The sequence below is a fragment of the Amblyraja radiata genome, chromosome 11, assembly GCF_010909765.2.
Source record: "Amblyraja radiata isolate CabotCenter1 chromosome 11, sAmbRad1.1.pri, whole genome shotgun sequence".
Taxonomy (NCBI): domain Eukaryota; kingdom Metazoa; phylum Chordata; class Chondrichthyes; order Rajiformes; family Rajidae; genus Amblyraja; species Amblyraja radiata.
In genome coordinates this window covers 36301320-36362267 of record NC_045966.1, presented here as the reverse complement: position 1 = coordinate 36362267, position 60948 = coordinate 36301320, and the positions used below count along the sequence as shown (strand labels likewise).

At 43.7% G+C, this 60948-nt stretch overlaps 1 protein-coding gene across 1 annotated transcript; it reads right to left on the bottom strand.

Moving 5' to 3' along the window:
• Positions 1 to 249: 249 nt before the first annotated feature.
• Positions 250 to 21742, bottom strand: LOC116978495 (pantothenate kinase 3). The gene is made up of 7 exons (XM_033029666.1): positions 21359 to 21742; positions 14876 to 15228; positions 8222 to 8475; positions 7653 to 7829; positions 5348 to 5471; positions 2843 to 2968; positions 250 to 1730 (listed from the first exon to the last, which is right to left on the bottom strand). Exons 1-7 carry the CDS (start codon positions 21384 to 21386, stop codon positions 1680 to 1682), a joined length of 1113 nt encoding a protein of 370 aa, XP_032885557.1. The 5' UTR covers positions 21387 to 21742; the 3' UTR covers positions 250 to 1679.
• Positions 21743 to 60948: the final 39206 nt, after the last annotated feature.

The following is a 60948-nucleotide window of genomic DNA, read 5'->3' as shown; positions in this document are numbered from 1 at the left end:
TTCTCCGAGATCTTGTTTCCACCCACACTCCAAAGACGTACAGGTATGTAGGTTAATAGCTTGGTAAATGTAAAAATTGTCCCTAGTGGGTATAGGATGGTGTTAATGTGCAGGAATCACTGATCGGTGTGGACCCGGTGGGCCAAAGGGGCCTGTTTCCACGCTGTATCTCTAAACTAAACAAATGCCAATAATAAACTTCAGGGTTCAAATCAGATGGAATTCTGAAAATAAGCTATGATCTGCAGATAGTTTGTGGCCATTTTATTGAACTAATGGTCTCTTTTCCAGAGACTAGAATAGCAATATGCTCTAACTAAGTGCGGTGTGAAGACTAAATGAACAATTGGCACGTGATCGTTGTACAGGTGATCGACTAACAGTAGCAGCCAATTAGCAAAATATACACAATCAGGGTACATTTAATTAATACTGCTCACATTCTTTCCTAATTGTCAAATGATTATCAGCGTCTCCAGCAATTATTGTACGTCAGTCACTCAGTCAGAAATTACCATACATCAACGTGAAGGCACTAGTCTACGACTATTGCACTCTTCAATGAAAAACAAAATTAAATTAACATCCTCTACAAAATTCATAAATATATTAAATCAGATAACATCAAGGACATTCAAGGGAGTAATCCAATCAACTTGTTTCGATGATGAACATAAAACTTGCTCAGACTCTGCTCTGATGGTTTATGGAACCACATGGTCAGATATACCACACTCAGCATTGAAATACGTTCAATAACTTCACCAGAAAGCACTATTTTAAAGGCGGTAAAGGTTATATACAAGATTAGGTGTCCTCAATTTCTGCAAGGATGTTACCTTGTGCAGCTTTAGCTGATACAGGCTTAAGGCTTTTTAGAGATCGAAATATTTCTCATTATTTCACAAAGGTATAATTACACCTCTCCCTTATAAAATACAAAATTTTCAAATAAAATTAACAACTACTTTAGAAAATAAATAAAAGCCACTTTAGGTGATTACGTACAGAGATATCAGGTGGACCTTCCCGGGACAATGGGCTCTCGTCATAGCTGCCAATATTGAATCTGGCAACATTGAAGATTTTTGCACATATTTTCTCACAAGTTATTTCTAAAGGAAGGCATGTTAAAATGCGCCTATATTACAAAGCAAACAGTCTTACAACTTCCAAACATTCTCCATTGGGTAGATAACCAGTCCCAGGTGTTGTTACATACACATTCTCCATAATACCTCTGCAAATCAGTACTTATTTTTCTGTAATCCACAGCTAATACCAAGATATCAAAATTGTAAAAGCAGCTTTGATTTGCAGAGGCTTAAGGGTACCATGGAGACTATATAAATGAGCTAACGGTAATCCAAAATTAGATTAACAACCCCAAATAATTTCAGTTGATGTGACAATAGAAGGAAATATTTTGGAACATTGTAACGAGAAACTAACTGCGGTTAAATGCCCAATACACTGGACCCAATTAAAACAGTAAGATTTTTCACAATTCAAGTAGAAAGAATACTTCAGTAATACAAACCAGCCTTTAATGTGGCTCATCTTTGTCACAGATTTTTAACAGGTTTTTATCCCTGGATGAATGCATTTGTTTCCCATTCCCTAAACATTATGCAGCTGTACATATTTCTTCCATTTCCGTGATGTAGAATACTCAAGTTCTAAGTGGAATTAAGAAGTCCAAGCAGAGCACCGACTGCTCCAAAGTAACCCTGAAGTTTAAAAATAAAGCAATTTAGAACTTTGGTATGGAAATTTAATTTCTATATTTTAACAGAACAGTAGTTTTTCAAAGAAAATAGTGGTTTAACACAGCTCCTTTCTGCTCCAATCACTAAAAGTAGAGGTGATGAAAAGATTGAAACCTCTTGGCCTTCACATTAATGAAAGGTTCTCAGCTGTTCCTCACTTTTGTTCTTGTAAAGGACCATTCACTGCTACCGGTCGACACATTGGTGTAGCTAATAGAAGAGTTGCCTCACAGCTCAGTGAGCCATGATCACATTGAATGGCGGTGCTGGCTCGAGGGGCCGAATGGCCTACTCCTGCACCTGTTGTCTATTGTCTCACAAACCTCTACACCCTTCCATGGTAATGACTCAACCAATATTGAATTTTCCCTCACAAAAATCTGAGGCCAAGTAGTTCGTAGGCCATTGCAGTATAGTTAAAATGGGAAAAGACAAGAAACATATTTGTGATGTTTGTTGAGGGATGAATCTTATTCCAGAATAAAGGCATTATTCATTTTTCAAAGGGAGTGAGCAACAAATAGTTCTGTTTCCAATACTTATTTAAATTAATGTTCTCAATTTCTTATGCTATTTCTGAGACGTTGCTCTACATATATTGATGAAATATCTTGGAGTATAAAAAATGTATCACTGTAAAATACAGCGAGTCAGGTAGCATCTCCAAGAGCATAGGTGATGCTTACGGTCAGGACCCTTCTTCAGACTGATTGTTGTGGGGCGGGGAGGGAGGAGTGGGTAAAAAGCATGAAGAGAAGAGAGACAAGCCAAAGCCTGGTGAGTGCTCGGTAGATACAGGCGAGGGTTTTTATTTGAAGAAAGGTCCTGACCCAAAACGATATCTGTTCCTTCCACATATACTCTATTCAGTGACAGTACCTTGAAATCTGAGTATCATGAAACATAACACAACAAATGAATAACTCCATAGATCTGATTTCATTGTAATGCATCCTAAAAATGTGTACACTTTGTTTATAAACTAAATGTAAATTCCATTTTTAATTTGGATAAGGCGCAAAAGACTACAATAGTATCATTTTAGACAACAAACCATCCACTGAAATATGTACCTCATGCTCTAGAAACAATGCCTTCAGCTGTCCTCTTGACCAGTAGTCCAATGCATAAGCCAGGAGCTTCATTGACAGTGTATTGACTCGCAGGAAGTTGCCAACAAAAACAACTCTGTTTATCTTCTGCAAGCAACAAAATCACAAAGGAATGAAACATTGAGTTTGATTCGGTAGAATGTAAAACAATGCAACTTGAAGTTGTGTGCTTGAATGATCTTTAACAGATGCAGGTATTTCCAAATAAAAAAAACTCCGTCAATTAAGGAGACAAGGAAGCAAGAAACAAAATGCTGGAGTAACTCAGTGGGACAGGCAGCATCTCAGGACAGGTAGCATCTCTGGAGAGAAGGAATGGGTGACCTTTCGGGTGAAGAAGAAGGGTCTCGACCCGACATGTCACCTATTCCTTCTCTCGAGATGCTGCCTGTCCTGCTGAGTTACCCCAGCATTTTGTGTCTACCTTCGTTTTGAACCAGCATCTGCAGTTCTTTCCTACACAAGGAGACATGGACGATTGTTTTCAAAGGTTAAACTTTCAAAGTAAATGTTTGTATCAGCTCAGTTTGCTCTTAACATCACTTGACCCTGACAGTCAATCACTGAGAATGTACACAAAATTGAATGCTTTCCAAAGAACACTTTTCAGGATGTTAACTTGGGACTTAATTGAGGTTAAACACCATTTATGCAAAAAGAAAATATGTTTTGGAGATTGATGTCAATTGTGCACAAGAAGTTCAGATGAACTTCATGCCTGCAAGTAAAGTTTGATTCAGACTGAAGTACATGGGTCTCCAAAAATATCACCAAGCAGGAAGTTTGTTTTGCACTCTTCAAGAAGCTGGCATTTATTGTGCTAGTATTACAGATTGTAGAAGCCACCTTCTAAATCTTTGCTCATTTTCACATTCATTAGTTTTCACTTGGATCATGGTTTTTCCTCCCACTGAAACTACAACGATTGCATTGACAATGCTCTCTTTGGTTCTGCTCGAGTTAATTTATAAACTTATTGTGGCTTTCACAAATAAACAGCTTTGATCAGATATCACAATGGAATTACATGAATAGATATAGACTTGGGCAACTTAGTTGGTGAAGCAAGGCTGCAGTGAGCAAACGGAGGGTTCCTTCTAGTCTGCAAAGGTGCCAAGTCTCCGTACTTTCATAGCCCTGTACAATGCTGCTTGATTTTCATGTCACAAGGCAGCACTGTAAAGAAGCCGAAAGTATAGAGAATCCAAGATCTTTTCACTGCTTTTGGCCATCATTGTAACTTTGAGAAAAATATTATTCTATGTGTACTATATGAAAATATTAAGATGAAGATCACAGCAGACATGTATCCAAAATAATGTCCATCTTGATAGCATTTGGAACTTGGGGTATGGAAACTTTTATTTCCAAAAGAGGTAATACAACAAGCAGGTTATTGAGAAAGTTTCATCCAAACAGCATTCAAATGAATGTTGTAATGTTACCCATTTTTGAACACATTACTTTGTTCTAAAATAGTGACACGTAAAACATGCAGTGTTTTTGATATTACAACAATTTTAATTGGGACAATAAGTAAAATACAATTTAGTCTAAATTTGCATCAAATGTTTTAACATCAGAGGCACCATTTCAACTGCCTCTAGTTTCAGTGTTGCCAAGGTAAAATGTGGATTTATTAATTAGTTTAAACATCTTACTAATGCAGCAGAAATTACATAAACAGAGCACTCATTATCTGATGTTATAAAAAGAAAATATGTTTTGGAGATTGATGTCAATTGTGCACAAGAAGTGCACAAGAAGTTCAGATGAACTTCATGCCTGCAAATAAAGTTTGATTCAAGAAAGAATAAAACCATTAGGATTTGCTACCTTTTAATCAGTAGCCACCGTGAAGAGTGGGTGAGAAGGAAATGTATTTAATATGTTCCAACTGTAAGCGCAATGCAGTACACAGTGTGTAGTCGTGAAGAAGTTGTAGTAAAAGAAGTGAAGAGCCCGAGGCCAAACGTTACCCCACTCAGTTCTGTGTAAAATAGGACTCTCAGCAGCAGAACAACTATTTACAGGATATTTAGGACATCAACGCAACAAAGTACAATTGAAGGTTGATAGATTACTTTAATGACTTTATGCCACATATGGCCGTGGATGCCAAGTCATTGGGTATTTTTAAAGCAGAAATTGACAGATTTGTGACTAATGCAGGTGACAAAGGTTATGAAGCGAAAGCAGGAAAATGTTGAAAGGGAAAGATAGAGCAGCATGATTGAATGGCGGACTAGACTCGACTAAATTCTGTTCCTATGACTTATGAACTTACTAAAATAACTTACCTGATACTTCAATTCAACACCTGAGTGCTAAGCTCAAAGTTAAATTAAAAAATAAACACGGTCAAATTGAACTTTTCTCAATTATGGTATATTCTGCCTTTCAGAGGTCTTCCAGGAAATACACAATACCGTAAAGATACAAAAAAAGGGGACAAAGCCACTATACCTCATTCAGTGCACACATACGAGCTATGGATCCTATGTTGTTTGTGATGGTGACCAAGGTAGCTCTTGCAAGGTCTTCTTTGCTAACTAAATCACGCTTCTCCCTGCAAATCATGTTGCCAAAGCTGCAAGGGAATAAAAAAAGAAATACCCACTTATATCCAACATGATTTATTTTGTATTTACTAAAATAATATTAAACAAAGCGAATCAGACCAAGTCTTCCTCAACCCCATCCATCTTCGGTCCACTGTGAATACTTTTGAGGCATCTTCTACCCATGTACATACCGGAAACGTACAGCAACTAAACTAAGTGAACAGTCAGTTATTTTGTTTTTACGCCGAAAACTAGATAAATTCTAAAGGTGCTGGGTACCCGCAGGTAGAAAAGCAGTGATCGTTATACAAATGCTATTCTGAAAAAGCATTATAGGCAGTACTGATGAACTGTGGAAGTTGTTACAGCTCAGCCTAATGGTGTCCTTAACCGTCATGAGTAGGCATTTCGGCAGTGATTATCAATGAATAATTAAGATGGAAAAAGAAAAAAGGAGTAGAACAGCTCTCGAACTTCACAACAGCCTCAAAAGTACAACTTTATGCAGCTCCAAAGCCCAAGGAGAAACTCAACATATTTTAATGTTTTTTTAAATTTTTTTTTTTTTAAATATGATATAACAGTGCCTTACTTAATCTACACAACCCATCGATACAATCACGAGAAATCAAAAACAAATGTGACTGACTTACTTCACAAGGCAAAACTAAACACGTTCTCCTCTGGGCAAACTGTTACCATTATCATCTCACTTTCATAACAACAGCAGTTGCTGTTTGTAACTAACAAAGCTGATGGATTTTATGATAATGGGCAGGATCAGCTTCCCTCACTAGGGAGGACATGGATTTAAAGCAATTGGTAGGAGGATTAAGTAATAAACAAGATATTTTTTTTAATCTAAAAGAACATTGGGCATCTCAAATTCATTATTTGAAAGCATGGTAGAGGCAGGCACTCTCAATGCATTTAAAAAACATCAGGATGAGCATAGAACAGTATAGCACAAGAACACACCCTTTGGCCCACAATGTCTGTGCTGAACCCAACTCTTCCCAGCCTAGACATAATCCATATCCTTGCATTCCCTGCATATCCATATGCCTACCCAAAGTATTTTAAATGCCATTATCATATTTGTCTCAACCATCACTCTTGGCAGCACGTCCCAGGCACTCACCGCCATTTGCATAATAAAAAAATAATTTAAAAAAAAAACTTGTCCCACACATCCCTTTTAAACGTTGCCTCGCTCTCCTTAACGCTATGGCCTCTAGTATTTGATTTTTTCATCCTGGGAGAATGGTTGACTGTCTACCCCATCTATGACTCTCATAATTGTATATACTTCTATCAGGTCTTCTCGCAACCTCTAGTGTTCCAGAGAAAGCAATCCAAGCCTGCCCTACCTCTCCCTGTAGTTAATAACCCCTAATCCAGGCATCATTCTGATAAACCTTCTCTGCACCTTTTCCAAAGTCTATACATCCTTCCTGTAATGGGATGACCAGAACTCTGCGCATGAAATACTGAAGCTATAAAGGTTGTGAAGAGTTGGAAAGGGTGAGAGTGGATAGCTCCTTATGCACCCTGCACAGACACAAAGTTGAATGGCCCAATTCCTTACTGTAAACATTCAACTCTGATGCAATATTCATTAAACTATTTGATAAAATATGTGAATTTATACTTTAACATATTTAAGCTGCAGTGCAAAATATGTACCCTTCAAATAGATTTTGAATTTCCACTTTAATTAAAACTGATTAAATAAATATTATTACAGTTGCCATTCCTGGTCTTTTGCTCCTCCCTGCAACAGATATAATGACAGCTTTTCAAATACTATATATATACTACTTGCATTAAAAATAGTCAGTTAATTAAAAAAGAAAAGACAGGACTAAAAAAATGGCGACTGAAAGTAAAAAGTTACAAAAAATATATATATATTTCAAATAACAACGCAAGGCTGACCTTATAGGCAAGACTCCCAGCCAACGGTTTGCTCACAAGCCTTGCGTGCGTTTTTAGCTTTTTCTATTCACTATAATAATGATAATCTGCAGAGCACTCTCTAATTTCAGAATGAAGTGTTATTTATTTTTCAAGTAATGCTAACCTGCATAAAATGTTGGTTAAATTACTTCTGGGTGATTAAAATACTTTTACAGATCATTTACAATCTGCCTGCAAATTACAATATTACAAATAACCATTTGCCTATCACATGTGTCACTTCCTACCTGGAAGCTACTGCCCATCCAGGTAAACCAAATCGTTCATAGTCTCCTCCGTAGATATCCCGTACTAGTTTGTCAGCCATAGTGCTGTCGCCTTTTGAGGCCATTTCAAGAGCTTCATCGAAAGTCTCACAACCTGTAAGCAAACAGCAGAGGCCCAGGAAGGTTCCACCTCCTAAACTAAAACAAAAACAAAAATATTAATATCTGATGCAAGACTGGGTATTTTAGAATGAGTAAATGAGTATTGAGTAAATGAGTATTTGAAAGTAAATGGCCCCCTTCCTCACATCTAATGCTAATTGGCTTATATTGGGCTAATTTGTCCATAAGACACACTGATTTTCTCTACTTCAAAGCTTGGAGCGAGACATTGTGCAATAACCACTGTTTGAGACCAGGTTGTGATTGCAGCAATGCGAGTCAGACCCACACGTTGCCGGCTTCATATGGCAGGTTTGGTGGACAAACTTTAATCACATGCATTTTCACCAAAATACATGCACACTGTGATGTTGAATGACAAGTTTTATCTGTTCAAAGCAGAGTTCTCATTGCTTTTAACATCTTACCTTGTTCCAGTTACTCTTTTGTAATGGTCCTTTGAGTACACAGCTAATATGCTGACTCCTGAACCAATGTTCACGACGAGCAAAGGGTAGGGGTCATCAAGGTTGAAAGGCATCTTCTGGCATTTCTCAGGATCAGAGGCATTTTCAAAGTAGTAACATTCTGCCTGGCCATTAAAACTGAGAGAGTCAATGTGCAAAAGGCCATTGACCAGGCAGTCCAGTTCATCCAGTTTGTGCAATTGCAGATTACCAATCTGTAATAAATAAAACTCATTAGATTCTCTGGAAAAAATGTTGCAGGATTACTGCTTGATAATGATCGACAACATGACATTGAATTTCTACCATCTCTTTTGTTCAATTTTATGTTCTCCAATAATGAGATGCGACAGAGGGTAAAATGTTGGCAGCTTTATAATTCTACTTAGTAAAGTTACCAAGAGTAAGGCTCAAGGTTTATAACCAACATAAAAACAAATATTAAAGGCAGAACGACTACAGTTGGCCTAATCAGCTTCTTACAAACATTGAGGGTGTGAGAGAAAAATACGATGGAAAGAAGCAACTTGTGTACATCTTGCAGCACCAGTTATAACGGCACTACCATGGACCATGGCGTGGTCTTTAAGCAAGAAAAGAGAATATCCTGGAAATACTCATGTTAGGCAACATCTAGAGAGAGAAAAGGAATTAATGTTTCAGGTGATGAGATTTAAGTACTAGAAAAGCTAGACAACAAACATATTTTTAGTCGAGGAGAAGGGAAGTAGTGAAGAGAACAAAGGGAATGTGAGTGATAGGGCGAGGCCCAAGAAAGAATGAATGACAAATGGCAGGTGAGAGGTGATGAAAGCTTGGTATTTGCCAATTGCAGACAGGGAGATTAAAGAGAAAGGAGAGAGAGAGAAAAAACAAACAAACTCGGAACTCTAAGACAGTGGTTCTTAAACTATTTCAGTGTCATTCACCCTTGAGTCTTTATCACAAAATTATTTACCCTCGACTAAATTTTCTTATAGTTTTTTGGTAATTTTCGTCTTATTCTCCTTTATGTATAATTTTATATGTAATTAATTTTGTCACATAAATAAAAAACAAATTAATTAATTCACCCCAAAATAATTTCATTCACCAGTTTAAGAAGCACTGCTCTAAGATACTGAGCAGTTGTTGGAAATGCGAAATTAGAGTGTGCTGGAACTGTCTATCAGATCAGGCTGTACCAGTAGACAGATAAAAATTTACCATGGAGATACGAGAGACTGCAGAGGCCGAAATCATGAGCAAAATACAAACTACTAGAGAACCTCAGTGGTCAGGTAGTATCTGCGGAGGGAAAGGGACAGACGGTGTTTTCGGTTGGAAACATTCTCGAGATCGATAGAGTAGGGGGAAGAACACTTTTGTTGAACACTTGCGCTCTGTCTGCTAAGGACTTGGTTGCTAACTGGAACTTGGTTACACCTCATGTTCTGCTTGGGTAGGCTACAACTCAACGGCACACACATCAGAGACTCCAATTTCAAGTAATACCTCCCTACTCTGCCTTCTTTCCCCCCACCCATCCCACACCCTCCTCCTCGATACACACACATTTCCCCCACCAACCCACCCCACCCCCTCAATTCCCCTCCTCCTGATGCCCATTTCCCAACCCTCTCCGATTCCCCCATTTCCCTGTTTATCTCCCCTTCTTTCATATACCCACCCCACCCCCTAATCAATACCCCTGCCTCCGGCTTTACATTTAATTCCTCTTCTTTGCTATCCAACACCCCTTTGACTCCTTTGCACCTCTAACCTTTGACTCCACCATCTGCAAATCAATCTTCACCCATATCTAGTTATCATGCACCAGGCTTTGCCCGCCCCAAATCTCTTTTCCAACTTTCTTCCCCTACTCCATCAGTCTGTAGAAGGGTCCCAACCCGAAATTTCCATTTCCCTTGATGACTTTGCAAATCAAAAATGGTCATCTGTGACACACTGGTTTCCTGAAATTACTGTATTCCAAGGGCTGTAACACATGTACGATTTAAAGCTGCATTCAACTTATTCGAATAACCAGCCTTTCCAGACTACATCAGAACTAACCCGTTTCGATGCAAAGTCATCAACCTGAACTTAAGTAATTTCTCTCTCTCTCTACAGATACTATTTGATTTGCTATGAATTTCCATCGTTTTCATTTATTTGATCTTTCCAGCAAATGCTATGTTCTGTATTTCACAGCTTTAGCACTGTTCTCTCACAACTCCCCGCCCCTTGCCCCCCCACACATTATGTTCTTGTTCATCTTCTTCTATTTCTATCTACTACCCCTCCAGATAGGTTAGCTGCCATTAACAAGCCTTCGCCACCAGGCTGCATTAATATGTGACATGTCACTCACTCTTGGCCTACACCCATCACCAAGATTCCCTTTGTTCTCTCTATTCCCCCCTTCCAACTTAAAATCTGCTAATTTTATACTTTCTCTCAATTCTAATGAAAGGGCATTAGCCTGAAGCGTTAACTCAGGTTTTCTCTCCACACATGCGTCCCACTGTGTTGATCATTTAGTTTAGTTTTAGTTTAGTTTAGAGATACTGCGCGGAAACAGGCCCTTCAGCCCACCGTGTCTGCGCCGATCCCCGCACATTAACACCATCCTACGCCCACTAGGGACAATTTTTACATTTACCAAGCCAATTAACCTACAAACCTGTATGTCTTTGGAGTGTGGGAGTAAACCGAAAATTTCAGAGAAAACCCACGCAGGTCACGGAGAGAACGTACAAACTCCGTACAGACAGAACCCGTAATCGGGATTGAACCAGGGTCTCTGACGCTGCATTCGCTGTAATGCAGCAACTCTACCACTGCACCACCGTAACCGTGAAGCAGTTTCTGCTTTTACTACAGATTAATAGTTTTGTCAGGTTTATGCTCTCGAATTTTGGTGTTTAAGAACAACAACTAGTTCAGGAGATCATCTAGAAATGACAAGTCAGAAATTGCCTTTTGCACACTTTATCAGAACCATTGATACTTCAAGCCTGTTTGCGGAACAGTATGAATATATCACTACGTGGATGAACTAGTACCAGAATAACAATAATAGGAAGAATTTGGCTTCAGTTTTGACGTTATGTGACACTTTGAATTCACTAATCCAAAATGCTCTATGATTACCACTCACATCAGTACCTGAACTGCAATCGCTATGGCTTCACCCTGATTTAATGTTTACTTTGCTAATGAGTTGAGTCTTGAGCAAGCAAGATCAGAGTCCATTACTGTACTGCTGTCTGCACATAGTACAAAACAACCTTTACAGTGCTTCACATGGCATTTTCAAATATAGTAACCTTCAAATAGTTTTACCTGGGTATTCACACAAAACCAAAGACAAAACCAGAAATATTACCAATGGTGACCAAAGGCTTGGGGGGGGGGATTTATACAGGAATATGGGATGGGTATCCAATAGTTTGCAATTTAGATAGCTGAAGACAAGGCTATTATCATCATGATGACAGATGACTCGATGGTGATTATGTCACATGAGGTGTATCATGCCATGAACAAGCTGTCCAACAACAAAGCAAGTGGCTTGGATCATATTTCTGCTGAACATCTTAAGTATGCGAGTATGAGGATAGCTCCTCTCCTTGCTATTTGTTTTACTGGCTTTATGATTCATGGCTTGTTACCAGACTCAATTTTGTCTGTTCTGTTAGTGCCATTAAGGACAAAGCTGGTAAAGTAGGCAGCCTAAATAATTACAGGCCCATAGCTTTAGCCAGCATATTGTCAAAAGTTTTAGAAAGAGTTCTGCTGGATAGAATAAATTAGTTTGTTTACTCCACAGTTAACCAGTTTGGCTTTAAAGCTAAACATTGCACTGACTTATGCATATATGCCCTAAAGGAGATTGTAAACAAATATAGAGGCAAAAACTCTTCAATCCTTATGTGCTTTATTGATGCTTCCAGAGCCTTTGACCGTGTTAATCACAGAAAGCTGTTTGGTAAAATGAGTCAAAGGGGGGTGCCTAAATACATTGTGAGAATTCTGGCCTACTGGTATGCCCACCAGACTATGCAAATAAAATGGGGCAATAGGGTCTCAGCCCCATTTGGGGTTAGCAATGGTGTTAGACAAGGGGGAATGTTGTCCCCAGTCCTTTTTAATCTATATATTGATGACCTGTCCAAACAATTGAAAGCCTGTAATACTGGGTGCGTGATTGGTAATATTTTAGTGAACCATATTATGTATGCAGATGATCTTGTGGTCTTTATTCCATCTAGCGCTGGTCTCCAGCAGCTCCTTACTATATGTTCTGTGTATGGTGTGGAACATGATATTAAATATAATGCTAGTAAGAGTGCTGTTATGATCTGTAGAACCAAAGAGGATAAATGTCTAAAATTTCCTGATTTTAAATTGTCTGACAATAATCTTAGTGTCTGTAATAAGGTAAAATATCTAGGGCATTTTATTACAGAACAAATGACAGATGATGAGGATATTTATAGGCAACGACGCATGCTGTATGTACAGGCAAATATTCTTTTGCGTAAATTTGGTGCGTGTGCAGATGTGGTGAAGATGTCGCTATTTAGAGCATACTGCACACCACTCTACACTGCGCACCTGTGTTCGAACTATGGAAAGACAAGTTTGCAGAGACTAAAGGTGGCATATAACGATGCCATGAGAACACTGCTAAGGAAACCTAGATGGTGTAGTGCCAGTAATATGTTTGTGGCTGCAGGAGTCAGTACTTTAGAAGCTATCCTAAGAAATCACATGTATAAATTCATTTGCAGGATAAATGACTCTAAAAATGTAATTATTGTGGCCTTGTCAAACGTAAGGGTTAGCACTACATGCTACGAATCCCAGCTGTGGAGACACTGGTATCGTTGTAGGGCATTGATCATTCTTTTAATCTGGATTTTTAACTCATGTATTGTGTTTTTTTTAATATAATTTATGATGCTTTTATGTGATATACTAAGATTTTATATGTACTTTATGATATTTTTTTAATATGCAATGCATTTTTATGTAATGTTGCCCCTTGTCTGGACCTTGAGTCCGTAATAAAGTTTATTATTATTATTATCGTTGATGAGTTGCAGAAAAGGTCAGAGTTACTTGAATAAATTGATTGGAGGTGTGGAGGAAAGAGGTTTAGTTTAGTGATACAGCGCGGAAACAGGTCCACTAAGTTCACGCCGACCAGCGATCCTTGCATATTAACACTATCCTACACTAGGGACACTTTTTACGTTGAAATATTCTCCCTGTAACCTACAAACTCGTCCGTCTTTGGAATGTGGGAAGAAACAGAAGTTCTAGGAGAAATTCCATGCAGGTCACAGGGAGAATGTACAACTCCGTACAGACAAGCACCCGTAGCCAGGATCGAAACCGGGTCTCTGGCACTGTAAGGTGGCAACGCTACTGCTGTGCCGCCGTTTTTTTAATTATTATTATTTTTATGGGTTAAAGTAAAGGTGGGGCGATAACAGATTGTGAAAGGATTGAGTGCATCAAGAAGGTTAAGCACAAGGATGGGAGTTTCAATTTGCAAGTGTTCAGGCATTGTGAGTTAAATGCAAGACAGCAGGGAGAAAGTGATAAGTGAACAGGAGTTGGCAGGGAGAGAGAGGTGCAGAGAGCACGGCTTTGAACAGGTCGTTTATGGAGAATGGAGGACACAATACCACCATTCACTATTCAAAACTAAAATAACACCAAAGTCAGAACCAACAGAAACAATTTTTGCAAGTAGACCACTGTAGTGTACCACCTCACTTCAGTTCCAAATGAGAATGCATTGAAGCCTTTGAATCGGAAGAGTGTAGTCTTTCCATTTGTGCGACAAACCATATTGCCAACCTCCCTCCCCCATGTAATGTTATAATTACACGTTTATAATGTTTCCATGGTGCTTAATGTGATGATCCTAATATGCTATAAACTGGATTACAATAAATTAGACTATGAAAGTAGACAGTCTTTGCAACACCAGTGTTCTGCTGTCACTTTAATTTATTAGTGTTGAGGTCAGAGGTCAAGGATTAAATTGTATGGCAACAGATACTACTAGATAAATTAAGATTGGGTTTTAAATCCTTGCAGAAGGCAAAATAGCGTGTCATCAGACTGTGGCAGAGAAAGAGCTTCATGCTGTGGTAGAGTGTTGATTAACTCAGGTTCCATTCCAGCAGAGTTCCCTGCTGGGATAGTGGGATGGATAAATGTATTTTTGTGCATTCTACAATTTTGAGGTTTCTGAAAAAGAACAATGCAAAGATATTGCAGCAATTCTATTGTACACAATACATCTGACATCATTCACCATTCCATGTTCTTTTCTTTCTATCTTTTCTTTTTCGTAGATACTAAATCTGTAGGATGGTAATTGGAGTTATTACCGCTTCATTCAAGTGGTTAGTTATAAAAGGCACAAACTTTAGACAGCATCAGCAGGCAATTAATTGAACTCAATACTGGACACCCCACAGTCATAAATGGGATGGAAATGAATTAAATTGGGAACCTTTCGATCATTGCTATCCATTAAGCTTGGTAAGAATGCATTTTAACTTCAGATACGATTAGTTTCGGTACAAGATGTAATTTACATATCATTACCGTACGAAATTCTTCTTCAAATTTATAAGCACCCCCTCCAGTGGCACATAGCACTGTGTGTAGTGTTGAAAAGTTCTTGTCTCTCCCCATCTGAATGAAGGTAGGTAGGTCATGTGTAGGAAATCGGATAAAGTGCAGGTTTCCTTTGCGGCCACAAAGTGTCATGTCTTTGAGCTCCAGATGCACATCTCGGATGCCAGTGGAGCCATAGGCAACATTCGACACCAAGTACTTTCGAATACTTTTTAGGCTTTCTACCTCCTCTTCCTCCTCCTCAGCCGTGATATCTATTGGCTCAAAATAAACCAGTTTCACCAGTGTCCCACCAATATCCATCCCAAACCAGGGGAATGCTGCAAAGGAATGGCAAAATATGTTATATACCATATGTTAACAGAAACATCTCACTATTGCCTACAGTCAATGAATATTGATATTTAAAATTACTAAAACTTATCCTGATATACCCCAGATTAAAAATGCACATAACTCACATATTGAACAGAAATTTTACGTGCTTGAACAAGAAATTCGCTGAATGTGGACACAGGACCAAGAAATAAAATTGAAAGTCTGAAAATGCTTGGCAGGTCAGGCAGCATTTTTTTTTTTTTTTTTTTTAAAACAGAAAAATAATTCTTATTTCATGTTAAAAACCCCTGTCAGTACACCAACTTTGTTTCTATTTCCATTGATACTGCCCGACTTGAGTATTTCCAGCATTTTGTTCTTATATAAATTCCGATTTATGCACTTTTTTGATAAACAAAACCAATCAATTTTGTTTTTAATTTTGAAGCTCCAAGAGGCCAAAGTTGACATCGGGTAAACATGACACTCTGGAAGATGTCAGAACCAGATAGGAGTTTTGTGTGAGCCACGGGGGATGCCAGATGAAGAGAGAGATACAAAAGGAAAAGCTTTGGGGTCTGAAATGTCGGATGTAACTAAGCTGTTCTGCCGAGTTTCTGTAGCAGCTAGATAAAAATACACTTAAAGTTACAGAGATTAAATCCACGTCTTTGCAATGGAAAAGATATTGAACATAAAGTTATAGCCTAAAATATACAGTGATTGTAAACAGCAGGATGCTATTTAGAGCGAACATTTAAGGCAGAATGATGAGAGTTTTAACTTTTTCAACTAGTTCGAGAAAGTTGAGACTTATTCAAAATTGTACTTTGGTCAAGCAGTGCAGTAGCTCAGCAAAAGTGTACAGTTAGAGGATTCTGTCAACAAAACAAACATCATGTCTCACAATGATAAAACAAAGTAACATCAAGAAGGTAAGAGGAAGGACTGAACCTGGAAGAGCCCAGGGGTGCACATCTTAGTATGTAGCTTAGATGAAATGGATATCCCAGTAATAACAGAGAATGTTAAAAGTAGAATTGAATTGAATCTCCTATAGAGCTGGACAGCATAGGAAACAGTTAGTCAACCACTGGCAGAGCTGCAGAAACATTGACAAAGGTCACCGTCACAGTAAATCATGAGGAAATTGGACACTTTCAGTGCTATATCATGGAGATAGTGGATTTGATATACCTGGAATTAAAAGGCACACTTAGCACAAGGAGTCAGAAGAAAAACAGATGGCCAACTAACCAACTGCTGGCATGAAAGATGTCATGGTCATTTAAAAAAAAGACAGATGTAGGGATTCTGAAAGGGTGGACACAACATCGAAGTAGGGGGGAACCATTGGCACATTTAGCCAATAAAGGCTTGGAGAAGAAAGAAGGTGATAGGACGTCAGTGAAAATAGGTCAAGTGACCAAGCTGAAATGATTCATGATGAGGAAACACTTTACGCGTCATAAAAGGCGGATGCTCGAGGTTCTGCCGCTCACTTCTCCCCACCAGAAAGTGTTTACCATTAAGAAGTGAAAAAAATGAACAATTTACAAATCAACTGATGAGATGCAAGATTTTGTAATTATTGTGCAGTGCTCAAGATGCATGACATGACAAGGCAGCACCATTAAATCACTATATAAAGGAGCAGGAAAAGAAAATCAGTGCATAGCCCTTTATGGCAATTCTCAAATCATTATTTAAACAGACAACCCCAACTTTGGTTGCTTATGGTCAGTAGCATAAAGCATTTACAACCAATTGATCCCCTGAAGACATGCAAATCACGTCTGTGTTTACTAATCCACTGATCTTCATAGAGTCATACAGCACGGCAACAGGCCCACCTTCTGCACCAACTATTCCTTTACACGAACACTACATCAATCTCATTTTATTCATCACACATTTCCACTACTCTCTCCAGTTTCTACCACTCACCTGCACAAGGGTGACTTTTAAATATAAAACCCAGTGGTCATACAGTGATAGTGTGGAAACAGGCCCTTCAGCCCAACTTGCCCATACCGGCCAACATATCCCAGCTACACTAGTCCCACCAACCTGCGCTTGGTCCATATCCCTCCAAACCTGTCCTATCCATGTACCTGTCTGACTGTTTCTTAAAAGATGGGATAGTCCCAGCCTAAATTATCTCTTCTGGCAGCTTGTTCCATAGACCCACCACCCTTTGTGTGAAAAAGTTACCACTCGGATTCCTATTAAATCTTTTCCCTTTCACCTTGAACCCATGCCCTCTGGTCCTCGATTCACCTACTCTGGGCAAGAGACTCTGTGCATCTACCCGATCTATTCCTCTCATGAATTTGTATACCTCTATAAGATCACCCCTCATCCTCCTGCACGCCAAGGAATAGAGAGCCAGCCTACTCAACCTCTCCGTATAGCTCACACCCTCTAGTCCTGGCAACATCCTCGTAAATCTTTTCTGAACCCTTTCAATCTTTCCTATAACATGGTGCCCAGAACTGAACACAATATTCTAAATGCGGTCTCACCAACATCTTATACAACTGCAACATGACCTCCCAACTTCTATACTCAATTAACGTACAATTTCACATTTCTTCATGACGGGGAAGGAAACCAGTGCACCCGGGAAATCTCTTGCAGTCACAGTAAGAACATGCAAACTCCACAGACAATCTCAGAATTTAAGATCAAATGCAGGCCACTAGAGCCATGAGTTCTATGAGATTCATGAACGCGGCACCCATCTTGATTAACTTTTAAGTAGGATCATAATTTGCTTGTTTACTGTACAAAGGGCATGCTGATCGATCTCCATATTTGGTATATGTTGTCAAATGTCCAGCATTGACGAAAGTGTAGAAACATTTTGGCACAGAACTGTGGATCTTCTCAATCCACTAATTTAAAAAAGTAACCGGAGATCTGACTAATATTTATTTTTCAAACAAAATGCATTGGAAGGAACTGCAGATGCTGGTTTAGACCATAGACGCTAAATGCTGGAGTAATTCAGCAGGTCAGGCAGCATCTCTGGAGAAAAGGAGTAGGTGACTTTTCAGGTTGAGACCCAGTCTGAAGAAGAGTCTACACCCGAAATGTCACCTATTTATTTTCTCCAGGGATGCTGTTTGACCCATTGAGTTACTCCAGCATTTTGTGTCTATCGTCATCAAAGTAAATCATCCGATTGGCATTTCATTACAGTTGGCAAGCAGGCAATGGAGTTTCCAACATTACCAGTATCCATACTTCAAAAATTCTAAATTGGCTGCAAAGTGCTTTGAGATATCTTAAGGTCATGAAAGCCCTCTCCATCCTTTGAAGAAACAAACTTAATTGTCTAACAAAGGGTCTTTGACCCGAAACATGAATTTTATTTCTCTTTCCAGAGATGCTATCTGACCTGCTGGAAGTTGTCAATATTTTCCGGGATTTCTTTTCTTCAGAATTTCTAGTATTAGCAGGCTTTTAAAAAATTTGATTCATTAAGCCAGTTCGGTATTCCGACTGCGCATGCACAGGTCATAGGTCGCTCGGGCTAAACACTCGCGGCGGCTGTGCCACTGCATGGGTGCAAACCTGCGTCTCGTCCCTATTCAGCCTCCGCTGGGCCGTCCCCATCCCCTCCAGAGTATCCTGTCCGGTGGCGTCCGGGGCAGCCCCGGGCCGGCGGAGGGGGTGCTGGCTCCAGCTCGGCTCTGCTTGTCCTGGCGGGGCGCTGGCAGCGATGGCCCAGGCCCGCAGGCGGTGTGGAAAAGAAGCACCAACTCTAGCTCAACCCCGCATGTCCTGCCAGCGGGACAGGCAGAATCGAGCTGGGGCCGGCGCCTCCCCTCCGCGCTGCCTACGGGCCTGGCTGACACTCCCTTCCGCAGACCCTCTACAGAAGACCCTCCTTCAGACTTCCTACACATTAGACTGTTGCGCCGTGGTTGGGATGGATGGGAGCGGGGATTTCCACGGGCGCAAGGAACAAATGACCTGAAGTTTGCTCTGAGTGAACTGAGTGTTAACGTCCTCGTCTTACACCGCTGTTTTGTGAGAGTGGTTGGTTCCCAGCTTCAGCTCAACCAACATCGGTCACATTATCTGGACAGGCGGCAGGGGATCAGGAGCTGAAGTGAGGCATCGGCGATCGTCTGAAATCCTAGTCGGCCACCGCCGAGCAGCGGGGTCAAGGAGGCAGCACCCGACCAGAGAGTAGAGGTGTCAGTTCTTCCAGCGGCGAGCGGAGAGGCACCAGCTACCGCGGCCCCCTCACCTGTCGGGAGCTGACTCCTCGACCCCGGGATCCAACCACTCTCACAAAACGCCGGAGTACGACAAGGACGGTAAGAACACTCAGTTCACTCAGTGGAAATCTCCAGCGCCGTCGAGACGAGAAGGTTCTGACGTTGCATTCTCTTGATCGAGGACATTTTCTCGACTCTCCTAGAAGCAACAAGCCAATGGCTTTACCTGTGGTGGTCTGTCTAACTGAAACCTCTCTTCCCCCACCTCTCACCGTCTCCCCATGTCTCCCACTCACATCTACCCCCTCTCTCTCTCTCTCTCGCTGTTACACCCAGCTCTCCCCCCGCTACCATTCACCCCGTTTGCTTTTTTATTCTCGAATGACATTTGAAAAATACCATGCTTCCTTGCATTTTTCGGAATACCAAACTGGCTTATTGCCCTTGACCTGTTTACATTGCAATGTACAGAAGCCCACCTCCAGGAGGATTAAAAAGAAATGGACAGACTATAAGCAACCTTAAAGAACGTTTTATTTCTCAGTATGTTCTATTACCACTGGACTTATTCTAAATACTGATGGAAGTGACAGAACAATGGAGAATTTTAGATCACAACTGACAGGGTAAAGAGGGCAGATTTCCTCTTCTGTAGGACGTGAATGAAAGAGATGGGTTTACAACGACAATCCAGTAGTTATAGCGTTATCATTTACTAATAACTTGAATAAGAAATATGTAAGGAAGATAGTACTGCAGGGTATGTCCACAATGGAAATAGATTGTTGAACAACACTTGCATTTGGAATGATGGAAACAGATCTTTGAACAGCAATTACGTTTGGAACTATATAACATACCAGTTATACAACTGCATATAATTAACCTTGTTACCACATTATGCATTAAGTATTCATTTCTGAAGATTCCCTGAATTACTTATTTTTCCTATTTCTCTGAAAATATCATTGGGTGCTAGCTTTTAACAGCAAATTATGTTCCACTAAAAAGTGCTAGGAGAAGTACATTGAATATTTCCCCCCCTCTTCCCCCAAATCAGTTCTCTGATTTCATGTAAAGCATGTATATAGTTTCCCAAGGATTAAATAGAAATGCAGAGAAATATAAATATTTGACATGATTCCCAAAATGCATTCCCTGTCGCATTACAAGGGCAGAAATCAATTTAATTAAAATCATTTAATGTCATTTTTATACAAGAGTGTTTTTCTTCGGTGTAAACCAGCATCTGCGATTCCTTCCTACACAAGGTTTTTATAAATACGTCAGCTTGCTACCAAACGCCAACCTCTCAACAAAATTAACAGAAATTACAAAATAAATTGTAATAAAGTATAGTGCTGTACAGTACATGATGTTTCAGAACGTTGACCAAACACACGTATATAAAACCTTACCCCGATAAAGGAAATTTGGAAAATGGAGAATAAAATCTAAAACTGACAATCCGTGTTGTGTCAGTACAAGGGATCTATCGTCGCTGATGTGGTCTTAATTGACAAACACATTCTATCAGGGAACATCAAACCAATCTGCACATTTCTTGCAAATGAGAACACAGCCGGTCTCTTCCATTACTATGGTGGCACCACTTCCTGGGGAAGGGGGAGGGAAGGAACGCTGCGAAGGGCTATTTCCTGAAAGATGGTTCTCGGACGTCGTTTCATTACAGTGGACGTTTCACTTCGATTTACTGCCAATTGTCCTTTTCATGCAGAAAAAAACCCCGCCGGAACACAAGGCATTGCGCACTGACTGGCCGTCTAATACTGCTGCGATGCAGAATAAATGGCAACATTAACTATTCCCACCCACAAATTGTAATGTGTAATGACGTTATTGTTCGAGGTTAAAAAGATCTCTAAATTAACAAACTCACAAGGTTTCTTGGCGTCCTTGATCTTCATGTCGCGGTTTTTTTAAGCAGATGATTTACCAGCAGTACCGTGAAGCCTAGCCGGACTCGCCGCAGCCCTATTTGATATATGGGGGTTGAACGGATTAACCCGAGGGGGAGGGAGGAAAGGAGTTGTCACGATCGAGCGACGGTAAACTGGCGCGGATTGGTGCAGTGTTATCGGACGGAGCAGGTCGCAGCCCTCGCCCGGTACCAGCACCAATCCTCCCTTCCTTTCCTCCCCTCCCCTCCTACTGCAGCCAGCCGATCAAGCTGCCCGGCCACCGGTGCAGACTCCGCGTCCTCCCTAACCTCCCTTCTTCAAGCGGCTGCTTCGTCGACAGCGCCCCCGCCCACCACGGCTGCCGAGCGTATCTCGCGGACTGGCCCCTTTCCCCGCCCCCGGCTCCGGGCTACGTTCCACAAGAAGACTGCTGCACTCCGCCTGCGTCACTCCCCCGGCGCATTGCCCTCTGGGAGCTGGAGTCTTTACGCCAATGCTCTGGCTGGCTGGGATGCCGATGTAAAACTACAATTCGACCCAAGGTGCCCCGCATACTCGCCGAGCACAGTGGGACGGTCGACAGGTGGGAGCGGCAAGTGAACTGCTTGCTCAATCAATGGTTGGGCAAGTGGGGGAAGGAAGTATTTGAGCTGTAATGGTGTTATGTTTGTATAATCGAAAATCCTATTCACCCAACAACCAGCTAACAATGGCCTGTTTCCTTTATCATCGTTACTTTTTTGCATATCTTTCATTCATTGTTCTTTATCTCTGTACATCGTCGTCTATATCTCTCGTTTCCTTCCCGTGACTTTCAGTCTGAAGAAGGGTCTCAACCCGAAATGTCGCCCATTCCCTCTCTCCAGAGATGCTGCTTGTCCCGCTGAGTTACTCCAGCTTTTTGAGTCTAATTCAGGGATATTGGCCTTCCTTGCAAGAATGGTTGAATGCAAGAGTAGAGATATCTAACAATTGCAGAGGGCCTTGATTCAATTCAATTGAACTTTAATGTCATTGCACAAATACTAAGTATGGGTACAACGAAATGCAGTTTTGCGTCAGTCCGTATTAGTAGTGCATATAGAAATTTAAAAAAAAAAGAAGATACAGAATAATCAAAAATACAGAATAATTAAACAATGGGGACGGGGACGATGGTATAATTGTAGAAGCTGTTCCTCATCCTACTGGTACGAAACCTGAGGCTCCTGTACCGCCTCCCTGATGGGAGGAGGGCAAACAGTCCATGGTTGGGGTGGGAGGGGTCTTTAATGATCTTCCCAGCCCGTCTCAGACACCGTTTTCGGTGGAGGGCATCCATGGCAGGGAGCGGGGCACCGATGATGTGCTGCGCGGTTTTCACCACCCGTTGTAGTGCCTTCCTGTCCGCAACAGTGCAGCTGCTGTACCATACCGTGAAGCAGGTGGTCAGGATGCTCTCGATGGTACAGCGGTAGAAGTTGGTCAGGATCTGGGGGGACAGGTGGGCTTTCTTGAGCCTCCTCAGGAAGTAAAGGCGCTGCTGTGCCTTTTTGATCAGCGTGGAGGTGTTGAGGGACCAGGACAAACCCTCCGAGATATGTACCCCGAGGAATTTGTAGCTGGAGACGCGCTCCACCTCAGTCCCGTTTATATGGATGGGGGTATGACTGCCTCCTCTGACCTTCCTGAAGTCGACAATAATTTCCTTCGTCTTCTTGGAGTTGAGGACGAGGTTATTGTTGGCACACCAGGTTGTCAGGTGCTGGACCTCCTCGCTGTAGGCTGACTCATCGTTGTCACTGATCAGTCCTACCACCGTGGTGTCGTCAGCAAACTTAATGATGGCGTTGGATCCGTACTTAGGGATGCAGTCGTGGGTGAAGAGGTAGTAGAGGAGAGGGCTGAGCACACAGCCCTGTGGCACGCCGGTGTTCAGTGTTATAGTGGAGGAGGTGAGGTTGTTGACCCTGACAGACTGTGGTCTGTTGGTGAGGAAATCCAGTGTCCAGTTGCAGAGGGAGGTGGAGATGCCAAGTCCGCTGAGTTTGGTGATCAAGCTGGCGGGGATGACAGTGTTAAAGGCAGAGCGGAAATCAATGAACAGCAACCTGATGTAGGAGTTGTTGTTGTCCAGGTGGGTCAGGGCAGAGTGTAGGGCCGCCGATATGGCGTCCTCTGTAGACCTGTTGGCCCGGTAGGAAAACTGATGGGGGTCCAGTGTGGGGGGGGAGGCTGGCTTTGAGGTGAGCCAAGATCAGCCGCTCAAAGCACTTAGCAATGACAGGGGTGAGTGCCACTGGGCGGAAATCGTTGAGACTCCCTATGGCTGACTGTTTGGGCACTGGCACGATGGTTGATGTCTTGAGGCAAGTGGGGACAACACCCTGGGCCAGTGAGAGATTGAAAATGTCGGTGAAGACTGGGGATAGTTGTCCAGCACATGCCCTAAGAACCCGGCCAGGGATGCCATCGGGGCCGGCAGCTTTGCGCTCATTCACCTTGCTCAGTGCATCTTGTACAGCAGAGGTGGGGAGACTGAGGGGTTGTTCATTCGGGGGTGGAGCAACTTTGATGGCTGGGGTTTTGTTGTCCCGGTCAAAGCGAGCATAGAAATGGTTTAGCTCGTCAGGAAGGGTGGCGTTGTCTGCGGGAGGGGTGTTAACTTTATGGTAATCGGCAAGGGATTTGATTCCTTGCCACATGCGCCTGGGGTCAGAGTTGTTTTGGAAGTGCTCCTCAATCCGCCGTTTGTGATTGAGTTTGGCATTCCTAATTCCCATTTTCAGATTGGCCCTGGATGAGCTATATCCCTCAGCGTTGCCAGATCTGAAAGCGGCATCGCGAGCCTTCAGTAGGAGTCTGACCTCCCTGCTCATCCACGGCTTCTGGTTAGGGAAGGTCTTTATCTCTTTGTGGGTAGTGACATTATCGGTGCAGAATTTTATATAGTCCATAACTGTTGAGGTGTATGAGTTGATGTCCACTTGTGAATTGAAGGTGGACTGAGTAGCAAACAGACTCCAGTCTGTCTGCTGAAACTGCTGCTGTAAAACAGAGACAGCCCCCTCAGGCCAAATCTTCACTGTCCTCATGGTAGGTTTCACACGTCTGATCAGAGGTGTGTATTTGGGGAGCAGGAACAGAGCGAGGTGGTCAGACTGACCAAGGTGGGGGAGGGGGAGGGCTTTGTAGGCTTCAGTAATATTAGTATAAACTAAGTCCAGAATATTGTTTCCTCTGGTTGGGCAGGAAACATGCTGATGGAACCTGGGGAGTACAGTTTTAAGGTCGGAGTGGTTGAAATCACCCGCAACAATAAATGCCCCCTCTGGGTGAGCAGATAGATGTTTGCTGATAGCAGCTTGCAGCTCTTCCATTGCTAGCCTGGCATTAGCGTCCGGGGGTACATAGACTGCAGTGATAACAGTCGATGTGAATTCTCTGGGCAAATAGAAGGGCCTGCACTTTAACATCAGGTATTCCAGGTCAGCAGAGCAGTGACTACCAATCCTAACAACGTCCGTGCACCATGTGTTATTCACATAAATGCACAGTCCGCCGCCCTTGGTCTTACCGGAGTCCACATCTGTCCACACCATGTGAGTGAGACCACATCTACATTATTGGGTATGATTCAGTCGCCTTACTTAAAATATACGGGTATATTAATTGTTGAAAGAATCCATTGGCGATTCACAAGAATGGTTTTGGAATGCCAAATCTGTCATTGAGGAGTGATTGAATAACTAGGCCGCTATAGAATTTAATACAATGGAAATCAATACACTGCTTATATTGGAAATCTCAAATAAAAACCGAAAAGTGGTGGGAACACTAAGCAGGTCAGGCAGCATCGTTGGGAAGAGGAACAACAACAAAGTTGATGTTTTAGGTTAAAGTCCATTGATGAGTCTTTGCAATTCCTTACTCTGGGGGACTAGCCGATAGTTACACTCAAAAAGACTGATAGATTTTTGCATTTTAAAATGATTAACGTGGATTGTCGGAATATTATGTTTGAAGTTAAGGTGCGGGGGGGGGGGGGGGTCGCATCATGGTCTTGAGTGGCAGAGCAGCCATCTGCTTCTATCACATACGTAGCTCAGCTACTTGTTTAAGTTCAGAAATACCACGGACATCAGTCCTTGCATTCACGTAAATTAGAAATTGTCTTCACGGTTTAATTGAAATGATCAATTGCTGTCATTTCTATGAAAACAAAAATATCTTCTAAAATCTTACGCCTTATGCCATAGAGGACCAGAAACACAGCACATAAACAGCTCCTTGTCCCACCATATACATGGCAATCTTCAAGTACCCATTATTACTAGGAGATAAACAAGGAACTGCAGATGCTGGTTTACAAAAAAAGACACAAAATGCTGGAGTGGGTCAGGCAGCATCTCTGGAGTACATAGAAAGATGACGTTTTGGGTCAGGATGCTTCTTCAGACATTACTAATCCTATTTTACAGCCTTCTAAGTCTTGCAATTCAAACTTTTAGTAAACATGAGAGTACCTCTTTCAGGCCTCTTTCACCCCAGATTCTAACTAGCTTCTGACTAATAACATTCTTCCCGAGATCTCCAACAACCCTGAGGGTATGATCACATGGCTTAGTAATATCAAGCATCACTGGCAGTTTTGAGGTCTAAAAATCAGCTTTTAGTTATGAGGAGGGAATCAAGGAAAGAGCAAATGTAATTCAAGCAGAATATAAGTTTGAAATAGCAGGGAAACAAATGTTGGCGATCTAGGAATTTCTGGAAATTGTAAGGAAATTGGGCACATTTGTAATATGGTTAACCCAAGAGTCTTACATATTGGAAAAGGATAGTGGGAAATTAGGCCAACATCGTGAAGGTAACTTAAATGTCATGTTAGAAGAGGCAGTAATTCTATTAGGGAAGTGTTTAGATAACAAAGTTTAGATTGCAGACAGTGTTTGTAAACCAGGCTGAATGCAATAAAGTAGATCACATCATAAGAGGAAACTCTTCATGACATCTATTTACAGAGCAAATGGGGAAAATACTTTTAGGCAAAAGAAAGTTCCACCTGTCAGAGAGATGGAAGCAATCCCATCTGAGATAAAACAAGGATCAAAGACCAGCAAGAGAAGTGGGTTACTGGTGAATTAGTGAAATATGTAAAATCCACATGTGACCTTTGTAACATGTATACTATGCATTCTGTAGGTAGATGCTAAATGCTGGAGTAACTCAGCGGGTGAGGCAGCATCTCTGGAGAGAAAGAATGGGTGACGTTTCGGGTCGATACCCTTCTTCAGCCTGATGTCAGGGGAGGGGGCGGGACAAAGATAGAATGTAGTCGGAGACAGTAAGACTAGTGGGAGAACTCGGAAGGGGATGGAGAGAGAAAGCAAGGGCTATCTGAAGTTAGAGAAGTCGGGTTCATACCGCTGGGGTGTAAACTACCCAAGCGAAATATGAGGTGCTGTTCCTCCAATTTGCGCTGGGCCTCACTCTGACAATGGAGGAGGCACAGGACAGAAAGGTTAGATTGGGAATGGGAGGGGGAGTTGATGTGCTGAGTCACTGGGAGATCAGGTAGGTTAAGACGGACCGAGCGGAGGTGTTCAGTGAAACGATTGCCGAGCCTGTGCTTGGTCTCGCCGATGTAGAGAAGTTGCCACCTAGAACAGCGGAGACAGTAGATAAGGTTGGAGGAGGTGGAAGTGAACCTCTGCCTCACCTGGAAATACTCTTTGGGTCCTTGGATGGAGTCGAGGGGGAAGATAAAGGGACAGGTGTTGCATCTCCTGCGGTTGCAGGGGAAAGTACCTGGGGAGGGGGTGGTTTGGGTGGTAAGGGACGAGTTGACCAGGGAGTTTCGGAGGGAACGGTCTCTGCGGAAAGCAGAAAGGGGTGGAGATGGGTAGATGTGGCCAGTAGTGGGATCCCGTTGGAGGTGACAAAAATGTTGGAGGATTACAGGTATATGCTGCATGTGACGGCTGATGGGGAGGAAGGTGAGGACAAGGGAGACTCTGTCCTTGTTACAGATAGCCCTTACTTTCTCTCTCCATCCCCTTTCCAGATCTCCCACTAGTATTACTGTCTCCGACTACATTCCATCTTTCTCCCGCCCCCTCCCCTGACATCAGTCTGAAGAAATGTCTCAGCCCGAAACTTCGCCCATTCCTTCTCTCCAGATACGCTGCCTCACCCGCTGAGTTACTCCAGCATTTTGTGTCTACCTTCAATTTAAACCAGCATCTGCAGTTCTTTCTTACACACTATACATTCTGTAAGTGGTTTGAAACCAACATTTTTAGCCCTCTTGCAAAGTCCTTCCCAGTGTGTACTCTCAAAGCCTGAATAAAACTCTTTGAGAAACTCGCCACTGCTGTGTGAAATTTTCTTTGTGTGATGTCTCAATCTGAGCCATAAATAAGAGGCCGATTGGACCCCATGTGAAAGCCAGATTCGGGGACAGGTCAAACACGCTCATGACAGTGGAAAGTGGGAATTCCACTGAAGTGTTTGCAATTCATAAGTGCACAGCTTGTTAGACTAAATTTGGAAGTTGAATGGAGAGAGAAACAGCCACAGAGATGCAGACCAAAATATAAAAATAAAAATAAAACACAAAAAATATACTCCTTATACTTTGCATGGGGGATCAGAATGAACAAATGTATTTGGCAGAAGTGATTATTTGTGGAGGATAGGAAAACAACAAAATGAACAGACGACTTTGCATTGAGCCTGTTCTGCCATTTATCAACATCAAACTAGACCTGACTGTGTCCATTTCATCATTACCCTTGATGTCCTGAGGTATTTTGCTTGTGGTCTTGGGCAGAACTGTTCCCAAACCTGGCTGTGATGCAACCAAAAATGTGCTTGAATTTCTACACTTGTGATGATGCCAGTACAGCAGATACATTAGGGGAGGCACTTGATTTGCTGGAAGCAAGGATTGAGGGGGTGGGTGGAGATTTGTGGGGTGGAAGTTGAAAACAAGTGCAATAGTGGACATTTGGCACATGAAAATCTGATGGAAAGGTGCAGGGAGTTAAATGTTGGTGTGGTGGAGCACTAAATGTGGAACAAGAACAGAGAGACAAACCTTTGTGACTGGACAGATTAGTGATGTAATTCCCTCTAATCCTTCTATAAATTACCTTAAATCAATGCCACTTGGTTATTGGTTTCTCTGTTAAAGGAAACAAAACCTTTCTGTGCCCTCTCAAGATTTATCAACATTATATACGCTTTGATTAAGTCTTTCATTAAATTCCATTGTTTCAAATGCCCAGACAATCTACTTGTATTTAAAACTCCCCAATTTGAGCATCTTTATAAATCTCTTCTACATCTGCTGTATTGCTATAATCCTGAACTGTGATCCTGATCCTGAACTATGACTTCCTGAACTGTGTCCATGGGAACGGTGCAATGTACAACTTGTGGCCAAAATAGTGAATTTCTCAGTTCCAATTTCTAAGTCCCCTGTGCAAATGTTGGTCTTGTTTAATAAAAGTAAGCATCTTATATGTGTTATTGAACATGTCTTTGCTGTCCTGCTATCTTCGAGGAACAATGGATTCAGGCCATGATTTTCCATGCAGATACACATTTTATCATTGTTTGTTTCTTTGCTTTGCTGTCTTCTCCTAGTGCATTACCAGAATAAGCTTTCTGCAGTCTGGAGCTTTCTTCCTTGCGATCAGCCAATGGTAATATTGGTGTATTCTACTTCTATATTTAAGTTGAAGTCATTGATTTAAATCATAAAAATATAGAGCTCTGCTAAAATACACTGCTCCAATCTTCATGGAAATAAAAATAAAGTCAACTCCTTGTTGTCTGGCACTGACCCAGCTTTGCATTCAACTTGCTATATTTCCTTGGATTCAATGGGTTTTTACATATCAGTTGGCCTTGTTGGATCTTGGCAAGTGTCCTGCTAAAATAATCCACACAGATTGCATTAATAACATATTCTCGTGAATCTTGTGTAAAGAAAGAATATTAGTTCACTCCAGGCTGGAACTTAATGTCCAATTTGGTGCTGCAAGCTTTAAGAAGAGTGACAGTTTTGTGGAGGAAATAGAGGAGATTTCTTTTTGTAGGAAAGAACTGCAGATGCTGGTTTAAATCGAAGGTAGACACAAAATGCTGGAGTAACTCAGCGGGACAGGCAGCATCTCTGGAGTAAAGGAATGGGTGACATTTCACGTCGAGACCCTTCTTCAGACTCGTGTCAGGGGAGGGGGTGGGACAAAGATGGAATGTAGTCAGAGACAGTAAGACTAGTTGGAGATCTGGAAAGGGGATGGAGAGAGAAAGTAAGGGCTATCTGTAACAAGGACAGAGTCCCCCTTGTCTGCACCTTCCACCCAATCAGCCGTCGCACAGCATAAATCTGTAAACCTCCAACATTTTTGCCATCTCCAACGGGATCCTACTAGTGGCCACATCTTCCCATCTCCACGCCTATCTGCTTTCCGCAGAGACCGTTCCCTCCGAAACTCCCTGGTTAACTCGTCCCTTCACACCCAAACCACCCCCTTCCCAAGTACTTTCCCCTGCAACCGCAGGAAATGCAACACCTGTCCATTTACCTCCCCCCTTGACTCCATCCAAGGACCCAAACAGTCTTTTCAGGTGAGGCAGAGGTTTACTTGCACCTCCTCCAACCTCATCTACTGTATCCGCAGTTCCAGGTGTCAACTTCTCTACATCGGCGAGAGAAAGCGCAGGTTCTGCAATCGTTTCACTGAACATCTCCGCTCAGTCTATCTTAAACGGTGAGGGGGGATAGGATGCAGTTGAGGTATGTCCCACCGAAATAATTTCCACATACCTCGACTCCATCCCATCCCCTCTGGTCCAATCCTCCCTACCTATGTCCAAGACACCTCACATGCTCTTCGCCTCCTGAATGACTTCCGTTTTCCAGGCCCCCACTCCCTCATCTTTACTATGGATGCCCAGTCACTCTACACCTCCATCCTCCACCAGGAGGGTCTTAAAGCCCTCCGTTTCTTCCTCGACCACAGAACCAGCCAATATCCGTCTACCAATACTCTCCGCCACCTAGCAGAGTTGGTCCTTACCCTCAACAACTTCCCCTTCGACTCCTCCCACCTCCTCCAAATCCAAAGCGTAGCTATGGGCACTCGCATGGGCCCTAGCTATACCTGCCTCTTTGTAGGGTACGTCAAACAATCCCTGTTCCAGGCGTACACTGGCCCTATTCCCGAACTCTACCTCTGCTACATTGACCACTGCATTGATGTTACCTCCTGCACCCATGCAGAACTCACTGACTTCATCAACTTCACCACTAATTTCCATCCTTCACTCAAATTCACTTGGTCCACCTCCGACATCTCCCTACCGTTTCTAGATCTCACTGTCTCCATCACAGGAAACAGACAATTGAATGTTTGACTCCCTATTGACTCCCATAGCTATCGACAACACTTCTTCCCACCCGGCTTCCTGTAAAGACTCTATCCCCTACTCCCAATTCCTCCGTCTACGCTGCATCTGCGCCCAGGATGATGTGTTCCATACCAGGGCATCGGAGATGTCCTCATTCTTTAGGAAACTGGGGTTCCCCTCTTCCATTATAGATGAGGCTCTCACTAGGGTCTCATCGATATCCCGCAGCTCCGCTCTTGCTCCCCCTCCCCCCATTCATAACAAGGGTAGAGTCCTCCTTGTCCTCACCTTCCAACCCGTCGCATCAGCATAAAAACCCATCAGCCGTCGCATACAGCATAAAATCCTCCAACATTTTTGCCACCTCCAACGGGATCCCACTACTGACCACATCTTCCGATCTCCACCCCTTTCTGCTTTCCACATAGACCGTTCCCTCCGAAACTCCCTGGTCAAGTCACCCCTTCCCACCCAAACCACCTCCTTGCTAGGTACTTTCCCTGGCAACCGCAGGAGATGTAACACCTGTCCATTTACCTCCCCCCTCAACTCCATCCAATGACCCAAACAGTCTTTCCAGGTGAGGCAGAGGTTCACTTGCACCTCCTCCAACCTGATCTACTGTATCCGCTGTTCCAGGTGTCAACTTCTCTACATCGGCGAGACCAAGCGCAGGCTCGGCGATCGGTTCGCTGAACACCTCTGTTCAGTCCGTCTTAACCTACCTGATCTCCCGGTGGCTCAGCATTTCAACTCCCCCTCCCATTCCCAATCTGACCTTTTTGTCCTGGGTCTCCTCCATTGTCAGAGTGAGGCCCAGTGCAAATTGGAGGAGAAGCACCTCATATTTCGCTTGGGTAGTTTACACCCCAGCGGTATGAACATTGACTTCTCTAACTTCAGATAGCCTTTGCTTTCTCTCTCCACCCCCTCCCCCTTCCTAGTTCTCCCACTAGTCTTACTGTCTCTGTCTACATTCTATCTTTGTCCCGCCCCCACCCCAGACATCAGTCTGTGGATAGGTCTCGACCCGAAACGTCACCCATTCCTTTTCTCCAGAGATGCTGCCTGTCCCGCTGAGTTACTCCAGCATTTTGTGTCTACCGAGGAGATTTATTTGAATGGTTCCAGATTTGAGGAAAGTAGTTTTATCTGAATGAACTAGGAAAGCTGGGATTGCTCACTTTTGAACTGAGATAAATTGATGAAGGTTTAGATGCAGATAATGAAAAATAATTTCAGAATCCGAGGCAATGAACGAACAAAATTTAAATGCCATGAATATATATTATACTGGGAATAGTTAGGATTTGGAATACACTCTAATAAGGTGGAAGATAGAAATTCAGGTCACCCTCAGAAGAAATTTGCATTGGGATATTGAAGGGTTATAAGGAAGCAGCATGGAACTCTGAAAAAAATCATTGTGGCTCTGAGGGCTGGTTTAGCCTATTTCAGTTTTATGATTTTACAAATGATTTTCAATATCTTTTTTTGTGAAGATAGCAATAATGGGAAAAAAAGTCTGCTTTAAGGATGCTCTCTACTTTCTATTCAGTCACGCAATAATACCTGCACCCCAATTGCTCAGAATCCAATGGTTCCCAAGGTTTAGACATAAATTGCTGGAGTTACTCCAGCATTTTGTGTCTATATTTGGTGCAAACAGTCGCTGCAGTTCTTTCCTACTTTAGGTTTAGAACCAGGGTAGTGCAGGCTCAGCTTTTTATCTCTGACAATATGGTCTCATGAAAGTAATTCCATCTTCATTGCAGCTTCTTTTCTACTTTTTCTGCCTGACCATCCATGAGGACTTGCTGAGTAAGGGAGGCTCTTTTAAAATCAACTATCAACTAAGTTGCAGTCTGACTTCCTGTGTGTGAGGAATACAATTGAAATAACTTTTGTACCTCACTTTAATAAAACAATTCTGATCCATCTCCATAAATGACTTTGGATTGGAAGTCTGTTTGTACAGTTAACAGCCAGTCTCTCACTTTCAGCAACCCTTTGCTGTCCTGGTTTTGGGATTTGGATTCATTTAAGAAATATTGATAACCTGCACCAGTGATTATTGGATCTTACAAAAAAGTCCCAAGTTTATTAGAAGATGCCTGCACACCCTTCATCAGGTCCGTTTTAGTCATCTGCGGGGTTGGAGGTTGCAACCTTCTCGTGGCCACCCTGTTTTGACTAATGCAATCAACCCGACATGCACAAACAAAAGATCAAATAGAACAAGTTGACCTACAACTTTAGGCTGTGCGTGCCATACGCAAGAATAAATCATCAGGGTGTGGTGTAGCACAGAGGAAGCTAAATATGAAAGCCACTACCAACCACACTAGGACAATTTTAACCTAACCCAATGTAATGTTATACCTCACCCTGTTCTCTTTTTATTGGTCAATGGGACATATATACTGAAGGTTACAATTAATTTATACCTGTGAACTAACACTAATAACATTCATGGCGCATTGAACTGCTGAGTTCCTCCGGCAGCCTATATTTTGCTCGAGCAGATGCAGTCTCTTGCATTTCGAAGAAAATCTATTATCTTTGGGCATAGATTATTCAAGTGGGGAGTGAAGCAACTGCACTGCCAGAAGTCTCTTTAGAATACCAATTGTTGTGGAACAATTTATCAGGGGAATATGTGGCAGTCATGAGAGGTGTTGTGGTGCTTGTGGAAGAAGCAGTTTGTTAACCCCATGAGTTCATGTATCCTGAATAGTATTGAAGCTTCCTCTGTGGCTTGTGGCATTTCTTTCCACGAAGAATGAATTGCAAAGAGAAATAATTATTTTGTCCAGGGAGAATAAATCAATATACCATCAGAATAGAACAGCGTCCTCAGTAGCAAGGCAAGGGAAGAAATGGGTGGCTGGAGGCATTCATCATTTGGTTTATAGCTTTATATGCTCTTTTTCTTTTATAATTCAGAGATTATTGTATTTAATATTCTGTCTGTTTATTGTCCAATCAAGGAATATTGTTTTCTAATTATCCTCCATGTCATTAAAGGTTTAATCGTTGGTGTTCTTACAATGTGTAATTCATTCTGTTTGCTGTTTGTTTCATTCCTATTTTGAAATCCAAATCTGTGGCTTGTGCAAAGAACTGTAATAACCTAAAGCATCATTTTGGAAGGTATATATATTAATAACAAACTGATTTCAATGTTGAAATTGTGTGCAATTATAGATTTTGTAATTACAGCTTGATCATTTTTTTAAATGATTCTTTGTTTTTACATATTCATTATATTAAAATTCTGTCAACTTCCTTTAATTCTCAAGCTTTCTCAATCAGTTCCTTTTTTCATTGTATAAGGGAATTACTACTGTATCATTGTCTGACCATTCCTTTTTGGGACCACATGCGGAATAGGTATGCACAGGTGCCTTTCTCCAAGTTGAGTCATTGTAAATATTTAAAATAGGGGGTAGATAAAGAAAAAAAATGTTTTCAAGTAAAGGTGAACGGTAACTGTGAAAGGTCTAAATGTCTAAATTATTCAATAAGGAGAGTAAAGAGTGTATAATAAATTGGATGATGATTCTTGCCTAGATATTCTTCCATGCAGCACAAAGACATTGTACAATTTTCATTTTGATATCACTTCTACAAAATTGTACCACACCTATAACATGGCATGCTTAGAATACTGATGAAGGGCTTAAATGAAAAATGTGGCTTGCTTTGCTTTAAAGACCTGGGTTTTCCTGGGAACTCTTGCGAAAATTGATGTGTTCATCATGCGTTGTAGCCACTTTTAAGTTTTCACTGTTAATGATTGTTTTCATTCCAGCTGCTTATCTAATCATCTTCCTGAATGATGTTCTGATCTTGCTAGTTTAAGGCCCTCTTGATAAACTTTTACATCAACTCCTCAATCATTTAAAATACCATCTCCCTCTTTAGGCAACAACCATCACCAACAAAAGAGAATATAACCACCTATCCTAAATGTTACCATCCCCAAATTCCTCAACATCAACATCCTGGGCTAATGGCCATCATTGAGGGGATGGCCAGCTTGCAGGGAAAAGATTACTTGATTAGGACAGATGAACCTTCAAATATGACACCCACGACATAATCCCTTATTCTTTCCATTGGGTCTTCAAAGAATTCCTGCAAGATAATTAAGCATAGTCTGGTCTTTTGCAATGCATGTTAATTGTTTCCAGCATTACTTTAGTGCTTTTTATGTTCCAGTTTCTGCACCAATGATGAATTGAGTGCATTTGTAAATAATCGTAACAATCCACAATGGGTTTGTGTTCCCTGTCACTTGGATTTCATGTCTCTTAATGTTGGCCTTAACTCCTTTGAACATCTATTGGACTGCGATAGGGATATAATCAAAATCGTCAAATCTGCATTGGGATGACAATGCACTTCACAGTTGAAAGGATTTTATTTTTGTATGAGACATTTTACTGAATCCATGTGCCTGTGGATGAAAAATCAATTTCAGTCATTTTTGAAAAATAGAGAGCAGTTCTACTGTTGAGACTTGATCAACATCCATACCTGAAGTTACATTACAAACAGAATTAACTGGGTATTTATTGTTTGTTGGACCTTGCTCTGCATGTAACTAAACCATAATGAGTTTCAAAGGTAAATCTAATAATTGAACAGTCTGATAATGCAAAGTGTCTTATCAACAAATTCTCCTTGTTTCTTTCCATACCTTAATTATAGGGTCAATGACCCTTGACCCTTAATTCTCACGGAAAGTCCCTATTGAGCTGCACTGCATTATTTCCAATTATTTCCTGGTACTTCTTACACATGTTTCCTGCCTCAATCTTTTAATAGCATCATAAAAGTTATAGGTGTATTTATAAGGAGTAATAAATCAGGTGAAAGGTTGATGGTGTTCTCTTGCATTATGTTTGTACTGCTTAAAGAAATAATACGATGAGAGGAATCTTCTATTTATTGGAACTGGATTTTGTTGTTGTACAAAGGACTTGTAATCTGCAACTTTCATGTGAGGTAATTAGATTGCTAACATCAAGAATTTGAACATTTAGGTGATTTTGTGCATATTATAATTTTCATATCCATCATGCAGGGCACAATTGAGGGGATCCCCTTTATTCAAAAAAATAACTTGGTGTGCTTTAATGTGCCATCTTTGTGTGTACTTTGAAGAATTCGGTAAAATAGAACAGCTATTTTTGCGACAACCACCAGTGCTCAGTAACTGATGCTTATCTATGGCAGTACTTGGATATCATCAGCTGTTATGTAGCCAATTACACTCTGGAGCAGTTAGTGAAGCTGCTTGGCAACTCCAGCAACCCTTGCACAATCCTGATCTCCAGAACTGTCTGTTTGGTGTTTTTACATTCTCCCTTTTCCTCCAAGGCTCCAGTATCCTCCCAGGTCCCAAAGATGCGTGGATGGCAGGTTAATTGACCTATTTAAATTCCACCACAATGGAATCAATGAGTGATAGACTATGGGGCATTGGGTGGCCAATAAGGAAAACAAAACAAAATTAGAATAGGATTAGTATAAATTAAGACTAAATAGGAACTAGCTGTTGTTGGGTAAGTCGAAGTCAGACTGAAGTCTAAGGTGGTGTCTAAGGACCAGCTGATCAGAGCATGTGCCAGTAAGGAGGAGGAGGAGGAGGAGTAAGGATTCCAAGATAAGGGAACCTTGGATGACCAGAGAGATTGTAATTTTGGTGAAAAATAAAAATAAAGCATAAATAAGGTTTAAGAACATGAAAGCAGACAGGGCATTTGAAGAATATAAAGCAAGCAAGACAGAATGCAAGCAGGGAATGGGCACGAGGGGCCATGAAATGTCATTGGTAAATCGCGAGAAAGAAAATCCTAAGGCTTTTGTATGCACATTAAAAACAGGAGAGTAAACAGGAAGAAGGTAGGACCTCTCGAGGATAAAGGAGGGAATTTATATGGAGTGAGAGGATGTAAGTGGGGCACTAAATTAGTATCTTGCATCTGAGAAGGACATGAAGGATAGTGAGATCAATAGTAGTAATTTGAGTTGCCCAGTCAGCGTTTAGATAAAAAATTCCCATGTTTACTTTATTACCCTGTTATCTACATTTCCAATTTACTTGTTTATGCTGCATCCAACATCACAACCATTATTTTGAAACTTGTTAACAAATTCCACCAATTCTTCTCCCTGCTGTTCCTCATAAATCCATATGTACAGGGTCAGACCGGAAGTGGCGGCGCTGGGAACGGCTGCGTCTCGCCTGCAGTCCGTTTGTCTTTACTTTTTTGTGTTGTTCTTTTTCGTTTTGTGTAGTTACGTTTTTGGTTTATAAGTTGTGTTTATGTGGGGGTGGGGGGTTGAAACGGGGCTTGGTGTCTCTCCCTTCGGGGGAATACGACTTTTTGTCGTATCCCCCTTCTCTGCCTCCGTCTGCGCTGAGGCCTAATGGAGGAGCTGGCGACCTCGAGGCTCCGGAGGCAGCCTGTCAGGACTCGCCCTGGGCTCGCTCCCGTGAGGGCGGCCCAGCTCGGGGCTGGAACTGTGCTCCCGTGAGGGCGGCCTGGCGAGGGGCTGAGACTCTCCCGTGAGGGGCTGTGACGCTCCCGTCGGAGTGGCCCAGCCTGAGGGTGGAACGGCACTCCCGTCGGAGTGGCCCAGCCCGAGGGAGGAACGGCACTCCCGTCGGAGTGGCCCAGCCCGAGGGAGAAACGGCACTCCCGTCGGAGTGGCCCAGCCTAAGGGAGAACGGCACTCCCGTCGGAGTGGCCCAGCCCGAGGGAGGAACGGCACTCCCGTCGGAGTGGCCCAGCCCGAGGGAAGAACGGCACTCCCGTCGGAGTGGCGCAGCCCGAGGGAGGAACGGCACTCCCGTCGGAGTGGCCCAGCCCGAGGGAGGAACGGCACTCCCGTCGGAGTGGCCCAGCCCGAGGGAGGAACGGCACTCCCGTCGGAATGGCCTAGCCCGAGGGAGGAACGGCACTCCCGTCGGAGTGGCCCAGCTCGAGGGAGGAACGGCACTCCCGTCGGAGTGGCCCAGCCCGAGGGAGGAACGGCACTCCCGTCGGAGTGGCCCAGCCCGAGGGAGGAACGGTACTCACGTGAGGACGATCCGGCTCGGGGCTGGAACGGTGCTCGGTGGCTGGGACGGCGTTCTGGTGACCTGAGTCCGGGGTTCAACCGCGGGCCAGCGGCTGCGTATGCTGGACTGGAGGGCGGCAGCTTCGACCACCCCGGGCCGCGGTGTTTGAACCGGCCCGTTCGCGGGGTTCGGTGAGCCGCGGGATTGTTTGTGCCATCGTCCGGTGGGGTATCGCCTCAGCGCAGAGGGAGAAGAGGAGGGAAGAGACAGTAACTAGGTATGTTGCAAAGCCTACCTGAAGCGTCTTTGAAAATCTGCCGCTGCGGGTGTGCGCGATTTTGGTGCCGTTTAGAGGGGGCGGGTTTAAAACGCGATTTTCTCTAGGCTGTTCAAAACGAAGATGTTCAGCCTAGTTAATTATTAACGAAAAATCGCTGGAAGACCCCGTCGCAAAAGCTATTATTAGTTTTAAAGGCCTCGTAAAATAGTTATAGTAGTTTAAAAATCAATCTCTAAACCCGCGACCGCCAGTAACCGCAGGGTCTCATAAAGCAAATATCTGAAGGTATGCTGTATATTTTTACATTAAAAAGGGCTTCTAAAGAACCCGTTATACAAAGTTTAATATTGCGAGTAGCTAATTTTGGCCCCAATATATCCCACAGTATTTTTCTGGGCATTTGGGGCACAAATCTACCGCAATGTGAACGTTCTAAACCAGCGCGTTCACAGGAACCCACTAGAAAGCTGATTTAAATGGGCATTTATTTACAGCAATTGAACGCTGAATTCCTTCCATTTGGTCTATAAATTAATGTAAATGAGATTTAAAAATCATGTTTTATTGTGAATTATTTGTGAATATTATTTGGACATTTAGGCTATTTAAAAATGTTAATCATTTATTAAGAAATGGATAGATGTTTAGATCTAGTAATTGAAGTCTGAAATTAGCTACAATTAGGTAACTAACTAATTATATGCTTTAATTTCAGGTCATCCATGTAAGATTATTTTATATTTGTTTCAGAATGCTTCAATCTATGATAACTGAAAATTTCATTCAGTTCTCTTAATTTTTAAGAAAGTTATGGGCTTTTGACTGTTCACGATCACAGCTTTTTTGTTATGTCCATAGAAAATCAATAGGGAACAAGATGCTCATTTCCCAGTATGAAAATGGCCATAACTTTTTAAATACTTGAGATATGAAAGTGAATTAGGTGTCAAATTAAACTTATTTTTATGCTTTATCTGATGGGATAAATTGCAGACTTGATTTTTAAAATCTCAAAATGTTGTAACATTGCTACAGTAACCCTAAGATTTTTGCCTCCACCACAGCGAGGAGGTGCTTGGAGGATACACTGTGGTGGATGTTAATTTGTGTTTATTGTTGTTTTTTATTGTATGATTGTATGTATGACTGCAGGCACGAAATTTCGTTCAGACCGTAAGGTCTGAATGACAATAAAGGTATTCAATTCAATTCAATTCATAAGGATTCCCACGTAGATACATTAAGATCAAAGAGGGGATCAAAGCATATTGACAAGGTACAATTTAATAATTCACCAATATAACCTCTGCAATAGCTCTCATTCTGTGGTTTGTAACATTGAAACCACAGGGGCTGCAGGTTCATTGGACCACCAGCACCCCCAGGTATGTCATCCAGATTTGCCCATTTAGTCCTCTCCCTTCATTGTCACCAGTGCAGGTCTAAAGAGAGCAATTTCTTGACTGAAGAAGTCTGAAGAAGAGTCTCGACCCGAAACGTCACGCATTCCTTCGCTCCATAGATGCAGCCTCACCCGCTGAGTTTATCCAGCATTTTTGTCTACCATTGATTTTTCCAGCATCTGCAGTTCTTTCTTAAGCAATTTCTTGACTCCTTGCTGATAAATTATTATCATTTGAAAGAAACTCGTCACAGTAGGGACATATTTATCTATACATTCTTCAAAAGATTATACAAAGCAAAAATACGAGAATGTAAAAAATAATCTGGACCATTGGCAAACCTTCTGCCACACTCCCCTTCCTTCAAAAACCAAACCTTTGCTCCATTCCATAAAATTTTATCAGGTATTTGCAACCTTTTATGGTTTATGTGCACCTGCATGCCATAAACCACTTGTGTAAGCTGTTCCAGGGTTCACCACTGGCCCTAACTTCCTGATTAAATTTCAGTTTTGCTGGAGACCAGAGGAAGCATAAAAATTCATAGAAACAATTCTGAAGGGAGACGGAGCTCAGAGATCCAATAGCCACATATGTAATTCTTTGAGGAGACCGGGAAAAGTTAATGTATAAAAATGTTTTAGTTTTATAAACAGACACACCAAAGTAATCAATTTATGACAAACCTTTGCAAATCACTGGTTAGGATTCATCTGGAGTACTCAGTTCATTTCTTGGTATTAGAATGAACTAGACTAAGTGGGACCCGTTAGGTAACCCATTCTCACATAGGAGGGTTGGTCCCCCAACACAATATTCCACCTCTCCACCAATTCCAATATTCCACCACTCAGGTATAGCCCCCAACTGCGCAGGTGCGACTGATGGGTTCTTGTTGTGACGCCCCTGATCGCCCTCTCGTGGCCTGTCACTGGGGGGGGGGGGGGGGGGGTGGGTGGTGTGCGAGGGGAGGGGGATGGGGGTGTGTGGGCGGGAATGGTGAGCCTTCTGCACTCACAGTTCACTCACTCACAGTTTGTGGACTCACAATTCACTCAGCCATGGCTTGTGGACGTACAGTTCACAATGGTAGGGGGGGTGAAAGGGAGGGGGGCGCAGGGGAGGGGGGGGGGGTTGCAGGGGAGGGGGGGGTTGCAGGGCTGCACACATCGGCACCCAGGTCGACATGGTGGTCCCCGCCCCCGCTCGCAGAACACAGCCCCTGCTCACACAGCCCGCGCTCGCAGAATACAGCCCCCACTCGCAGAACACAGCCCCCACTCGCAGAATACAGCCCCTGCTCGCAGAACACAGCCGCCGCTCGCAGAACACAGCCCCTCACTCGCAGAACACAGCCCCCCTCGCAGCTTTATTCTCCTCGCTGGACAGCGGGTGCTGGAAGGGGCATTTCCTTCATGGTGACTGACAGGCGAGAAGACCGATCTGCTTATCTCACGATTTTTTAAACCTTCATAACTTTTGTAATATTCCATCGATCGGTACAAAACTTGGTGCGTTTGGAGCAGAGGAGAACGGTTCGAAATGGTGGCGAAAAAATCAGAGCGATATAGGGTACTGTTTTTGCGCAAATTAAAAAACAACCCATACCGGAATTGGTCAAGATGAGAGTTTTAGTAATAGTATAGAAGATATAGATAGAAGATAGTTAGATGTCAAGCCAGGGTAAAGGTACATGTTACGACTCCCGAATGCAAGTACTTCAGAGCCACGTAACACAAGTCAAAAACCAGGTTCAGGTTCAAAAAACAGTTTTAATGATTCATTGGAACACAAAACTCAAACCTGATTTAAACAACCCAGTCAGGGATATGGATAAACCGACAAACAATTTAACAATGCTCCAGCCAGCCACACCATGGGCCGTCGAACCGGAGATTCCAAAACCTGCCCAAAGAGATACAACCCTGAAACCAAAATACACGAAAACTCTAAGGTCAGCCCTTATCCGTCCCAATACAATATCTGATAACAAGGAATGGTGAAAATACACAAAGTTCTATGCCATGTGGTCAGGCTGCCTCAGCCCCCACCAACAGTCTGCTCATCAGTCGGAGTCTACGACGAAGAGAAGGATCCTGGGACGCTCTCGTATTTATACTTCAGATGAGTCACCCGTCACCTGACGCAGCTGGGCCAATCGGGTACAGGAGCCTTTAACCCCTCGATTCCAGACTCACAGCCACGAGGCCTGTACTTGGGATAGAAACAGAGAAGTAAGTACATAGCATTCACCGGGGGGGAAGCGCCTAACACCCCCACCCAAAGATACTGAATAAGTTTCTGAAAATGAACAAAAAAAACACCACCAAATTTCAGCAACTATTCAGTAACACAGACATCACTGGCGCGACAATGCATAAGCCAATACATCATCCTTGCCACGGATATGCCAGTCAAATGAGACAACCGCAAGGGAAGCGTCTCCAAAGCCTCAGAGTTACTCAGCTTTCCCTGCGTTACTGCCACAGACAACCGTGCCTCCCCCACATCACCACCCGTGTCAGGGGGCAGCACCACTGCAGCCAAAACAGGCTTAGAAGGACATAGCTCCGACCCATCAACCTCCACAGGCTCCTTCCTGTCGAACCAGTCCTTCATCCTAGACTGAGCAGAGGCAAGATTACCCATTGCCAGTTCGCATGCCCTCCTCAGTCTAGAGCGAAAAGTACAGACGTGGTCTAAAATACTACGTTTTGTATCCTCCTGCAACCATTTCTCCTTCAGGACCCTCAACGGACCACGTACAGTATGCGCGAACACCAGGTCAGCAGGACTGAACCCTAAAGACTCCTGCACGACCTCACGCACCGCAAACATAACTAGATGAACCCCCTCATCCCAGTCTTTTTCAAACTCCAGGCAGTAAGTCCTCAACATAGATTTCAAAGTCTGGTGAAACCTCTCGAGAGCTCCCTGGCTCTCAGGATGATACGCACTGGAGTAACAATGCTTAATATCTAACAACTTCATTACCTGACTAAAAACCTTCGACATGAAGTTGGTACCTTGGTCACTTTGCACAACCTTGGGCAAACCGAACAACGAAAAAAACTTAGTGAGAGACTTAACAATTGCAGGGGCAGTAATTCTACGCAAAGGGACCACCTCCGGAAAGCGGGTAGTCGCACACATAATTGTTAATAAAAACTTGTTGCCCATCCTTGTCCGAGGTAGAGGGCCCACACAATCAACTAGAATCCGCTCAAACGGCTCACCGACCACAGGGATTGGATATAAAGGCGCAGGAACAATCGATTGGTTCGGCTTTCCTGCCACCTGGCAAATGTGACAACACCTGCAGTGCTGTTTCACGTCCTTTTTCAACCCTGGCCCAAAAAAATTCCGTAAGATGCGGTCATACGTCTTATTGACCCCCAAATGTCCACCCAGAGGACCATCATGAGCCAAACAGAGTATCTCGTCCCTATACCGACGAGGCATCACAATCTGATCAACCACGCTCCAATCATCATGCCCAGATATATCCAAGGGAGACCACTTTCGCATCAGTAAGCCATCCCTTAGAAAATACCCCTTTGCTGTGGAATCCATATCCCCCTCAGGCACTGCGCAGTCGCACAGATCAGATAAACCTGGATCACTCTTTTGCTCCTCAACCAGCCGGTCACGTGACAGTGACACCGGCACATTTCCAGACACTATCCCATCTTGAGATGGAGAAACACCCTTCACAACACAGGATCTATCATCCTGATCCCCAAAAATGCTCTCACTCAGGTCCACCACATCCTCAAACTTCGCCTGGCTCTTAGCCATAGCCCTCGTGACAGCACAAGCTGCGAAGACCTTTGGATGCTGCATAGCCAATCTATCAGGACTCTGCACCATCGGAACAGCCGTCACCTCAGGAGTGACTAAAACTCTACCTCCTGCCAAGTCATTCCCCAAAATCACAGAAACTCCCCCAACGGGAAAACACGGCCGTAACCCAACAGTTACCCGGCCTGAAACCAACTCGGACTCGAGACGCACGGTATGCAAAGGCACTACCATGTCATCCATCCCGAATCCTACCACTGGGACACTTGACCCAACCGATGATTCCCCAGAAAACGGCAGTACACCATCCAATATAAAGGACTGAGTAGCACCAGTATCACGCAAGATGGATACTGGAACTCTGTCACCCCCATCCTCTAGAGAAACAAAACCATTCATGATGAACGCAGAATAATTCCTACACTCATCAGACTCAGGCACCTCAGGTACGACAGGTGCCTTCTGTGTTCCCACCAAAGCCACAGGCTTTGCATTTTTCTGCTTCAGAACGGGACACGACTTTAACATGTGCCCTCTCCTTCTACAATAGTAGCACACAGGACCTTCATCAGTCCTTACATTTCCGTCAACCTTATCAGCTCGGACCTCCCCCTGTATCAACGTGCTGCCATTTGCAGGCACAGAAACAGCTTTGACACTGCCACCGGCGACACCAACACGATCAACCGGCCGTGCACCAAAACTATAGGATCGCCCAACAAAATCAGATTTATGAGTCAATACATACTCATCTGCCAACACTGCAGCCTTAGACACCTCATTCACCTTCTGCTCATTAAGGTAAGTAGTAACCCTCTCAGGGAGACAGTTCTTAAAGTCTTCCATAATTATCAAGGCCTGCAGTAGCTCAAAATCCTTCACTCCTTGAGAAGCGCACCACCTGTCAAAAAGTGCCTCCTTCTCCCTAGCAAACTCCACATAAGTCTGACTATCAAACTTCCTAAAGCGCCGGAACTTCTGCCGGTACGCCTCTGGAACTAATTCATAAGCCCTTAATACTGTAGACTTCACACACTCATAGTCCAGACTGCTTTCAACAGATAAAGACGAGTACACCTCCCGTGCTTTACCCACAAAGACACACTGCAATAGCAAGGTCCACACGTCCCTAGGCCACTTCAAGGACAAAGCCACCCGTTCAAACATTGTGAAATACTTGTCCACATCCTCCTCACGAAATGGGGGAACCAGGCGGATGTTCTTGCTCATATCAAACTCCCGTTCCCTAGAAGAAACCCGGGAATTATCTATTTCTTTTTCCCGCAGCTGAAATTCAGCCCTTTTGGTTTCCTCCTCAAGCTCAAGCCGTTTCATTTCAAGAACATGCATGAGCTCTTTCTCTTTTAACAAAGAGGCAATTCTCTGTGACTCAAGCTCCATCTCCTTCAGTTTTATGATGGCCTCCATGTTCTGACCAGGCTGAACAGAAGGTGGGGGACTGTCTGTACCACCAGGCAAAACCCCAGCCTCCACCAACGCAGCCCACAACTCCGATTTAATGGAGTGTTTCTTTGAATGCTTGTCAATAGTCACGGCATAGTTCTCAGCCAGCAAAATCAAATGCTCCTTCGTACATCTATCAAACAACTCCCGACTAGGAGCCTCAACAAATTCTTTCACCTTAAATTCCATTTTCTAATGTAGCCCCAAACCACCAGCTAAAACTTGGGCCTTAATGCTACCACAAACAGGGAAGAAAAAATTCCCTCTCAACACACAGACTTCCTCAGTCCAGAAGCCTACTAAAAATACCCTTCTAAAAACGTCTAGGGTCCTCAAAACTTAGGACGAGCCCCCATTTTGTTACGACTCCCGAATGCAAGTACTTCAGAGCCACGTAACACAAGTCAAAAACCAGGTTCAGGTTCAAAAAACAGTTTTAATGATTCATTGGAACACAAAACTCAAACCTGATTTAAACAACCCAGTCAGGGATATGGATAAACCGACAAACAATTTAACAATGCTCCAGCCAGCCACACCATGGGCCGTCGAACCGGAGATTCCAAAACCTGCCCAAAGAGATACAACCCTGAAACCCAAATACACGAAAACTCTAAGGTCAGCCCTTATCCGTCCCAATACAATATCTGATAACAAGGAATGGTGAAAATACACAAAGTTCTATGCCATGTGGTCAGGCTGCCTCAGCCCCCACCAACAGTCTGCTCATCAGTCGGAGTCTACGACGAAGAGAAGGATCCTGGGACGCTCTCGTATTTATACTTCAGATGAGTCACCTGACGCAGCTGGGCCAATCGGGTACAGGAGCCTTTAACCCCTCGATTCCAGACTCACAGCCACGAGGCCTGTACTTGGGATAGAAACAGAGAAGTAAGTACATAGCATTCACCAGGGGGGGGAAGCGCCTAACAGTACACATGAGATATACTAGCATGATACTATATCGAAGGACATTATTTATGTGTGGGGAAACCAGAAGAGTTGCAAACCTCTTGGGACACGCCAACACATGGCCACATGTAAACAAAGGACAATTGTCAAAGACAGAAAGGAGAGTTGATCTGTGCACATACAAGACTGGTTATAGAGTTATAGACACATGGTGTCATAATGATTACATAAATCGGGCCTTTAGCCTACTGAATCCCTACCAACATGAGACATTGATTTACATTATTCCCACTCCAGTTCACACCAACTTCTCACAGATACTGTATCCCACTGAAACACTAGGGGTAAAATGCTGGAGTAACTCAGCGGGACAGACAGTATCTCTGGAGAGAAGGAATGGGTGACATTCGTGTCGAGACCCTTCTTCAGACTACCAAGGGGAAACCTACGCAATCACAGGGGAAACATGCAAACCCCATATTGACAGCAGTAGAGGTCAGGATTGATCATGGCTTGCTGGAGCTGTGGGGAAACAGGTCTACCCACTGCATCATGCTTAGTCCCAGTATTAACAACATCTTAGGAGAACATTAAATTGAAGCAAAAGATTTTGCATAGATTGGATGAAGCCGGTTGTGGAAATCAATAGGCGCACTATCTATAGTCTAGAACCTGGGGGCACAGCCTTAGAATACAGAGATGTACAGAGATGTACCTTTAGAATGGAGGTGCATGGAATTTATTTGGCAAGAGGGTGGTGAATCGGGTAAAGAGTAAAGAACAGAAGTTGGGTAGACAATTGTTGGGGGCAGGATAGAGAAAATAATGGTGAAGACTGAAAGTTACCAAAAGATCTATAAGTGGCAGAGATGTGTTCCTAAACCTACAACATAGAAACTGGGGTCAAGGAAAGAGCGTTCACGTCGCGGCCCTGTTTTCACAAATCATTCCACCACCATGCACAAGAAGAGCAAGACAGACACCATTGTATACAGATACCAGATGCTCTGGCTGTACAACTTCTAATCTTGTGTGTGGACTCGATAAGAAGAAGAACATAGAAATTCAAAAAAATACACAAAATTCTGGAGTAACATAGTACTGTAGGTAAGGTCTTCAAGAAGAGGGGCCCGACCAGAAATGTCACCTGTCCATGTTCTCCAGAGATGCTGCCTGTCCCACTGAATTGAATTGAATTGAATTGAATTGAATTGAATTGAATTGAATTGAATCCTTTATTTGTCATTCAGACCTTTCGGTCTGAACGAAATGTCGTTGTCTGCAGCCATACATGTAATAATAAACAACACACAATAAACACAAATTAACAGCCACCACAGTGAGTTCACCAAGCACCTCTTCACTGTGATGGAGGCAAAAGTCTTTGGGTTGCTGTCTCTTCCCTCCTCTTCTCCTTCTGCGCTGAGGCGATACCCCACCGGGCGATGGTAAGCCAGTCCCGCGGTTCAAGCTCCGCGGCCTGGGGGTGGCCGAAGCTGCCGCTCTCCAGTCCAGCGGACGCAGTTGTTGCCACGGGAGCTCCGGAAAACAGGCATCAACCTATGACCCGCGAGCTCCCGACGATGTCATCCACTGGCCCGCGGCCGTGCCCCGGATTCAAGTCGCCGCTGCCAGAACTCCGCCTCAGCCACCGGAGCACCGTCTCCGCCCCGCACCGGGCCGCCCACACGGGAGCGTCTCAGCCCCGCACCGGGCTGTCCCCATGGGAGCGCCTTCCAGCCGGGAGCCGCACCGTCCTCACGGGAGCACTTTCCAGCCGGGAACCGGGCCGCCCACACGGGAGCGCCTTCCAGCCCCGCACCGGGCCGCCCTCACGGGAGCGTCTCAGCGGCGCACCGGGCCGCCCACACGGGAGCGCCTTCCAGCCGGGAGCCGGGCCGCCCACATGGGAGCGTCTCAGCCCAGCACCGGGCCGCCCACACGGGAGCGCCTTCCAGCCGGGAGACGGGCCGCCCACACGGGAGCGCCTTCCAGCCGGGAGACGGGCCGCCCTCACAGGAGTGTCTCATCTCCGCGCAGTCCACCCTCACCAGAGCGCCGAGTCGAGCCGCTGCCCGAACGCCGCCGCAGCTCGAAGACGGCCAGCCTCGCATTGGTAAGTCCTGGCTGGCTCTACCTCCGGATCCTCGAGGTCGGTTGGCAGGTTGGAGGCCACCAGCTCCGCCATTAGGCCTCAGCTCAGACGGGGGAAGAGAAGGGGGATACGACAAGAAAGTCGCATTCCCCCGAAGGGAGAGACAGAAAGCCCTGTTTCACCCCCCACCCACACATAACACAACCTAATAACCAAAAGTTTAACTGAACAAGACCAAAAAAAAAAAAAAAAAAAAAAAAACAACACAAAAAAGTAAAAACAGACAGACGGCAGGCGAGCCGCAGCCGTTTCACAGCGCCGCCACTTCCGGAAAACGGACCAACACTTTGAGTGTTTATTTTGCATACCAGGATCTGCAGCTCCTTGTATCCACATAGAAACTCAATATAGGAACCAGGAGTTGTAGAACAAATTAGACCAGTTTTCCATTCAAAACCAGCACATCAATAGCTGTGACCTCATTAAGGTAACAATGGACAATAGACAATAGGTGCAGGAGTAGGCCAATTCGGCCTTTTGAGCCAGCACCGCCATTCACAGTGATCATGGGTGATCATCCACAATCAGTACCCCGTTCCTGCCTTCTCCCCATATCCCCTGACGCCGCTATCTTTAAGAGCTCTATCTAACTCTCTCTTGAAAGCATCCAGAGAATTGGCTTCCACTGCCTTCTCAGGCAGAGAATTCCACAGATTCACAACCCTCTGTGTGAAAAAGTTTGTCCTCATCTCCGTTCTAAATGGCTTACCCCTTATTCTTAAACTGTGGCCACTGGTTCTGGACTCTCCCAACATCGGGAACATGTTTCCTGCCTCTAGCATGTCCAAACCCTTTATCTATATTACTAAAAGTCTGATCTTGACCACTTCCTGTTGTTCTGTATATTGATTTTAGAAAAAACGCTGCCACTTGCGGCTGTGATTTTTGGCCATCTTACTCAGCGTTCGTCCCCCCCCCCCCCCCCCACCCCACTGCGCAGGACAAGAGGATTTTTCCCATCAATGAAAAATAAAAGAGTTATTAGTGTTTAAAAAATGTTGAGATTCTCTCTCCTGAAGGCCACACCCCTTCCGGAGGAACTATAAAACCCGGAAGTGTTGAGTGCCTTAGTCAGTCTCTGCAAGATGGGGGAGCGAGAGGGTCACGTCTCTCAGTCTGAGCATTGAATAACAGTGAACACATGTCTACTAAACTGTGAGTGGTTTTACTGACTTGTCAGTGCCCTTAATGTGGTTTGAAAATATAGTTTGGAAATGCTAAAGCTGTGTTGACTTTGGTTTGGAAATGCTAAAGCTGTGTTGCCTTTGGTTTGGAAATGATAAAGCTGTGTTGCTTTTGGTTTGGAGATGCTAAAGCTGTGTTACCTTTGGTTTGGAAATGCTAAAGCTGTGTTGCCTTTGGTTTGGAAATGCTAAAGCTGTGTTGCCTTTGGTTTGAAAAATGCTAAAGCTGTGTTGCCTAATTAAAGTTGCCTTGCCTTCCATCTAATTAAAAGTCTAATCTTGACCACTTCCTGTTTGCGCTTTATATTGATTTTATATAAAACGCTACCACATACGACTGTGATTTTTGGCCATCTTACACAGTCTCCCTCCGCTCATTAGGTTCCGAGGATTTTTCCCATCGATGAAAAATAAAAGAGTTATCAGTGTTTAAAAATGTTGAGATTCTCTCTTCTGTCAATCACGCCATGAAGGCCACGCCCCTTCGGGTGGGTGGGTGGGAGGGACTATAAAACCCAGAAGTGTGGGCGTGGCTCAGTCTCTGCAAGATGGAGGAGGGAGAGGTCACGACTCGCTGTCTTTAGTGGCCTTGCATCCTGCTTGAAATGGTATGAAACTGCACTTGAATTTGGTGGTCTTGCACCTTGCTTGAAGTGGTAAGAAACTGCACTTGAATTTGGTGGCCTTGCACCCTGCTTGAAATGGAATTTCAAGGAATAGCTGTGAGTCAACTGCCAGCCCACCAGCCGTGAGTGAGCTGCCAGCACAACAGGCTTGAGTGACTGAGCCACTAGCCCAAGAATCCATTTGGCCCACAATGTCCATACTAGCTCTCTGGAAACCAGTCCCTTCAGCCCACAACACCCATGCTAGCGCTCCAGAAAGCCCCACCCCTCATTGGCCACAAATATTGGAATTGGTGGAGAGGTGGGATATTGCGTTGGGCGACCTGCCCTCCCGTGTAATGCTGGGACCCAATGGGTCCCACTTAGTCTAGTAATCTTATATGTTTCAATATGATTCCCTCTCATCCTTCTAAATTCCAGAGTATACAAGCCCATTCTATGAACATATGACAGTCCCGCCATCCCGGGAATTAACCTCATGAATCTACGCTGCACTCCCTCAACAGCAAGAATGTCCTTCCTCAATTTTGGAGACTAAAACTGCACACAATACTCCAGGTGTGGTCTCACTCGAGCCCTGTACAACTGCAGAAGGACCTCTTTGCTCCTATACTCAACTCCTCTTGTTATGAAGGCCAACATGCCATTCGCTTTCTTCACTGCCTGCTGTATCTGCATGCATACTTTCAGAGACTGATGAACAAGGACACCCAGATCTCGTTGTACTTCCCCTTTGAACTCATAACCAACTGTGCAGGAGAATGGACCCAAGACAGTTGAGTCCTAGTTTAATTTAGATTAGTTTATTGTCATATGTACTGAGGTACAGTGAAAAACTTTTGTCAGCAGAAAGACAATACATTGAAAGACATGAAAGAAATTGCCATAATTTGATGTATCTTCTTTCGCAAGGATGATCACATTTATTGAAGATGGGCCTGAGGTCCTTGTCATCTCCTCCTCCTCCCTGATGTGGGAGATAAAGTTGTGAATTTGTGCCCGAAGTTCCTCTGCATCAAGTTTTAGAACTTCACATGGGACTCTGTCTAGTCCAAAGTCTTAGATGTATTGGTATTGGTATTGGCTTATTATTGGCACATATACCGAGATATTGTGAAAGCTTTTCTTTGCGTTTTCCAATTAAATCAGATACGTAATCCTATACATGAATACAATCAAGCCATATACAAGAACACCAGGTAGAGCAAAGAGAAAAATACCAGATTGGAGACTATAGTTTACAGCATTGTAGCATTACAGTTCCAGAGGAAATGTCCAATGTTTAATTCAGTTTAGCTTAGTTTATTATTGTCATACTGAGGTACAGTTGAAAGTTTTTGTTGCCTGCTATCCAGTCAGCGAAAAGACTATATATGATTACAATCATGCCGTCCACAGTGTATGCATACAGGATAAAGGATGTAACATTTAATGCAAGGTAAAGTCTGATTAAAGATAGTTCACAGGTCTCCAATTAGGAAATGAGAGCCAGGACCAATATCTAGTTGGTGAGAGATTGGTTCAGTTGCCTGGTAATAGCTGGGAAGAAACTTTTCCCTGAATCTGGAGTTGTGCATTTTCAAACGTCTGTACCTCTTGCCTGATGGGAGAGAGGAGAAGGAGTGACTGGAGTGAGACCGGTCCTTGATTATGCTGGTGGTCTTATCCAAGGCAGTGTGAATTATAGATGGAGTCAATGGAATGGTTTGCGTGATGGTCTGGGCTATGTCTACACTTCTCTGCAATTTCTGCAGTTTTGGAAGGAGCTGTTCCATATCCAAGCCGTGTTGCACCTGATAAAATGCTTTCTACGGCAAATCTGTAGAAGTTGGTGCGGATTGTCGGGGACATACCAAACTTCCTAAGCCTTCTAAGGAAGTAAAGGCATTGGTGTGCTTTCTTGGCCATTGCTTCAATGTGGCACATCCAGACCAAATTGCCAGTGATATTTATTCCTAATAACCTGAGGCTTTAAACCATCTCTACTTCGGTGCCATGAATGTACCACCAGGGTATGTATACTACATCGCTTCCGTGTCAATCACAATCTGCTTTGACTTGTTGACTTTGAGGGAGAGGTTGTTGCCTTGGTGCAAGAGTGTTTTTTTTATTGCCACATATGTTGAATGTTTCACTCTCTCTCTTTCTCGCTCTTTCTCTCTTGTTCTATTTCTTTCTTGTTAAATTAAAAATGGAAGATGTACATTAAATGTATTTTGTCATATGCCGCGGTTTATACTACTGTACATTGCTTCTAATAAAAATATTTAAAAAAAAACATGTTGATTGTTAACGCAGTGAAATTATTTCCCTTACAAACAGTCCAGTAGAGTATCTCCATATGCCCGATTCCCGATTAGCAAGTGTATAGGAATAATCTACTGAGCCGCATGTAGGAAGTGCCATGTGTTAGTGCCATGTTCAAAGTCCATGCTCTAGTTCTAACGAGCGGTGCCTATATCAGGCTGTTGTTGACCTCCAGCCATCTCCTGCCTTGCTTTTTGCCCGGCAATCACTGGCTCTGGTCTCCGGCTCTGGTCTCTGGTGTCCGGCAGATGAACAGGACCTTCCCCCTTCCAGGCCTGCAGTCTGCTGGGTCCGACAAACAGGGGACTGGCTCGGTGACTTCCTCCTGCAGGCGGCGATCCATTGAGTCTTCCGTTCGCCCAAGCGGGACCTACTCCCCTGAAGCTACGATCCGCTGGACCTTCAGTGTGACCACGGGAACCGGCTCGACGGGCTCACCCTGAAGCTACGGACCTTGCATTCGGCCACGGGACTGGCTCGACGGGCTCACTCTGAAGCTACGATCTCCGACCCTGAACAGTCGTGGTGTCCTGCCGCCGACTTCTCAAGATCCTTGCGTTCTCCTGGGAGCATCTGCTGCCCGTGGCCTCCTGGACAACAGGTTACGAGGTTCTCAATCTCCTTCCTGCACAATTTCTCATCATTACTTGATATCTGGTCGTGTCATCTGCGACTTTGTAAATTGAGTTGGATTTGTATTTGGCTGCACAGTCATGAGTGTATCAGGACTAAAGAAGGGGAATGATAAAGCATCCTTGCGGGGTACCAGTGTTGAGAATTATTGTGGAGGATGAGTTGTCCCCTATCCTCACTGATTGTGGCCTGTTGGTCAGGAAGTCGAGGATCCAGTTGCAGAGATAGCTACTGACTTTGAGTTCCACAAATATGTAGAAGAGCTTGGATGGGATAATGGTATTGATTGCTATACTATGAATAGGAGTCTGACGTAGATGTCTTTCTTATCCTGCTGCTCCAGGGATGAGTGTAGGGCAGGGCGATAGCAAGAGCCGAGGACCTATTGTGGTGGTAGCTGAACTGCAGTGGATCAAGGTTGCTTGGTAGGCTGGATTTAACGTGTTCCATAACCAGGCTCTCAAATCATTTCTTGATGGTGGACATCAAGGCCACTGGATGGTAATCGTTAAAGCATGAGATTGTGCTTTTCTCTGGCACTGTGACTGATGATGTCTTTTTGAAACAGGTGGGTACCTCAGAATGGTGTAGGGAGAGATTAAATATGTCCGTGAACACTCCCGCTAGTTGGTCCACACTGTTCTGATGAAGATTGTAGCTAACTTTCTTAAACCGCTCAGGATTGTTTGACTTGTACGCAGTGGTCTTAGCCTTCACCTGGGAATGTACCCCATGGTTCATCTATGGTTTCGGGTTGGGGAACACTTGCATTGCTTTCTTCGGCATGTGCTCCTCTACGCACTTGCTGATGAAGTCGGTCACAGCAGTGTGTACTCATTCAGGTTGCCACAGATTTCCTGAATATGGACCAGTCCACCGACTCAAAGCAGCCGAGTAGGATGTCATCCGTGTTCGCAGACCGGCATTGAACAACCTCCTGTCCCGGATCTTCCTGCTTCAGTGTTTGTCGGCAGGGAACAGAAGCACAGCTAGATGGTCAAATTTCCTGAAATCTGGCCGGGGAATGGAGTGGTGGGTGTTTTTTATGGATGTGTAGCAGTGGTTGAGGGCGTTTTGGCATCTGGTGGAACAAGAGGCATGCTGATAGTATTTTGGTAATCCATTCTTGACGTTGGCTTGATTGAAGTCTCTGGCTACAATAATCAGGGGTTGGCATGTTTTGTCTCAAGGCTATTGATAATGAAGTCCCGTTCATTCAGAACAAGGTTGACATCTGCAATTAGAGGGATGTGAACTGCTGTCTGGATAGCTGAGGTAAATTCTCTTGGAGGTAAGTAGGGACTGCACTACATAGTTAGATATCCCAGGGATGGGAAGCATGAGCTCGCCAGGACCGTAACGTCTGAGCATTATGATGTTTTGATTAGGAAGTAGACCACACTGCCTCTAACCTTGCCCAAAAACACTGTGCGGTCCATCAGGTGAAGGGAGAAGCCCCCGGGCTGGATGGCAAAGTCAAGTATGTCAGGGGTGAGCTGTGCCTCTATGAAAAAGAGTGCGCAGCAGTCTTTCAATTCTGTTCTCAGGTTTTAAGTTCATCCAGCGTTTATGGGGAGCAGGCAGGCACGGGTTATTGATTGGGGACGATCAGCCATGATCAAAATGAATGGCGGTGCTGGCTCGAAGGGCCAAATGGCCTCCTCCTGCACCTATTTGCTATGTTTCTATGTTCTCCATAGACTGCACATTAGCCAGTAGTATGCTAGGGAGGGGTGGTGGTCTTGAAACCACTTTGGTTCAATCTCACCTGCAGCCCAGTACACTTTCCTCAATCCCTCACTAGGTGGCAGCACGATGGTCTGGGTAGGTCTCGCTGGTTGGGTTCTTGTGGCCCCATGAGTTGTTCCGAGAGGTGTTTTTGTCTGGGAGGTCCTGGGAGTTGGAGAATTGACATCGGAGAGGAAATTAAGAAGAGCACAGTTAGTATAACAAATGCTGTTGTTGAAATAAAGATTTAAAAGTGTGGAGCGATTATAATGTATGATAGCAGATCCACTTCTGGGACCAGTATACCAAGAGTTGCCTGGGTTTGTGTTTGAGATACACAATGAGATAGGTTAGAGGTTTGGGACTATACTCTAGCTCTTGGAAAAATGTTCAGAAGTCTGATAACAGAATGGAAGAAGCATTTCCTGAGTCTGGTGGTACTTGCTTTCAATGTTTTCTACCTTCAGGCCAACAGGAGTGGGAAGAAGAGGAAATGAACAGGGTGAAACATGCAATTGACTATGTTTTTTTTGTTGTCTTTATTTATTTATTTATTTATTTTTTTTTTAAAGAAAAAGAAAACAATAGAAAGGGGAAAAAGTGGAAAAATAGATGGTAGAGAGTAGAAAAACGTGAAGTGTGTATATAAAAAAAAATAAAATAAAATAAAAAAGAAAAAGTGGAAAGTAGAAATAGAAGAGAAGGCCCCTTAAAAGAGAATTTTTCAAATCTGTATTCAGAGATGTAGATCTATCCACGTCATGAACTGAAATCAGCAATCCTTATGGTACCGCTGCATCACATGATTCCAAAAAGTCGATGAAAGGAGACCAACTCCTTAAGAATCGGTCATATTTATATATTAGTCGGAGTCTCATTTCTTCAAGGCGTGCTATGTCCATCATATTCCTAATCCACATTTTAACAGTTGGTATGGTTGTATTTTACCAAAATTTAAGTATCAATTTCTTTCCAATTATTAACCCATAATTAAAAAAAACATTTTGGTCTTTATTTAAATTGGTATCTTCTCCTATTATTCCAAATATAATCCATTCCATTTTGGGTTCTATTCTTGACTTGAAGAGCTTTGTAAATATATCAAATATATCACTCCAAAATTTATTCAACGCAATTGACTATGTTAGCTGCCGTCTGGAAGCAGCATGAAGTGTAGATGGAAACAATGTTGAGGGAGTCTATTCTGTGTGGCGGGCTGGGCTACAACCACAACTCTCTGCAATTTCTTGCAGTTTTGGGCAGAGCTGTTCCAAAACAAAATGCAATGCAACCCAATCATTTGCTCTCTGTGGTGCATCTGTAGAAATTGGTAAGAGCTGTGTTGGAGACATGCCAAATGTCCATAGTCTCCTGAGGAAGCAGAGGTGTTGCTGTGCCCTTTTGGCTTATGTGGTTGGCCCAGGATAGATTGTTGGTAATATTTATGCCCAGGAACTTGAAGCTGTCAACCATTTCCACTTTGGCACCATTGATACTGATTGGGACATGTTATCTGCCAAGCTTCCTGAAGTCAATAACTGGTTCTGTTGTCTTGCTGACATTGAGGGAGAGGCTGCTGTCTTGATACCATGTTGCTCAGCTTACGTTCACTTTCTTGTATACCTTCTCCTCATTGTTTGAGATCCTGTCCATAACAGTGGTGCCATCTGTAAACTAGTAGATGGAGTTAGAGCAGTTGTGCATATATAAGGAATATTCTAAGGGGCTGAGACTGTGTTAAGAATTATTGTGGCGGATGTATTAGAACATAGAAAATAGATCAGTGCAGCGAAGGAACGGGCCCTTCGGCCCACAATGTTTGTGCCAAACATGATGCCAAGTTAAGCTGATTTCACATGTCTGTACACAATCCATATCCTTCTATTTCCTGCACTTCCAGGTGCCCATCTAAAAATCTCATAAATGGCATGATTGCATCTGCCTCCACCACCACCCTTGGAAATGCGTTCTGGGCTCCCACCAACTTCTGTGTAAAACCTGTCCCACACATCTCCATTATACATACAATACAATACAATACAATATTGTACTCACTCCTTATAGCTATGCCCTCTAGGTTCGGACATTTCCACCCTGGGAAAAAGACTGTCTACCCTATCTATGCTTCTCATTGTATACACTACTATCAGGTCTTCACTCAACCGACGTTCCAGTGAAAATAATCCAAATTGATCTAACCTCCCACGTAAATCACACCTTTTAATCCACGCAACATTCTGGTAAACTTCGTCCACACCTTCCCCAAAGCCTCCACATTGTTCCTGTAATAGACAGACCAGAACTGCATACAGCACAAATTACTTCCTGACTAGATATTAGGGATCGAATGGCACAACTTGACGAGCAGGCAGTTCCTGTTTGGTGACCTGATTATTATTCATCTCTGAGTGTCGAAGAAGAATAACCAGTCATTCCTGTCATTACTATTTGTGGAATGTTCCTGTGCAGAATAGTTCTGATAGATGAAGATAACCATTACAGTGTTTAAGAAGGCACCGCAGACAGGGCTGGCCTTAGGGGGTGCGGGGCCCAATTGGGAACAATTTTGGTGAACCCCAGGTTCCCAGCCAAGGTCTGTCAGCCCAGTTATTTAGTATATATTATGAAATTGTACACTGAGGAGCTATGGATTATACACTGTGTGAATCTCTCCTGCTCCCGTTTGACTGTCAGTAGCTCCGCTGGCTTCCAACCTTTACCGTAGCAACTAATTAACATTAAACTGCATTATATGATTGGACACAATGCCCTTGGAGACAGCGGCTAATTGGACGGGACGAGACCTATTTGTTGATTGGATGGGAATTTTAAGGCAAGCTGGTTGGTGATTGGATGCAACCTCCTTAGAGACAGCGATTGATTGGCCGCCAAATAAAATTGTCAAATAGGTAAACAAAAATCATTGGTCGGTGCGAACTCAGTGGACTATCTGGTTGTATCTCCAAACTAAACAGTATAACATGCAGGTACATTCATTTAAAATTAAATTCAGTGATTATTTCACATGATTTCTCACTGTGTAAAGCTCAATATCTGACCAATTTCTGTTTAACATGTTTGGTCTGCCGTGAGCATTTTTCTCTCCCAAAACAGTTCATATCTAGCAAGCCGATCAACGAACCAGACAGCAGTTGGACGCAGTCATAGAAACATAGAAAATAGGTGCAGGAGTAGACCATTCGGCCCTTCGAGCCTGCACCACCATTCAATATGAACATGGCTGATCATCCAACTCAGTATCCTGTACCTGCCTTCTCTCCATACCCCCTGCCCGGTATGTCCTGCAAAATTACGCGTAAGATTTCCACAGATCTTAACGTCCAACTTGTTTCATTTTTATGCAGAGTTATACTTGCTAATAACATTTGTTAAGTAAAATGTTGTGCCATTTGTTGGCTACTTTGCTTAATGGCGTGAAAGCCTTTTTATATTCTGGTACAAACGCGTTAAGGGTTCTGCAATTGAGATCTGAGATGACCGTTCCCGTTCAGACACACAGCATACCACACGCGGTGCCTCAGGAAGGCCCTCAGCATCCATAAGGACTCATCACACCCCTGCCACGGTCTGTTTCAACTACTTCCCTCCGGCAGACGTTACAAGGCCTTCTACGCCCGAACCTCCAGACTCAGGAACAGTTTTATCCCTAGAGCTATAGTGGCTCTGAACCGGCCCTAATGAGTGCCCCCCCCACCCACCCCCTTTGGACAGTCTCCCTCAGATGGTCACGTCAATCAATTCAGCTTGCTTATTTATGTATTGTATTTATTTACCTTTCTTGTACATCAGTGGAGCTGCACACTAAATCTCGTTGCACTGACGTGCAATGACAATAAAAGATATTATTATTATTATTATTATTATTATTATTATTATTATTATAAATTTCAGACCTCCAGTGTAAACTTTGGAAACTTTAGCATTAACTTGTAGGTCTACGATCTACCTTATTGAGATAGGAAACTCTATTTAAACCAAAATAAATCAAAGACCCAATTTCCTGTGCCGTCTCAGAATTAGTGAGTTTGGGGATTCGACGATGAGTTGGCAAGTATTGTTCTGCACAATATAGAAGATAAAATGGGTAGGAAGGAACTGCAGATGCCGATTTACACCGAAGGTAGACACAAAATGCTGGAGCCACTCAGCGGGACAGGCAGCGGGACAGGACAGAAAATGAATAGGCGACGTTTCAGGTCGAGATTCTTCTTCAGACTGTGTCAGGGGAAAGGGAGACGCGAGGTATGAATAGGTACAAAGATCAAATGAATGAAAAGTATGAAAATAACATATCCAAGCCAGCAACGATGTTCAAGGAAAGGTGGAGCCCACAATGGTCGACTTTAGTCCTTTAATACCGTCTAAAAAGTATTTACAATGCTGAACGTAAATTCAATAAGATGGACGCAAATGAGTCGCACCATCTGTAGGCGAGTTTGGGACCAGACTAGACTATCTGAGAATTCGAAGGGTGGCGACACGGTTTCTCACAAACAGCAACACAAACCCGTAATTCCCTCTACAAACATTCATGGCCGTTAGGACAATGTGATCTGTCTAGACAGTGAGTGGTAGAATTGTGCTAGTCCGAAGAAGCGTCTCGACCCGAAACGTCACCATCCTTGATCTCCAGTGATGCTGGCTGACCCGCTGCCTGAGTTACTCTAGCACGTTGTGCCTATAGTTGGTATAAACCAGCATCTGCTATCCCTTTCTACACAGTACAAAGTTGGAATTCCCGCCGCAAACATTCATGGACGTTAGGGCAACTTATTCTATCTAGACAGGGAGTGGTAGTATTGTGCTGGACAGAGACACCAAGGGATACAGAGCTGTCGTGGTAAATGGTGGAAGTCAGCCTTGATCTATTGGGATGGCGGGGCAGGGTTTAGTGGCTGACCCATTAACGCCTTCGTCTTTTCGCAGCTTTACTGCATTGCCATTGAATGTGACTTTGCCTCCTTAACCTGGGAGAGAGACAATATCACATTGAAAGTCAACTTTAGCGAGAACCAATCTAGAGTTGGTTCAAGTGCTCTGGAAAGTGTTAAATGCTTGTTTTTTGGCGAAGCTTGAAATTCTGGAAAGTCATTCATTACTTTAAAAGAACCAGTGGCGAGGCAAGCCGTCTACTGAAGTGTATGGGCTCCTAGTCTAACAATAAATATTCACCGCAGCATGAAGAAGGCAAAGACACAAATGCATTTTAGGCCATTCCGCCCCTTCGGGACAGCACCGCTATTCACTGAGATCATGGCTGATCATCCACAATCAGTACCCCGTTCCTGCCTTCTCCCCATATCCCCTGACTCCGCTATCTTTACGAGCTCTATTTAACTCTCTCTTGAAAGCAGATAGAGCTCTTAAAGATAGCGGAGTCAGAGGATATGGAGAAGGCAGGAACAGGGTACAACTCAGCGGGCAGGCAGCATCTCTGGACCGGTGGCGGGCTCAATGCACAGCTGTTTATCCTGACCCCCCCCCCCCAGTTGATTGTTGCTCCCTTCAGTTTCCCAGGGGGTCGGGACGGGACTGGAGTTGGGAGGGAAAGGTGGGGGAGGGGGGGGGGGGGGGGGGTTGGGGTGACTTAGTACAGGAGACAAGCGTACTGACTGTGTGAGCACACACCAAGTTAAATTAATCTCCATTGCCTACATGTCATCCGTATCCCTCCACTACCTGCATATTCATGTCCTACCTAAAAAAGCCTCTTACATGCTCCTGTAATTAGATCTGTCTACAAAGAGTTGCTTATTCAGGACTGGCTCAAGAGTAACTCGGGAGACGAACTTGGAACATCGCAGAAATGACAAGTAAACGGCAAACTTGTCATACCCGTGGGAACTCAGTTAAACTCTAGATCATACACTTGGAATCTCGTACACAACCACGAGTCTTTCACTCGGGATACCTCGTGGGTCAGCTTGCACCGTGAGACAGGGCTTTTAACTCAGCAGGACAGGCAGCGCAGCGACTCTGGAGAGAAGACCCTTCTTCAGACTGAACTGAACTCTCGTCGGTGAGAGTACTTGTGATTCTGCAGAAGGGTCTCGACCAGAAACGCAACCCTCTCCCCAGAGCCCATGCCCGTTCCGCTGAACCACCTTCAACTTCAGAGCCAAACAAAAAACACAGAGTGCTGGAGGAACTCAGCGGGCAAGGCGGCTGCCTCACCCGCTGGGTTTCTCCAGCATTTTTGTCTACCGAAAACGTCAATGATTCCGGGAATGCCGAGGCGACAAGTTGAGAGAGATGGAGTGGGAGAGCGAGAGAGAGATGAGATGGGGAGCGGGAGAGAGAGGGAGGGAGAGAGCGAAAGACAGAGAGACACAACGTGGGTCGGTATGTGAATGACTAACCTGCACATCAAGAAGAAGCCCCTTCTCGCGGTCCGGGGCCCTCACTCATGATGATGAGTTTAAAGAAATTCCCAATGTGTCATCAATGCATCGGTCTACGTTCCTCAGTAAATGTAATTGTGTTTTAAACATGTATTAATGAAGCCGCGCGAATTTTATTCAAAGGAACACGGCGTCATTAATACTTGTTGAAAGCACAATAACATTTATTGAGG

What these genes read in the sequence shown, in the direction of transcription:
- LOC116978495 (XM_033029666.1), bottom strand. Translation starts at nt 21,386, where the DNA reads ATGAAGATCAAGGACGCCAAGAAACCTT. An exon ending in GTATGTGTGCACTGAATGAG is followed by an intron (nt 2,969 to 5,347) that starts GTATAGTGGCTT and finishes TGTTGCTTGCAG; the next exon opens with AAGATAAACAGAGTTGTTTT. An exon ending in CATTGTTTCTAGAGCATGAG is followed by an intron (nt 1,731 to 2,842) that starts GTACATATTTCA and finishes TTTAAACTTCAG; the next exon opens with GGTTACTTTGGAGCAGTCGG.